This window comes from Dama dama, chromosome 15, assembly GCF_033118175.1.
Source record: "Dama dama isolate Ldn47 chromosome 15, ASM3311817v1, whole genome shotgun sequence".
Lineage (NCBI taxonomy): Eukaryota > Metazoa > Chordata > Mammalia > Artiodactyla > Cervidae > Dama > Dama dama.
The window spans coordinates 10,399,306-10,471,394 of NC_083695.1; positions in this window are offsets into that span (position 1 = coordinate 10,399,306).

Genomic DNA, 72,089 nt, shown 5'->3' on the forward strand with positions numbered 1-72,089 from the left:
ATGACAACCCACTCCAGTATTCTTGCCTGGAGAATCCCATGGACAGAGGAGCTTGGTGGGCTACAGTCCATAGGGTCACAAAGAATCAGACATGACTGACGTGACTTAGCATGCAGACATGCACGCCCTTGGGGCAAGGGAGGCTTAAGAAAAATGTGAAAATAACTGGGCAGAAAAATAAGAGGTGTCATAGAGGAGATTCTAAGTAAGAGCTTTAAGAGTTCCAAGGAGACAGAATGTGGGGCATTAGAAAGACTTCCTGGAGAAAGCAGTGTCCCTGATATGCCAGGGGGTAAAGACTTAAACCAAAGGGAGCTGGGAGCCTGACACACATCTAGGGCAAACAGGAAGCCAAGAGCTAATACATTAAACTGAGAATTTTCAGATTTTTCTGAGCAGTGAAGAATCTGGTTGAGCTGAGCAGAATGGAATGTTCTCGCAGGGCATTGTACTCATCTCTCCATTAAAGCAGTTTTCTGGAATAATATCATTTTTCTGCCTCCCCTCTAGATTATAAATTCCTTGAGGCCAGGGATAGTTCCTTCACATCCTTGTATAAATATTACATGTAGCATAGGGGAGGGATTCCAGTGAAAGTTTGTTGAATGGGTTTGGATGGACACCCTCTGATGGGAATGGAAATTCGCTGTCAGACGGTGGTGGGTCTTCAGGACCAGGCTGAGTGGTTTGTAGGAAATTCTCTGGACCTGACTCCTTCCGTTCATCTGTTCTCCTCTCTCTTTTAGGCTTAATTGAAATCATAGATTAAAAAAATGATTTGTGGACAAGGACATGATCTTCTGAGATGACACGTCCTCTTTACCCATCTTCATTTTCTTAATGGTGGGTCAGGGTTAGAAAGCCCAGACACTCCTCATGGAAATGATTTGGGGGGAAAAAAAAAAATCTCAGAAGCTTCTGGCTTCCTGGCTCATGTTAACCAGGGAAGCAGTTAGCAACGGTTCTGCAGAATCAGGCTGGTCTTTGAAATGGAAAGCAAAACAAGAGCTCCTGAAGTCGACAGGTTTGGCTCCTGCCCCCAATATTAGAAGTCCAGAGAGTCGCTCTTTTCCTGCTGTCCCACCACTTCTTCTCTGACCAAACTAAGTCAGGCCAGGGAGCCCCAGCTTCTGCCCCAGACACTCCTTTTCTCGCTTGTCCTCCACATCCTGCCTGTTTTCTTCTGCTTGGAGGCTGAGAGCATTGATTGTATGGTAAGGGAATAGGACAGAGTTTAGGAAACTGGTAGGGATGGTGGGTTCCCTGGTAGCTCAGCTGGTAAAGAATCTGTCTGCAATGCGGGAGACCTGGGTTCAATTCCCGGATTGGGAAGACTCCCTGGAGGTGGAAATGGCAATCCACTCCAATATTCTTGCCTGGAGAATCCCAGGGACAGAGGAGCCTGGCGGGCTACCATCCATGGGGTCGCAAAGAGTCAGACACGACTGAACAACTAGGCACAGCAGAGCATAAAAAGTGGTGTTGTAGCAGCAGCAGTGGTAACACAGAGCAGAGATGGACATAGCTGGATGTGAACGTGAGTTTCACTGGTCACACACTGGCTGTGGGTGACATTGCTCTCGGGATGCTAACTTTGCTTACACTATAACAGAGTTGTGCAAATGAGGGAAAACAGGGCAAAGGGGAGCACATAGTTTGGCACAGCATCTCACCATGTTTTACCCTTTTCCCCCTACACACAGCACTCTATGTATTCCAAACTTCTGGAGGAAATACATGTGTATCTCTTTATCAGTGATTATCTATTGATATCCTATGCAGTGCAAATTCTAGCAGAAATACATAGCACTCTGGAAGATGTAATTGAGGAGAAATCAGGTTTAGCTGGCTTTTCAAACACTTCTCCATTGTCTTTTCCAATTTTAGTATATGTGCTGCCGAAGCGAGCACTCCATTGTCTCTTAATCCTAAAAAATTAATATAAAAAATCAAAAAGAAAGATGAGTGTCTGGCTTCCATTTCTGAAGCCAGTTGTCCTGTTAGCTCATGAATCACAAACAAGCACGACATATACACAGATGACCCCCTGCCCAAAGCATATAGCATGCTTCTCAGGGAGGAGAGGTGCTTTGACAAGTGAAACCAGTCTGCACTGATGGGACCTCAGGGTGTCTGGTTACAATGATCTTGTAAACATCCTTTGACTGGTGAAAATCCAGGTTCTAAATACTGTTTACTTGGGAATAATTTGTAATTCCTTTCCCAATTCAAATAACCATAAACTCCTACAAAGTGCTTTATAAACACTCATTAGAGTATTACAAAAGTCTTTGGAGCGCCACGTGATGATCTCCATTTGGCAGTTGAGTAAACTGAGTCACAAAAGTTGAAAGATCTGCTCAAAGCTGTGCCAGGAGCAAAGGCAAGGTGGGGCCTGAGCTCAGACTTCCTGGCTCCTCTTCTGCTGAGCGGTTCCCCAGGCTGTGCTGGGAGGAGGCATGCCCAGGCTTCTGACCACCCAGGGTCCCTCGTGGGCAACATTTCACTGAAGCCCATTGCCTGGGACTGACCAAGGTCCCCTGGGCTCCCAAGACAACACCACCCTGGGCCAAGGCTCCACTTTGAAGAAGCAATCAAAACATCCCTAAATACCACCCACGCACATCCTTTCCTCCCCAGGAGCCTGGCCTCACCTATGCTCAAATCCTGCCCACAGATGCAGAGGCAGATAGAACAGCAAGATGCTAGCTTTCTGTTCTTCCACGTATTTATTGATCAGCTGAAAAGAGCCAGGCTTAGCTGGGGCTGGTTCACCGCATTGTAGGCAGATTCTTTATCGTTTGAGCCACCAGGGAAGTCCCGTGATATGGATGAGCTTAAATGTGAGGAGTTCATGTTTGAGGAAGATGGAGCACCTTGTTCTCTGACAGTCCTGATCCCACATCGGCACAGTTGGTTGGCACACTGCCATCATGTCCCATTGTGACTCCTCTTCCGGTCCTTATCGTGACCAGCATCATCACTGGCATTACTGTCCCAGGCACTGTAACCATCACGGTCAGGACCAAGATAGCATCCACCTGTGCTCACCTCTTGCTTCCCTCTCGGCTCTTCTCAGCAGGTGGTTCCCCGTCCGTGGTCCTCACCAGCCTGGATGCAGTCGTGAGGCAGCAGTGAGTGGAGAGTGATGATCGCCGCTGCCCCAGAGCCCCCAGTGCGTTGTCTCTCACGCTCTTTCAGGACGGTGGTGCTGTCCAGGGCATCTGGAAATCGCAGAAAACAGCGTTCTTACCTATGGCAGTGCCTGTGGGCAAAATACGATTATAGACTCTTAAAAGAAGCTAATATAACAAAAACTAATATTTGTTGAGTGCTTATTATGCACAACCTCATTTAACCTTCCTAATATCCCTACGAGGAAGGTGATATCATTATCCCTAATACAAACAGGAGGCAACTGAGGCACAGAGATGTTTAGTGACTCTCCCAGGGTCACCCAGCTTCAGGCAGTGAAGGTGGTCTGGTGGTCTTTGCCGCTGTTTAAAATACCTTGGCTAGGTGCCCGTGTGCACCTGCGTGGCTTTCAAAGCAAACTCTTGATCACAAAGATATGGAAAGATTATGAAAATACAGCTTTCCAGGGTCGACACCCAGAGAGTTTCATTAATCTTGTAAGACAGAGGGTGGGGGCCTGGAGACTGAATTGTGAGCGAGCATCCCGAGTGATTCTGAGGGAGCCTGTCCGTGGACAGGTAGTGGGAGCCGGCGGCTCTCCAAGCGCACAGGCAGCCGCCCCCCTTTCTGGGCACTTGGCAGAGAAGATCGCCTCGTCACCGTGCTCTTTGCTGATGTGGTCCCAGAACCCTCAGTGCAGGGAGTGACCATCAATCATGCGGAGGTGGCTTCCAGACTAAACCCATTTGTCATCCTCAGCCCAGAGTATCCAGGAAGGGAACTGAAGAAGTTGAGTTTTATCACAGACCACTAACCCAACAAAGAAGGAAAATAATGAGGTGTTTCTGTGCCTCAGGTTCCTTTCCACTGTGTCAGGGGTTGATAGTTAGAGAATTTTTCATTTTTAGCCTGGAGAGGGTGGATTCTTATCTCTAAATTGCTCTATTAGTTAAGGTAAAGCAAGTTATTTTAACATTTTATGACATTTTATAACGTATTGTAACTCTCACTGAAGCCATTTTGAGTTCAATTTTTTTTTAGCCATTCACCTGACCAGCTTCTGCCCCATGAACTGGAATAGCTTCCATGTGTTGGATTTATTCATTAGGATGACTCTCAACAGCAAATCAGTTGTGTTCGACCAGCAGCGGAACCAGGGGAAAGAGTTTCATTCCACTGAGGACTTCAGAATCCAGGCTGATGGAGCCTGAGACATTCTCAAGATGTGGCTTCCAAGATCAATCACCCAAGTATTCACATCCAGGAGACCGACAAAGATAAAAGACAGTGGAGAAACGCCCACTGGTCGGAAGTCACATTGGCCAGAATACATCTCACTGGCCAGAACCTGGTTAGGTGGCTTTTTCTTAACTGCAAGGGAGGCTGGGAAATGGAGCCCAGCTTGCCCAGGAGGAAAGGGAGCCAGGTTTGTTGAGCAGCTAGGCAGAGTCCCCCTGTGGGCCAGGAGGGGCTTTGGGTGCTCCAGGAGGGGGTGATTGAGCACCACAGCGTCTAGAGTGGGCGCTGCTTGGGCCAGTGGTATTTCATTTTCTAACTCTTGAGCTATCTCCCTATTGGACAATCAAAATACATTCAATAGGACAATTTTCAAATTTTAAATAGTAAAATAACAGGAACAATGAATACTCTTTTTTTGGGGGGGTGGGGCATGTGTGGCATGTGGAATCTTAGTTTGCCACCAGGGATTGAACCTGTGCCCCTTCAGTGGAAGTGAGGACTTTTAACCACTAGACTACCAGGGAAGTCCCAGCAATGACTTCTTTAGAATTTTCTCCAACATCTTAACAATCTCTTGGCATTTGGGAGGGGGGTTCTTTGTATCTGTGATTTTAGAAGTACTTGTCGGGCTCATCTCATGGTTTTGTTCATTTGTCTTTCAAATTGTTTCCTTGACCTCTAAGGGAAACCTGTCAGAATCTGTCTCTGGCCTTCTCCATATTCTGAGATGAAGACTAGCGGGATGGACTTCCCTGGTGCTCCAGTGGTTAAGACTCCGAGCTCCCAACACAGGGGACTCAGGTTCGAGCCTTGGTCAGGGAGCTGAGATCCCACATGCTGCAATTAAGACCCAGTGCAGCCAACGGAAAAAAAAAAAAAAAAAAACAATGGAGAGATAAATGAAAGTTTCTGGCTTCTGAGCAAAAATGGTGGCCTGGTCCTTGTTCTCAGAAGTAAGCATCCTGGTTGTTAATGTTCAGGCTCTGGGATCAGAACGCAGCACCACGCCCTCCAGCGGGGGTCCTTCCAAATGCATTCATCTTCTTATACCTCACTGTCCCAGTTTACACAGGAGGATAAGAATACCGACATCACAGGACTGCAGTTGAGAAGTAGCAGAGGTGGTGCCCGATGTACAGGAAGCATGAAGACTGGTCTGTGCTGTTATTATTATGGTTAACTCCAGAGGCAACCAGCCAGCCACTGGATCTCAGGTGTGCTGTGTGGATAGGATTTACACCAAGGGCTCAGAATCTGTACATTTCCCTCAGAACCAAGGTGTGGTCAGAAATGCTTTCCCACCAGCCCACTGAAGAACTGGTCTTTGAAGCAAACCCTGCAGGCTCTCCAGCCCTCACCCAGTTGTGACTCAGTTTCCCCACCCACTAAAGGGGGCAACAAAGACAGTTCTGAACTTGTTGGTAAGACACATTGAGAACCTTGAAATAAAGATGGTATTTAGTATGAGTTCAAAGCATCATGTAATGATTTTATTGCCCCTTTTATTCCTGAGATCTTTCTGTTTGCTTAGCTTCCAAACCCAAGCCAGAGCCATAAAATCACTTTTATGCGAGCGCCTTTCACATACATTTTGTACCAACTGCACCTTTCAGATAATGCGGAAGGTGCTCGGAAGGATAGGGGTGGAGCCATGAGGGACAAGGACACTGGCCAAAGGGAAGCCATTACGGCCCGCTGTCACTGCCATTGGTGGTCAAGCTTTCCTAGGTGTCTGCACAACAAGCTTCAGCCCTAGGGAGTGGATTAGCTGGCACGTGTTGGATCTGTTAGGATGGCCCAAACACCAGATCAATTCTTATCAAAGCTTTGTCCTTTCATGTGGGGTCAGAATCTATGCCTTATCACCGTTCTTTCTATAGTCCCCCGACCTGAAACCACAGGAAATAAAGGATCTCAAGTTGGAAGAGACACTCGAAGTTGGTTGGCAGGTGTAACTGATCACCCAGGGTGGGAGTCTGTTTCATGGCATGCCAGGTAAGTGGTAGCACAGTCTTTGCTGGCAAACACGAGACTCACCTTCCCTGTGTTGGGAGACATCCCATTCTATCTTGGATGGATCTGTTTGTATAATGTCCTGACAACACGTTGGCTGTGTTCGGGTGAGTCCCAGGATGCGCTGGGTTCCCATCTGGCCATGGAAGACGCAGGAAAGGCTGAGAAAGCTTTTAAGCTCCTGGGTAGGAAAAAAAGAAGCACAAGATCCAAGGAGCAATTCCAGTCAGGTTCCTCCTCTTGTCTGTTTACAATCCTTGGCAAGTGGTGGCCCACTGACATGAGTCAATGCCTAGGGTTAATTTATAGGGATTGAATTTTCAGAGGCTGTGTTTTTGCTGCTGTTCTGTGCCTTCCACGTTTAGTCCAGACAGGGAACGGCAGGCCCCCAGGTGAGGCAAGAACAAGGAAACCCCTTCAGTATCTGTCTACACCAGCAGGAGTTAAAAGCGAATGATTTAGTTCTCAAATCCACTGAGTAAATCCCTTCTTCAGTTGCCATTCAACAAAAGCCTGTTGTGTAAACAGCCCTACAGAATATAAGGGAATTCAGATCCTAATGCTTAAGATACTTACAAACTCTTTAGGGAGATGGTAATTTTATCTGGACTTTACAACCTCACCCCCAGGAACTCTCATCTTAGGCTATTGGGGTGGTTACTGGGATCTCTATCCTTCCTCCTGCCTTTAGTCTCTGTGTGTCTGAGGCATATACACATCACATACACAGACCAGAAAACAACTCCCTTTTGCCTGGAAGTTCCCTCACCCCCTCGCCATAGACATTAAGAGTGAGGGGACATGTGAGTGGGTTTTGGGGTGCAAGACAGGCAGCCTGACTCTGGGGAGGGGGTTGTCCAGCAAGGGAGAGCTGGTTCTGGGGTCAGACAGGGGCAAAAAACCTGGGGCTGGTGGTTGGGGGCCCATTATAAACACTCTGTCAATTGCTATGGGTTAAATAAATAAATGCCAATGAGTACACGTATCTAAGAATCTACCTCATGTCTATACATGGTCCCAAAGTCCAGTAGCAACTCGACTCCATTCTTTTCCTCCTGTTGCAGACTGCTTTTGTCTACATCATTCAGGAAAGGGGATTTTAAAACCACAATATTCTAGAAATAACTCTTGCCATCTTTCAACCCTGGGTATATCCTCAGACCCTTCTCCCAAAAGAGATTTTTATAGAGCAGAGGATTCAAGAACCAAAGTCTTGTGGGATTTTTTTCTCTTTTAATCTCTCAACAAAGATAGGCAGAGGAATTTATTATTATCCATTTAAGCTGACTGGTGTCCAAGAAAATCTAGCAGTGAGTGCGCTAATGTTTAGGAAGTTCCTTTTAACGTCAGCCCAAAGCACTTGGGGAAAATATTCTATTCATAGTGTCCAAGTGAGGCAGGCAGATGTCAAGAATTATTATTCCATTTAACAGATGGAAAATATGAGACCTTCATTCATGGAGCAAGTGGAGAACAGAGCTCAGGAGAGAAGCCATCTCTCTCTGCCTGCACAAGTAGGTAAGTTACCACGTGAGTGTCACGTGCTCTTGGGACCTGCCTCCCTGAAGTCAACTTTCCCTGGCCTGTGTCCCTCCAGGTACTGGATGAAAGGAGTGGCTCCACAGGTATCTATACTGTCCACCATGTCTTTCCAAGTTTCTGGGAGGGAAGCAGGTAGTCTCCGCAGTGTGTTCCCCACAGCATTGCTCCAGTGCTGCCCAGAACCTTTTGACCATCCACATTTATCACACACTCTTCATCTTGGCTGTCATCCTCTTGGGCCATCAAGGCATGCCTTACCTTACTCTGAGTCCTGCAACCCAGCTCTCTTCTCCACCCTGCCTCCTCCAGGTGACGACCATTCGACTGTAGCTACACAGGAGAATTAGGCTTTAAAAAAATACACATGCTGGGGCCTTCCCTGGTGGTCCAGTGGGAAAGAACTACAGGGGATGTGGGTTCAGTCCCTAGTCAGAGAACCAAGATCCCCCCTGCCAAGAAGCCCTCCGTGCCACAATTAGAGAAAGTCAAGGGGCATCAAAGACCCAGCCAAAATCAAATCAATCAATCGATAAAAGTAAGTGCAGGGCATCAAGTAGAAATCTCATCAATGATACAAAGTTGTTTTTGCTTTTTTTTAAATACACAGGCTTGTTTGCTGCACCCAGAAAGTTTGGTTGTGTATCTGGGAGCTGCCTGTGCAAAGCAAGAGTTTTGCTCCTGCCTCCTCCTGTGTCCGGGGCCAGGCCTGCTGTGAAAGCACTCATGGGCACCAGGGCCTCATGTCATAACCTCTTCTCTAGGGGAGGCTGCCTAGGGGCCCAGCAGGACGATTTGAGTCAGGGATGAAAGCACTAGCTAAGGGGGGCCCCCAGAAGAGGCTTCCTGGGGTGAGCCTTCTGGTCACCCTGGCTTTCTCCAAGGGAGGGTGGGGTGTCTGGGCTCCTCTCCTCCCCAGAGAGGCCCAAAGAAGAAGTCATGCAGAGGACATGCTCAGCTGTGGGAGGCTGGAGCAAAAGAGCCAATAAAATTGGCTTTATTTATAATGTTCCTGTGTTTGTTATTTTGTTATCCCTACTCTGTTTCCTCAGAGTAATGTAACAAGGAAAAGGATTAAAAAAAAAAAATCCCCCATTCTAAGTATGCATGAACTTTATGGCCTCACTCTGCTCCCTCTCCTCCTCTGTCCCAGGCTCACCTTGCCTGTGATTTCCTCTCCCAAACTGCGTATTTTCCATACTAACTTTTATGGCATCTCTCTTGATTAATGGTTAACAGTATTCCTTTTCTCCCCTCCGCCCCCATTATCAAAGAGTGCTTGGAATGACTATTAACTCTCTGGTTAACAGAAAGAAACGTGTTAATCATCTACAAGCCCTTGGACAGGAAAATTATTCTTTGTAACCTTCTCCCAACGGCAGGAGAGCCCCTTGTCCACCAGCAGCTGACCTTCAACCACACCTGGGTCTGGAAGCTTGCAAAACCCGGTCGGTAATCGGTAATCGTGTTACAAGGGCTTTTGACTAAAAGCCAAGGTCATAAACCACCCCCCTCCCCCCAGCGGGAATGACGCTGGTGCTCTGGTGTCCAGGGAGGGCGCTTTTCCATCCAGCTACCCTCCTTCCACGACCCTATAAAGAGACGACGCTGCACCTCTTTAAAAAAATTGTTTTGCAAGTGAGGGCTGATCATTCTTTGTTGTACATTCTTTGTTGCTGGGAGACTCGGGGTGGCTGTACAGGCTGTTCTTTCTCGCAGCCATAGTTCAAAAGTGCTCCTTTTGACCCAAACACACACGTGTTGTAATCCTGCCCTCCCTTGTGTGGGGCTGGGAGGCAACCAGGAAGCGTGGATTCCCAGCCAGACCCAGATGCTGGGAGGGTGACCTCTTTCTGAAGTTAGAGGGGCGGTGCCTTTGCAGGGAGGGGTAGGCAGGAGCAGGAGAGGGAACCGCGGGGGGGGATGCTCAGGGGCGACCCCCACCCCCCCCACCCGCACCCCAAAAGACGTGCTGAAACAGATGAGACCAATTCAACAATGGGAGCGTGGAGTATGCCATCTTGGAGAAAGTGTCCCCTCATTCATTCACAAAGCCGATCTTCTGCGGAGAAGGGAAGCCTGGGGAAAGGAAGGCTGGCCTCCACCTCTTTGCTGGGTTTGGCTTGCTTTTCTCCCCTGCGGCCCGCTCTTCTTAAATAAGACCTGGGAGCAGGCGAGAGGCTGTTCTGCCGAGAGAGAAAGGACGCAGGCATCGCCAGACTTATTAGGAAAGACGCTGTCGGGGTCTTGGCAGGCGCTGCGCTGCGGATCACGTGGTCCTCTGCGCGTCTGGTTACTGTCAGCGCTGAGCGCCGGCCCCCGCCGGCCGGGTCTCCTCCCCCATCGACCTGGAGGCTGCCCCCAGCGCCTGCCCCGCTCTGATCCAAACATTTCCACATTAGGCAGCCTCGGCGCTGGGCTCCCCGCCTCCAGCAGTGACCTCGGGTGACCTCCATGCCGGGCTCTGCGCCAAGCCCCTCATCACAGGTGCACTGGCAGTTTTCTGGGTCACCCTTGTGATCGGGTGTCCAAGCACTTGGCAAAATTTAGCCAATGTTCCTCGGTGCTCTGCATCATCTTGACACTGTTTGCACAGACACCCTTGGGGACGCCTGAGAGGAGCTGGTGCCTCTCATTCAATCTCTGGTTATAGCAGAGCCAGGCAGGCTGGCCCCTCCAAAGGCTTGGATGACCTGATCTCCCTCTGTGTCCCCAGTCCGCTCCCTCTAAGCTGATCTGACTTCTCTCTTGGACTTAAGAATCGGAGCCGAAGTTATGCATCCTTCTACACACACCCATAGCTAGATTTGCGCAGCCATATATGGTATCCACCGGGGTCTGTGGCTCCTGGAGCCTTGGAAATGGGGCTGCTCCAAACTGAGATGTGCTATGATGGCAAGTCTCACATGGGATTTTGCAGACTTAAGTGACAAGAGAACGTGAAGTATCACACATGTTGAAATGATCACGTTTTGGAAAAAGTGGGTTAAATAAAAAGTGTTATTAAAGTTAATTTTATGTTTCTTTTAATGTGGGTACTAAAAATAAATGCTGCATGTAAGACTCATGTTGTATTGGTCTTGGGCAGCACTGGTCTTGACCACCCCACTCTGGAGGTTCCTTCTGTGCTTCACTAATGGCCTGCATTTCCCTGACAGCCAGGGAGATGCAACTTCTGTACCTACTACGCCCTTCCTGTCTCCCTCCTTCCTGCCTTCCTCCCTGCAGAACTTGTAGCCACAACCCTGGATCCAGGCCTAGAGCCTTCTACCCAGGCAGCCGCTCGATGGGCAGACATTGGCTTCGAGGCTGTTCCTGCCCCTGCGTTCTCTGTCTGCCTGGCTGTGACTAGGCCCCGCGCTCCTCCAGGGCAGCTTGTGTACCCAGGGTCCCTGGCAGACAACACGAGAACACATGTGGGTGTTCAACGGTAGGTTGGTGAGGAGCCCTAAGCAATGGGCAGTTAATAGCTACAATTTTGGTTATGAATTTGCAGTTTTTCCTGTTTAGATCTGTTTATTATGAGTGCTTTAGATGTCTTGAGGACATTTATTTCATATTAGTTTATAAATACTACATCTTCCTGATAAATAAAACTTTTTCTCATAAAGAATCTGGCTATGTTTATTTTTCCATTGTGAGGGGCAAAAACTGATTAGCCTAACATATGATGCTTTGATTGCAGTTCTGAGCACTAGAAGGAAAGGACCAACCAAGGCTGCTTGGTACTCTTCAAAAGACATTTTTAGAAATTCTTATCTTACCAAGAAAGCGAACATTTTAAATCAAGTAAGAGTCAAGCACCACAGTTTCCTTTATTCTATGGAAAATGTTTCAGGGAAGTCAAAATGTTTTGAGGGGGGAACATCATCTTCAGAGACTACCTGTCTAATATGGTACCTGGGAACTTGATATGTGGCTGGTCTATATTCATGTGTTTTGTGTGTGTGTGCATGCTCAGTCGTGTCCAATTCTTTGCAACCCCATGGACTGTAGCCCACCAGACTCCTCTGTCCATGGAATTTTCCAGGCAAGAAATATTTCCAGGCAAGAGTGGGTGGTCATTTCCTACTCCAGGTGGTCTATATTCATATATGACATAAATACTACAGATCCCTGGGTTTTGAAGTCAGTGTGGGGGAAAAAAAAATCTCATTAATAATTTTTATATTTTATAGATGATATCTTTTATATTTAATGGTGAAATAATATTCTTGGTCCATTAAGTTGTCAAAGTGAATCTTACCTGTTTCTCTTTTTAAACGTGGTGATTGGAAATTAAAAATGACACCCGTGGCTCCCATTTTATTTCTCTGGGACAGTGCAGCTGGAAGGGGATGAGGTTTTGTTTACTTTGAGACATTTATCGGCATGTGTGAGCATCCCAGTCAGGTTTATCACGGCTTAGGAGCCTGGGAACTTTGACTTTGAATCTTCTAGTCATTTCCCCAAACAGGCGTCCAGTGTTGTGCTTGAATTTTGGTTCCTCCAGCCAGATATTGCCTGGAAGGACCCACCCTGACTTATTCTCTGCCTCAACGGCCCCCACCGGCCCTCTGGGAAACTCCCAGGTTCTGTAGAGTCTTGCCAGGAAATAATTACAGGTGCGCAAAGACCCTCCTGCTTTATGCACTTAGTCATAATTATTTACCTTTACCAGGCACCTGAGGTGTGATGGGAGATGAGTGGAACAGAGAGAAGCCTCGGCAAGCAGATCACCTTGAAGTTGACCTGTCAGCCAGATTTCACAGCACCTGCTGTACCAGCCCGAGGGGCAGCGATTCATTCCTTGGGAAAGAAAGCTGCAAATAATTCTGTCTCCAGGCCATGGTCCAAATCCTTGCCACTCTCTTCCAGCTTCTGAAAGACAGATTAGAAGCATCTACAGAGCAGGGGAATTTTTTTCCAGGGAGAGTTTTCCACCTGAGTTAGCTTTTCTGACACCTTCAGGCGGTCTCTAAGATTTTGGTCTTTTAATACCCTCCCTTCACACCCTACCTTCACACATATATATGTAAATATCTAAATCCACATTCGAATGTACTTGCTCTTCGAGTCCCCTGGAGTCACAGTCCATGAGTCATCTGCTCCCCTTCCCAGGCCCTCTGGAGCAGGGACTCTTGGATTGAAGGCAGTGGGAAAAATCCCGATAAATCAGGTGTTTCTGCCCATTTGCATAAACTGGGCACCTTGCCTGCCTAACCCACAGGCTGAATATTGCTTTGGAAGGAGAGAAGATGCATTTATTAAAGGGAAGGAAAAATTAGCGCTTTTTCATTAAGGTCAGAAGATTTTTTTGAGATTGGATCAGCTAGCCGGGTGCATGACCAATTTTCTTGGCTTCTTGGAAGCAGGAAAGTGTTTGAAAAATAATGGAGCCCTTAGTCCTATAAGTAAAGACCCATTTATCTTGGGAATTTTTTTCTAAAAAGTGCTGGCAATGGAAATTTTCCGATGAGATGCATTTCTTCTCGCCCGAGTGTCTTGAATGCCTGCTGGATTTGTCTCCACGCTAAGATACTTGGGCTTGCAAATCTGTGCTTTTCAAGGTGAGGAGATGAGAATAAAAAAAAGTCTGTGAGAAGTATTTTTGGGAGGGCCAAAAACAGGAAGCAAATTGGAACCACAGCATGTGGGGCAAGGATACTGGATTTGGGGAGGATGTTTGCTTATTTGGACTGAGAGCAAGTGTCCCGTCCCACCCACTGCCAGGAGCTCTGTGCTTGGTTAACATCCCATGGAAACCAAGGTTGTCTTTGGGACTTGGTGGGACTGGGTTATTTTTCTCAGCTTAAAATGTTTTTATATGGTTACCCTCAGTACTCCTTTCTGTTTTGGGATATTTTCACATTTTTTATTGAAAAAAAAAAAAAAAACACCAGAATGTCTTGATTTTGAAAAGGCACATTCAGCCAAATAAGGTGCCAAGAATATAAACAAGGTTGCCTCAATATTTCATGCATCAACAGCCAATGTTCCCAGTATGAGCAAAAAAGTTTGAGAACAAGAAAGGAAGGAAAAGGCTCAGTCCTTGCTCCCTGGGTGTTTTAAACACCTCCTGGTTCCATCTCTTGACCTCTCTTAATGACTTTCACTTCTGTGGCTTTGAAGGGAGAGAACTCAGGTTGGGAAGAGGATGGTATTATGTGTGCTGATTATGGAATGAGGCAATTCAGGGTGTGGGAGGACGTGGGATGAATGGGGGGCGGAGAGCTTGTCTGTGAGGGCTGCTCCAGCAGTCTTGGTGACTGGGGCCCGTATGCACCCTTTCATGGCCCCCAGCAGCTCATAGAACTCTGTTGGTGCCATCCCACAGGAGGGACCCCAGGGGACATTCTAGGAAGCTCTTCATCAGCTTCGGAAGGTGGCGACTCTGAAGTCACAGAACAGAATTTTACATATAGAGAATTCCAAAGAGGCTGCCCATGGTAAGCCAGTGGTGTGGGAAACTCTTGTGTGGGCTCAGCCGTGGGCGCCATCTTGGAGTCCTCATTATCTGTGTTTCCCACACCCATCCAGTCCACTGAATCTCATCACTGTCTCCTGAATTGTCTCTATCTTCTCTCCCTTTCCAGCCTCACCATTAAAACCCTTCAGTAGCTCCCCTTTGTACTTAGAGTAAGATCCAAACCTGGAGTAAAGCTCCTGTGATCCAGCCCGAGCCCCTCCTCTCCCGCCTCATCTTGCTCCTGCTTCCCTATGCTCACGCCTCTCCTGCCACGCTCTGTTCAGTTCCTTGAACCCTGGCCAGCAACTTCACTGCCTCAGTACCTTTGCACACACTCTTCCTGCTGCCAGGATACTCTTTTCTGCATCTTCTCATGGCTCCTTCACTTCTTTGAGGTCTCAGCATGAGTGGACCCTTCTCAGGAGGAACAGTTTCTATTCACCTCACTCTGAAGGGCTGGCAGCAGGCTTTGCAAAACACACAGAACCAGTTAAAACCGAGTGGTTTGGGATTTCTGGGTGAAAGGAACTCTGTGGGTTCAAAATGTTCCTGGTGAACTTGCCAAGGTGGGAAACCTTACCGCAATACTGCTTGGCAGTTCTTTTTTGGTGACCATGCAGTTTTGTGTTCATCTGGGCAGAGGGCTGGGAAACCAGCACCCAAGCTGCTGGTGAACGAGGGTGGCCGTGCCAGGGGATGGGTGTGTGGCAGCCTCGGTCCAGCCCAGCTGGCAGCGCACACACATTCACAGTGGCTCTAGTCTTGTCCTAAAGCTCTGACTGGCCTCTGGTTTGTTATTGGAAGTTGCCCTGATGATTCCCTTTAAATAGATCCTAAGCAAACCTCACAATTTGTTTTTCTTGAAATGGTCCTGAGAGGTGCTTTCCAAGAAACAAGGGGGAGAAAAGTGAATTCACAGTGGTGACTTTGAGTCTGGAGAAGGCAGTCCAAGTGGAGGGGAAATCAGTGGCTCACTCCCAATGGCAAAGCCTTTCCTCGTGGCCTAGTGTGTGCAATGTGGAAGAAATGGGCTGTGGCGTGGGAAAGAGGCATGGGATGACGGGGATAATTTGAGACTGCTCCTGCAGCATCCTTGGGCAGTCCTTCTGGCACCCCCTGGGGTATAGGTGGTGAAGGGGTTGTATTCATTTCCTAGGGCTGCTGTAACAAAATACCAGAAACTGGGTGGCTTAAAGCAACAGAAATGTACTCTCTCACATCTCTAGAGGCCAGAAGCCTGAAATGGATGTGTCACAGGACCGTGCTTCTTCCATAATCTCTAGGGCAGAAGACTTCCTTTCTTTTTCAGCTTCCAGGGGATCCTGCCCATCCTTGTCTTACTGGCATCACTCCAGTCTCTGCCTTCCCTGTCACAGGACCTTCTTTCCTCTGTCTCTGTGTCCAAATCTTTCCTCTGTCTCTGTGTCCAGATCTCTGCGTCCAAACCCCATAAGGGCTCTCCTTATGAGGACACAATTCACTCAGCTTGGGGCTCATCTAATCCAGTGGTAAAGAACCCGCCTGCCACTGCAGGAGACGCAAGTTCGATCCCTGGGTTGGGAAGATCTCTGGAAAAGGAAATCGTAGCCTGCTCCAGTATTCTTGCCTGGAGAATTCCATGGACAGAGGAGCAAGGCAGGCTATAGTCCATGGAGTCATAAAAGAGTCAGGCACAACTTAGCGACTAAAGAATAACAGCAAATCTAGGAAGACATTGTCTGAACACATCTGCAGAGACCCTATTTCCAAATAGGACCCCATTCACAGGTATGGGGTTAGGACGTTGACATATCTTTTGGCGGGAGACACAATTTAATCTACCAGAGAAGGGGTCCCTTTGCTCCTCTGCAGGTGATCATAGAGCATGGACATGTCACAAACATTCAGAGCTGAGGAGAAAACATCCTCTCCAGTTTGAGTAAGTAAGATGTGATTTCAAAGACATGTACTTTGTAAAAACACCTTGAGGTTTGGAGTAAGAAATTGCTAGTATTTAGGAAACCTAATTCATTCAAAGATTTCCAAATATATGTTACCTAGGTCATTGTGGCAGGTTGAATAATGGACCTTTAGTGATGTCCACGACTGAATCACTAGAACCTCTGAATGCTCCTTTACATGGTAAAAGGGAATTTTCAGATGCAATTAAATTAAAGATTTTGAAGTGAGGAGATTACCTTGGGTTATCTGAATGGGTTCAATGTCATCACAAGGGTCCTTATAAGGGAGAGGCAGGCAGGTCAGAGTCAGAGATGTGACCGGAGGAGCAGAGATTAGAAATGGAGGGTTTGAAGATGTTACACTGCTGGCTTGGGAGTTGGAGGAAGGGGCCAGGAGCCAGGGAGTGTAAGCTGCCTTTCGAAGCCAGAAAAGGCAAGGAAATAGGTTCTCCCCTCAGAGGAAGGAAACAGCCCTGCTGCTTGATCTTAGCCCTGAGACACTGATCTTTCACTTAAAAAAAAAAAAAAGATTTTGTTTTGATGTGGAACATTTTTAAAGTCCCTACTGAATTGGTTACAATATTGCTTCTGTCTTATGTTTTGTTTTTTTGGCCTCCAAGCATGTGGAATATTAATTCCCGGACCAGGGATCGAACCCACACCCCCTACGTTGGAAGGCAAAGTCTTAACCACCAGGCCACTTGTAAGTCCCTGATTTTTCACTTCTGACAAATGGATTTATCGTATTGTAAGCCACTGGATTTGTGGTCATTTGTTGCAGCAGCCACAGAAAACGAATACAGTCACATAGCCCAGTTCAGTGTCTTGTACTAATTTGACAAACTATCCCTCTGTCTGTTGTTTGTGTTGACTAACATCTAGAAGATTATCTTGCATGTGGAAGACACTTAGGAACTATTTGTTGGATGAATACATTGAGAGCTTATTTTATATATATATACACATATTATAGGATGCTAGATCCTGGATACATCACTGTCTTCATACCCGTGAGTATAGAGATGAAGTGGATATTAAACAAATACCTGTACAAATAAAGCATATGTAGATTATGTGAAAAGAGCTATGACAGAGAGCTCCAGGAAATGATGACAGAGAGGGCAAAGGGCCCTAACTTAGATCCCAGGGATCAGGCAAAGCCTCCTGGGTGCACAATTGAAAGGAGGACAAGACATACCTTCTCTCGATTCCAGTTTCAAAGACAGAAACTTTCTCTGCCTCAGGAAGTGATTTGACTGAAGCTCTCATGGTGTCCATTATTTTTCTTTAATGGTGTGATGCATGTGCTAAGTCGCTTCAGTCATATTCGACTCTTTGCATCCCCATGGACTGTATAACCCACCAGGCTCCTCTGTCCGTGGGATTCTCCAGGCAAGAATACTGGAGTGGATTTCCATGCCCTCCTTCAGGGGATCTTCTTGACCCAAGGATAGAACCCGTGTCTCTTATGTTTCCTGCTTTGGCAGGCGGGTTCTTCACCACTAGTGCCACCTGTGATTAATGGCGTGCGGTTATTATTTATTCACAGAAGGACTCTGGAGTAGGCTAAGCCTGGCTCTGAGCTTCAGGGGATGGTGCATTTTTATCCTCATTTTGCGGTTAACACAGTGATCACCCTTCAATTCAACTCCAGGCCGCCCCACATGCCATTTGCTCTCTGGCTGATAAGGGACGGTCTCATTGGTACTCTGCCGGTGTGGGAACCAAGTGAGGATGACAGGATGGGAAGAAGGACCACTTCCTCCTCTCCATCGCCTTCCTGAGTCTTGGGCATGCCTTATCTGGGCCGCTGACACTTTCTGAAGTGGAGCTAGAGCCCAGGGATAGATGGACCCTCATCAGCACCTCTGTATGAGGGAGGGGGACACAGCTGGGGAGGTGATACCAAGCAAGGCAGAATTCCTACACCCAAGCACTGGTGATGTGCTGGAGAGGTGAATGCAAACACTTAGAATACGAATCCTGGAGAGTTATCACCGAAGCATGAAGTGAGACTCAACAAAGTTTGCCCAAGGAATTTAGGGGGACAGAGAGGGGGTCTGGAAGGAGGCTGCTGCTGCTGCTGCTGCCGCTGCTAAGTCGCTTCAGTCATATCCGACTCTGTGTGACCCCATGGACAGCAGCCCACCAGGCTCCTCTGTCCACGGGATTCTCCAGGCAAGAAAACTGGAGTGGTCGCCATTTCCTTCTCCAGGAAGGAGGCTAGCAGACATAATTTCTTTTTTTTTTTTTTTTAATTTATTTTAGTTGGAGGCTACTTATTTTATAATATTGTGGTGGGTTTTTTTTTTTTTTTTTTTTTTGCCATATATTGACATTAATTCGCCACGGGTGTACATGTATGGATGTGAGAGTTAGATTATAAAGAAAGCTGAGTGCCGAAGAATTGATGCTTTTGAACTGTGGTGTTGGAGAAGACTTTTGAGGGTCCCTTGGACTGCAAGGAGATTCAACCAGTCCATTCGAAAGAAGATCAGTTCTGGGTGTTCATTGGAGGGCCTGATGTTGAAGCTGAAACTCCAATACTTTGGCCACCTGACGAGAAGAGCTGACTCATTTGAAAAGACCCTGATGTCAGGAAAGATTGAGGGCAGGAGGAGAAGGGGACGGCAGAGGATGAGATGGTTGGATGGCATCACCGACTCAATGGACATGGGTTTGGGTGGACTCTGGGAGTTGGTGATGGACAGGGAGGCCTGGCGTGCTGCGGTTCATGGGGTTGCAAAGAGTTGGACATGACTGAGCGACTGAACTGAACTGAACTGAACTGTACATGTATCTGCCCATCATGAACCCCTCTCTCCCTCCCTCCTCATCACCCCATCCCTCCGAGTTGTCCCAGAGCACTGAGCAACCACCATTTCTTGAGAGTTCTCTATGTGGCCGGCCCTGGTTAGAAGCTAGGCATATGGGGACTTCCCTGGCGGTCCAATAGTTAGGATTCCAAGCTTCCCCTGCAGGGAACATGGGTTCAATACCTGATAGAGGAACTAAGATCCTGCATGCTATGCTGTACTGTGCTTTGTCGCTTAGTCATGTCTGATGCTTTGCGCCCCCATGGACCCGCCAGGTCCCTCTGTCCATGGGATTCTCCAGGCAAGAATACTGGGGAGAGTTCCCATGTCCTCCTCCAGGGGATCTTCCCGACCCAGGGATCAAACCCATGTCTCCCACATTGCAGGTGGATTCTTTACCGTCTGAGCCACCAGGAAAGCCCTGCAAGCTATGCAGTGCAGCAAAAAAAAAAAAAAGAAAGAAAGAGAGAGAGAAGCTGGACGCACAGCATTTCCTCCATCCCGGAAACAGCACCGCCCCATCACTGTCCTTTCAGGTGTGTCTCAGAGGTGCAGTCACTGCTCATCCAGCTTCAATAGCTGCTAAGATCTGAGTACCATCTACTTACATCCACACCCAGGCTCTCACCACCCTGTGGAGGGTGGATCTGTGGGAAAGATAGTGATCAGGGTTCCTCCTCCCGCCCCCATCCCACTTATCCACACCTAACGTTTCTTAGAAGAGTGTTTCCTGGCTCAGAAGGGAGCCGAGCCCTGGCAAGTTCAGAACTGGCCCTGAGTGCAATCGGGTGCCTGGGGTCATAGGACCTAGACTGTCCATTTTAGGTGGCTCCCAGGAAAGCTTCTGAGGTTAAGCCAGCCCCTGCTGACTGCAGGGAGCTTGCGCCCTCCCCCTGCCCTTCAGGTGGGAACACTGCATGCCCCCTCGGATGTGAACCTGAAACCCCTCTCTGGGCGCAAAGCCCCTGGAGCACAGCAGCATGAGGGCCTGGAGTGCCAGAAGCTTCCGCAGACAGCCACTTGCCGCCTGCCAGCCAGCAACCCCGAGCTCCCCTTCCCCCACCCTCCCAGTCCTGCCTTATCAAGTGGGATCTTGTAGGAATGGCTGGCACCCTGGCAACCATGGGGGAAACACCTTAGTCACACAAAGGCTCTTGGAGCTTTGGCGCAGAGAGAATTAGCCCCTGGCTACGGCCTTCTGACAGCACTTGCTCAAGCTTTTACAGGGGAGCCAAACACCCTCCTCCTCAAGGCCCTCCCACGGCCTGCTGGTGAATCATTCCCCCCAAGCACCAGTTTGAGGGAAGAACTTGGCCCCAAGGTGAAATGGCAGCTGAGAAGTAAAGAGGTGGGGATCTGTTTTGGAGCTGGACCAAGGAATGTGTGGGGTGGGCACCACCCCCAGCCTGCACCTCATCATCCTGAACAACCTTCCTCTGCCACCGGGCAGGAAGTACCCGCACCCCCAGGAGGCGGAGGGGAAGGGAGTTGTGTTCCGGAAAGACCAGGAGGCACCAGTGTCTCCCCACTTGACTAGGGAGGCAGGACACAGACAGGAGCTTGCCTGGCCTTTGTTTAAACTCCCGTTGGATTCTGAGTTGGTCTGGAGGGGCTCATGCAGCCTCACTTCACTGCCTTCATTCCATCGTGAACCAGCTTGCCTCAAGGCCAAACCCAGGCCAGTATGGCACAGCTGAGGACCAGAGCTCACCACTTGGCCCTCTGAGGTATCCTCAGAGGTCTGTGTCTCCATGGCTGCTGCTGCAGGCTCAGCATAACTGGATACGCCAATGATGCTCACTTGGGGGTTTGTTGCTGATGGTCTGGAACCTTGGGTGTCATGTGTGTGAGTGAGGATGTGGAATGGGATGGGGCGGGAGGTGCTGGGCAGGCCACAGATTAGCCCCAGAATGTCCTAGAACTTACCACCCCATATGACATCGCTTGTCTACCTGCTCATCCTCTGTGAAGGACCATGAGCTCCATGAGGAGAGAGGCCAAAGTCTCATTTTTCTTTGGACCTCCAGCTTTTGCAATATCCCCACATATCCATAAATATTGCTGACTGCATGCTGGATGGTTTACAATGAAATTGTTGAACACAGTGTTGTTGGGACACCACTAGCTTGTATCCTTTGCATAGTAGGGAGAGTTTAGCCGTGATGATAACCAAGCTGGAGGTCAACCAGGTCAAAAAGCTGTGGAAATCTACTGGGTCAGAGTAGTGTGTTTCACGTGGCTCTGTTTACCTCTGGAATAATAGCAATATCAGCGAATTACCCCTCACCAGGTCCTACCCTGGAGAGGGAAATGGCAACCCACTCTAGCATTCTTGCCTCAAAAATCCCGTGGACGGAGGAGCCTAGTAGGCTACAGTCCATGGGGTCGGACACGACTGAGCGACTTCACTTTAGGTCCTACACTGACTTTTCATATTTGTTTTCTTTTTTAAAATTTTAATGAATTCGTTTCCTTTTTGAACAAGCTCTTTATTTCTCTTTAAATTTCAATTTATTTATTTTTGCATATATGCTTTCTTTTAAAAATTTCAATGAATTAACTTATTTTTGCACATGCTTTTCTTTTAAATTTTATTTATTTTTGATATGCACTTCCTTTTTAAAATTTTAATTATTTTCTGCACGTGCTCTTTCTTTTCTCATTTTTATTATTATTTATTTATTTTTGCACATGAAATTTCTTTTTGAAATTTAATTTTTTCAACATGTTCTTTCTTTTTTAGTTTGAACTTTTATTTATTTTTGCACATGCACTTTCCTTTTTAAATTTTAACTTCTTTATTTATTCCATGGGCTTCCCTGATAGCTCAGTTGGTAAAGAATCCGCTTGCAATGCAGGAGACCCCAGTTCGATTCCTGGGTTGGGAAGATCCACTGGAGATGGGATAGGCTACCCAACACAGGCTCTTTCTAATCCTTGTGAAGACATCACAGGGTAGGTGTTACTAAATTCAGAGGAGGTGGGGGTAGAAGGAGCTATTTCAGGAGGAGGAAGTAATCAGCTGGCTCAAATGATGCCAGGTCACCTAAGATGAGGACTGAGATTGAGCCCAGCTCCATGCAGCCCCAACATACTGTGCACTGTTTAGTCCCTCAGAAGTTGACCAATGACAGAAGCTGAAGAGTGAAATAAACAAACTAACAAAAATCACAAACCCCAATCCATAGTCTAGTTACTTAACACTAGGTTCTACTAAACCACTGCAGTGCTCCCCAGGCACAGCTGGGCTCCCATCAAGTTCTCACGACCTGACGTGCTTCCCACCCCACAGCAGGTGCCCTCCTGAAAACAGAATGGAAAAGCAATTATTCCAGAGATTATTATATCATAATTGCCCTAGAGGACCTTCAAGGAAGCCTTTTGCAAACCTCCCCCCACTTTTTAAAGAAAACTGTCACTCTCTAATTTCTCTGTTTTATAATACAAGGTGTGCAGATAATGAGTGGAGTTTACCTGCCCTGGGATTTGACCTATATTAGAACATCACTGAGCAGCCCAGCACATGGTACTGGAGGAGAAATTCTCAAAGCAGCTGGAAAGAGAGGTGTGTTCAGCAGAAGTGACCATTGGAAGTGACCCCCAGAAAGGAGGGAGTCTAGGTCAGCCTTGGTTCTGGACTGGCCACATGATCTTAGGTAAATCATAGTTCACATTTTGCTCGTCTGTTAAGTGGGAATAACTGTGATTCCCATTACATGTACCTCACAGAGAAAGGATCTGGTTAAGATGTTGTGAAGTGGAAAACACATGTGTAAATGCCATTGAGTGCTGAGCACCATGCCTGGCACAGCATAGGGTGCAAATCATTGGAAATTGTTCTCAACTCTTCTTGTGCATTTTGGATGAAAATATGAAATGCAAGAAAAAGCTGAAACATGCTGGGAAGGGGTGAGGGGTAGTGAGCACATCCTGCGAGTCTGGGCTTATCCATCACTGGGAGACTTGCTATTCGTCCAGGTCCTGTTCTACAGAGGATGGGCTTAGAATTTCTGTAGATGGTGCACACAAATGTGGATTTCTCCCTTGCCTACCAGCATAGCTCCAATTAAAGTTTCTAATTCACCGGTCTTCTCATCCAAGGATGCTAAGGGAATTCACTGCTCCACCAGTGAAACAAAGTGTTCATCCAGCATCACATTGCCATCACCACCAGCGTTGCTGTGGCCATTAGGATGGTTGGCAAGACAACAAGTTGGTGTCACTACTGGGCCTCACCATTCTTGATGCCTTTTCATGATGGATGGTTCTGGAACCAAAAAATACACTCTTGAGGAGCTTGCTTCATCAGACCTGCCGCAGGCTGCACCCTCTTTATCCCTTTCCCATTTGTAAACTGCCTGGGGTGATGCCTGCCTCTGAAGGAAATTCAGGTGACATTCCTAGGTAGTCTGAAACCTTGCATGAGCATCAGTGGTTCCCTTTGTTTCTCGCTATTGCCCTTTCTCCCTGCCCCTTAGGTCCTGTGCATTTTGTGGATTTTTCCTTTTCTGCCCAGCTTTGCATCACTCATTCACTAGCTCTTGTTCCAGGAGAGGTATGTGGTCTTGCTACTCACCTCCCTGCTTAATTAGATATGACTGCTTACCCCTCGCTCCAATAGCCACATTCACCTTCTTCCACTGGAACTGAAAGTGGGCTGGGCACATGGCTGTTCAGTTAAAGACCCCATTTCCTAGGAACTCTTGCATCATAAGAGGGTCATAGGACTCATTCCTGTAAATGGAGCTTGTGCTAAAGTGGTAGGTGCCATCTCTGGGCCTTTTGGGGGAGAGGTTTGTGTCTCTCATTCTTCTGCTCCCCACACTTCCTTCCCCCTTGTTGGAAGGTGGACCTAGTGATGAACCATCTTGGACTAAATGGATGAGGACAGCATTCTAGATGGAAGGCACCTGGGTCTCTACATCAGAGCCCTGGACTGCTTTATACACACATGGAAATGTGAGAGAGACAGGAAGTTCCAGCTTATTTGAAACCTACTAATTTGAGGTTCTGTTAGAACCGAAGAACCTTTCTTCTCTTTGACTGACATAGGGGACTGTAGGTTCTCTGGGGACAGAGAGCATACTTTGCTCACCATTGGGTCACTGGGGCTGGCAAATTCAGTTCAGTTCAGTTCAGTCACTCAGTCTTGTCCGACTCTTTGCAACCCCATGGACCGCAGCACGCCAGGCCTCCCTGTCCATCACCAACTTCCAGAGTCCACCCAAACTCATGTTCATTGGGTCAGTAATGCCATCTAACCATCTCATCCTCTGTCGTCCCCTTCTCCTCCTGCCTTCAATCTTTCCCAACATCAGGGTCTTTTCAAATGAGTCAGCTCTTTGCATCAGGTGGCCAAAATACTGGCGTTTCAGCTTCAACATCAGTCCTTCCAATGAACACCCAGGACTGATTTCCTTTAGGATGGACTGGTTGGATCTCCTTGCAGTCCAAGGGACTCTCAAGAGTCTTCTCCAACACCATAGTTCAAAAGCATCAATTCTTCGGCGCTCAGCTTTCTTTATAGTCCAACTCTCAAATCCATACATGACTACTGGAAAAACCATATCCTTGACAAAACGGACCTTTGTTGACAAAGTAATGTCTCTAATAAATTGTTGTTAAAAGTGTGAAGGATTTATTGTTCTACTCGGCATCCTGACTTCTGCTTTCCAAAGACTGAGAGGCTCTTCACCACTTTCTCACTTGGAAGAAGCCAGCCTCTGTCATGGGCCAAGTATGCAACATCCCCAGGAAATGAAAAGTCAGAGAAAGAGCCCCTATCCAGCTGAAGGGCTCTTTGGGGGTGTGAGCCTTAATCAAACTGAAAGATGTCACTTTCTTCTCTGCTAGGAATCCAGTTGACTCCTCACTCCCTGGGGTCCACGTGACTTCTCAACTCCCTAGAGATGATGCCTCATCCATGCAGGAGGCCCTTTTGACAGAGAGTGCCAGCAGAGGTAGGGTGCTGGCATGTTTGCGGATGGTGATGAGGGTGAGGATCTTGCTACTCTGTTTCCTCTCTTAGTGGCCAGGTCTGTGTTCTGGTCACTTGCCTCGCTGTCTGGCTCCTGGAATTTTCTCACTAAATATTTGTTGAACAAAGGAGGAGACATATAAGTGTCCTTCTTGCTTAGTATAACCTTAATGCTATTATTTTTTATGTGGCCAGTCCATGGTCTTGAGCCCCCAGTGAGGTTTCCAGCCCTTATTAGTGGTGAAAAATATTGTTAGACTCTTGATAATCTCCTTGTTTGCTGATCCATCACCTAATCCAGTCCCCTGATCTCTCTGCTGATCCCTGGCACCATATTGCTGCTCCTTGCCCTATGGGTTTTTCAAAGCTCTGAGCCTCCCAGGGCACAGAAATCCAGAGTGCTGGCCTCTCTCAGCCTTCAGTTTCCTTTTGTAAAAATATTTAATTTATTTCTTTTAATTAATTAATTTCTGGCTGGGCTGGGTCTTCGTTGCTGCGTGTGGACTTTCTTTAGTTACGATGAGCGGGGGCTACTCTCTACTTGTGTATGGGCGTGGTGGTGATTTCTTGTGGTGACTTCTCTTGTTGCAGAGCAAGGGCTCAACTTTTGGGCTGGGAGGCGGAAACAATTGAATAGTTCATTTGCATCTACTTAAAACTGCTCTTTCAACTCCATGATTTCAAGGAGCTGTGGACAGAACAGACCCAAGGATCAAACCAGCATCTCTTGTGTCTCTTGCATTGACAGGCGGATTCTTTACCACTGTGCCATCTGGGAATCCCATATATATTAATGTATTGCATTTATTAAGGTATCTTTCTAACAAATTAGCTAAACTCTTGAGAATGAAGAGTCATGCCTCAGAGTTCATGGACCCCGAACATCTGATTCATTGGGCTCTTCTATATTTTTATTTTTAACATAAAGTAATACTGTCATCATGCTTTCATCAGCAAAATTACAGATCCTGGTGCATTACACATGGGTCATGCTTTGGGTTGTCTTTCTACAGGGTTGATGGATTTGCATGGATCTGGCCCTTCCATCGCATTGTCTTGCTAGAGACCAGTGGCTCATCTTTGAGGCAGATGGTCGGGGTTAAGGGTGGAATCTGAGGCCATGAGGCAGAGCGAAATTAACTGCTTCCTTCACATGGGGATTGAACCCCTGACCTTCACCTCATTAGCACGGCACTCCAACACAGCAATTCCCAACCTCAATTTTATATCACCCTGGGGTGTTTCCACTTATCTCAAGAGGGAGTTGTGGAATTCCCTAAACAAGATTAATTTTAATTCACTTTCATTTAGACATTAAATATGAACTACACAGACTACTTTGCAAGACTGCAGGAGAATGGCCTATATTAAAAAATTAAGCCACCAAGATGCACTGGTACCCCCACACCCTGAAACACCCTCTCTAACCCATGAGCCAGTCTGGGGAGGCATGTTAGCAACAGGCATAGAAGGTTTTTAGATTATGGGGGAAAATTCATCCCAATCCTATTGAACAACTGCATTTCATAGGGACAGTTTCATGGGGTCATCTAGGAGCTCTCTGACTGTGCCTAATGGCCACAGCTCAGCTCCTATCCATCTGGGCCCTCTTTTTCTCTTCCTAGAGACTCTGATGCTTTGCACACTCTTAGGAAGAATTTCCTTGCTACAGGAACAATTTGTGATTTACTAAGATAATAAACTGGGCTTTTTTGTAGGGGCTTTTTCCTGGGTCAATACACAAGATTTATGACCTCCATGCCCTCCTGGGCCCAAAGTATTCCAGTACCTTCTGGCCACTGGCTTGTTTTGGAGGTGAATGGGGTCTCAGCAGGCCCTTTGCAGGGTAGGACGGCAGCCTAAGTATAATGCAGTGGAAGAAACTTTGGGCATCAGTTATTTAATAAGCATCTTTAAAACTCTTCCTGGTAGTCTATTGATAACTGCCATAGGCATTTATTAAAGTGTAAAAATTATAGGTCCTTATAAGGTCTTTGTACTTTGTAACTTATAAAGGGCGTTCACATACATTATCTTATTTGTTTATTCTGTACACACCTGAGAAGAATTGCTATCTTCATTTTATTGATGCCCAAACAGATACAGAAAATTTAAGTGACTTGCCCAAGGTCACACAGCGAATAAATCTTGGATGCAAGACCGGGTCCCATAGCTTCTCCTATTCTGTATCCTTTTCACTATATTGCTCTTATCTCAGTTTATAATCGACATCCATTTGCTTTTGGCAAGAAAGGGTCTAGTATCTCCATTTTGCAGAAGAACAAATTGACACCAAGATGTAATTACCCTTTAGGGCTCCTGCCTCTCCTTCTTCTGATGGTATTATGTTTCCTCCTTGTAGAAGGACAAATAATTCTTTTGCAGACTAATTTCTGCTCTCAGAATCCAAAATCTCCATGGTCACTGTCACTACCACGATGGTCATGTGGCTCCCAGTGTGGCCTGAGAATCCAGTGGAGGCTTATACTGGCTACTTTTGGGTTGGAAGGAAGAAGCAATTGAATAGTTATTTCACACCTGCTTAAAACTGCTCTTTCAACTCCATGATCTCAAGAAGCTGTGGGCAGAACCCTCTCCTTCTCAGTCCTTAAAAGGATGGGCTTTTTGTTCTAGATCTTTCTTGAAGTCACTTTCTGTGAAATTCTGATAATACAGTGAGGTTGGAGAACACTTTTCCGGTTGGACCCTTAGACACCCGGTTTCCCCTGAATGACTAATTTCTCCAAGGCCTTTTCTAGATAAATGCATGGCTACCCATGCCCCCCACCTGGAAGAGAGTTTGAGCTCTTCTGAACATCTCTCCATTCATTATCCAGACTTTGATAGGATCTTAACGATATAGTGTAAAACTATCATTTTAAAACTTCCCAATATCTACATTCTTTTACTAGGTTGAAGGAGTTCACTGTGGGGCACATAACAGCCTGGGCAAAAGCATAGGACCAAGCTTGGCCCAACCTGAGTGAGTGAGAGATGACCCCACTAGGATGTCAGTTCCACAAAGGCAGAGAGTTTTGCCTTTTGGGTTCATGTCTGAAACCCCAGTTCTAGAACAGCGTCAGCCTCCTACAAGATTATTTATTCCATGAATAAATGAATGATGCAAACAAAGATGATGAGATTAGAACTGGCCAAAGTGGTAGAGGCAGTCCAGCCATCACAGCTATGTTCCTTAAAGGCATAAGATTGTTTCTACTTCCTGGATCCCTTGGTTTAAGGACTAAACCTGTTCCTCTAACCTACCCAATAATTCAATTTTCCCCTTAAGTTATCCGGAGTTGGTTTCTAAGGCATGTAACCAAGAAACCTGATGATGTAAATGGGAGGTTGATTAACCATGTATATACATTTTATCTAACTTAGCTTGTAAATTTATGGAAGGCACCATATCTCACTGGAGAAGGAAATGGGAACTCACTCCCATATTCTTGCCCGAAAACCCCATGGACAAAGGAGCCCGGCAGGCAACAGTCCTTAGGGTCGAAAAGAGTCAGACACGACTGAGCAACTTCACATCACGGTATCTGATTGTCCTACAGAATGGTGCTTTGCAAATAATGACAAGGCATGTTTGCGGATGGTGATGAGGATGGGAATATCATTTTCAAGGCCAGGCGTCCAAAAGGCTGGGTGTCTGAGGACTGTCTTCTCTATGAGCACATGTGTGCACAGTTCCACATTCACACATGCATGCATTTCTCGTTTCTGAGACACCATTTGCAAGAGGCCATTTGGGTAATGCCATGGGCTCACTGAAACCGGAAGAGATTCAAGGCCATGGGCCAGCTACACCACGGAAACCCCACACTCAGCCAAACATTATCATTGGCAAATCAAACCTGAAAGCTGTCACCAAATTCTGCTCCCTGGCAGTCCCAATGCAACCATGAGCCGAGAGACAAAAGAAGTAGAAACCCAAGAGAGATCCCCAATGTGTTTTTTCGAGCAGTCAGCAGACTGCACAGAGGGTCAGCACAGACACCGGCAGAGAAGAACATTCTCCTGGCAGGACTCCATCTCCAAATTAGACGCCACTTCAGAGAATCTCAGCCTCGTACCTTATGGGATTTATTTTTTTTTAAAGATCTAACATTTGTTCTTAGTTATTCTTAATAAAACTCTTTCGGAGTGAATCACCATTTCTCTACTCACTCACTAACTTGTTCATATTTTGCTTCATTCAATGAAACCCTTGTCATCTGTCTGCTGGGCCCTTTCTCTGGCCCATTTGATGATAAGAGCCCTGGAAAGCAGGTAAAGTCTTCTCAACTGTGCGTGTGGAAGGTGAAGAAACCCAATTAGTTAGAGCCATCTCCCACAGCTCAGTGATACCAAAACGGAGACTAAGACTCAGATGTTCTAACTCTTTTTAAAAACTGAAGTGTAGCTGATTACAGTGTTGTTTCTATTTCTGGTGCACAGCAAAGTGATTTGATTATATGTATACATGTGTTAGTGCATGCTAAGTTGCTTCAGTCGAGTTCAGCTCTTTGTGACCCTACGGACTGTAGCCCGCCAGGCTCCTCTGATCATGGGGATTCTCCAGGCAAGAATACTGGAGTGGGTTGCCATACACTCCTCCAGGGGAATCTTCCCAACCCAGGGATAGAACCAGAGTCTCTTATGTTTCCTGCATTGGCAGGCAGGTTCTTTACCACTAGCAGCACCTGGTATATATTATTTTTCATATTCTTTTCCATTATGATTTATTGTAGGATATTGGATATATTTTCCTGTGCTATATCTAGACTGCATATTAAAAAGCAAAGATATTACTTTGTCAACAAAGGTCCATCTAGTCAAGGCTATGGTTTTTCCAGTAGTCATGTATGGATGTGAAAGTTGGAATACAAAGAAAGCTGAGCGCCGAAGAATTGATGCTTTTGAACTGTGGTGTTGGAGAAGACTCTTGAGAGTCCCTTGGACTGCAAGGAGATCCAACCAGTCCATCCTAAAGATCAGTCCTGGGTGTTCATTGGAAGGACTGATGCTGAAGCTGAAACTCCAATACTTAGGCCATCTCATGCGAAGAGTTGACTCATTGGAAAAGACCCTGATCCTGGGAAAGATTGGGGGCAGGAGGAGAAGGGGACAACAGAGGATGAGATGGCTGGATGGCATCACTGACTCAATGGACATGGGTTTGGGTAAACTCCGGGAGTTGGTGATGGACAGGGAAGCCTGGCGTGCTGCGGTTCATGGGGTTGCAAAGAGTCGGACACGACTGAGCGACTGAACTGAATTGATACAGTAGAACCTTGTCATTTTTGTGTTTTTTATATAGTAGTATTTCTGTTTATCCCAAACTCTTAATTTATCTAATTTGCTCCTCCTCCTCCTTCCCTTTTGATAACCATAAGTTTGTTTCCTAAGTCTGTGAGTCTGCTTCTGATTTTTAATTAAGTTCATTTGTATCATTTTTTGTTTGTTTTTAGATTCCACATATAAGTGATATCACAGGACATCTGTCTTTCTCAGTCTGACATTTCACTGAGTGTGATAATCTCTAGGTCCATCCATTTTTGTTGCAAATGGTATTATTTCCTTCTATTTTATGGCTATTGTGTATGTATGTACCACTTCAGCTAGTCAATTACTAACTCTCAATTATGAGCAGTAGCTCCTGGTCAAATGATTATTGAAAAATACTGACAGGGAAAAGTACTCTTACCAGGCAAATAATGTTATTTTAGTTTGTAACGCTCAAGATGCTATTTCAGACATGTGCAGTGATTTTACAGGATGGCTTTGAGTTACCTCATGGTGTTACCAATAATTCCAAAATTCTCAAAAAAAATTTTTTTTTTCGTTTGAATTCTGTAACATGTCATGTAACTGAATTTCCTCCAGCTAGGACGTGAAACTGCAGTAGAGGACGTTGTCTCGGCATCGTGGGCATGCAGGTAAGGCTCACGGCTACAAAGTTCCTGACTTGGGCCTGCACGAGAGGAGAGGTTTGATAACTTGGGGTGGACAGAACTCAGAACTATCATTAGGAGAGCTTATTCCACAGAAGAAGAGAAACTTGGGTGATGGGGGGGGGGGGGTGGTTATCCTAAGTGGGAAGTTGCCAGAAAAAGTTCCAGGTTGAAAGACTGATTTCCCAATTCGAATGACCATCAGAATCCCTTGGGACTCTCTTTACAACTATAGATTCCCAGGTCCTCTTCCTTAATGATTTTATTCAGTGAGTCCAGGTTGAGGCCAGGGAATCTGCATTTTTAGCAGAACTCCCCAGTAATCTTCTTCTACTCAAGGAAGATTTAGGTAGACCCTGGATTTGAAGGTGTTGCCTCTCAAACTGAAAAAGCAACTTGACGAAGCTGGGTCTCAGAGAGAGGTGTCTGCCCCAAAAGGCAGGAACCAAGACAATGTGAACCTGTTAGAAAACAGGAATTGGCAAAAAGCAGTTGTAGTCCACATTTCATGATCTCCCATGAGTTTCAGAAATAGCTGAGTCTGCAGTTCCCTTTTCTCAAGCAGGATGAGTGGTCTGCCTGCTCCAGGCCATCACAGAACCCACATTATTATCAAGGTACTCCACTGAACCATTCCCTTTGAGCTCCCCATCACCAAAGTCCCAGGCTGGGTTTTCCTTGGACTCTCCCTTCTCAGGGACCGACAGTCTGCAAGGGCTGCTGCCTACCCTCCCTCTCTCTTTCATTCAAGTCCCAGCTCTACAGACTTCCTCTGGATCAAATGACTACATTTCCCTGTCTAGGGTTCTCCTGGAGACCTGGCTCTGGGCCTCCTGTGGGGAAGCCAGAGGCTTGAGCTTGTCTGGGATGACAGAAGCTTAATCTCCATCTTCATCCTGGCCACACCCCCAAGCAGCTAATCCCTCTGTAGGTGTGAAGACCACCAGCCTGGAAAATTCCCAGGTTTAGTGCTGACTAGTGTGCCCAGGAAGGGAACTGGCTGCTTTGGGAAGCAGCTAAACCCAGATAATCCCAGAAGTAAACAATGGAATGGCTGAAATCCTTTAGAGAGATAACAAAGCAGCTACTGTTTATTCAGCTCATCCTCTGCTGTCCCTTTCACATACATTATTTCATTTGTATCTCAGAGTAATCCTTTGAGATGGTTGTTATATACCCATTTTCTAAATGGGGACAGAAACACAACACAACTAAGTGACTTGCTACTGTCACACAGCTAGTAAATAAATTTTTTAAGATTGACGTCTAATGGACATAAAAAACACTATAGTGTGCTACTTAATAGATTATCATAAATGTGAATTCATCTGTACTACCATCACCCAAAACGAGCTAGAATATTACTGGCATCAGAAAAATCCCTCCACACCCTCCCTCTCTAATAGTCACCTCTTCCCCAATGATAACCATTTTTGTCACCAAACATTAGATTGCTGGCCTATTGATTTTGTAAAACTGTAACTGTGCATCATGCATTCTTTTTATCTGGCTTCCCCCCCCCCCCCCCCCACTCAGAATTTTGTCTGCAAATTTGATATAATGTTGTTAAGGCTACAAATGGTTTCCTCATTTTTAATGCTTTATGAGTTTCCTTAGTATTAATCTACTACAATTTATTTATACATTCATCTGCTGCTGGTCTTTGGATAGATTTTAATTTGGGCCTATTACAAATAATGCTCCTTGGAACATTCTTGTATATGTTTTTTTGGTGTACACATTTCTGTGGGATATGTACCAAGGAATGGAATTGCTGGGTCATAGGGTATGCTTATGTTCAGCTTTAGTAGAGGCTAATAAATAGTTTTGTGCCCGTACCAGTTCATATGTGCCTGTACCAGTTCATATCCTAACAAATTCTGGTGAGAGTCTGGGGGTGAGTGGAGAGGTAACCGTATTCTCACCAACAATTGATAATGCTGGGCTTTTTAATTTTTGTGATTCTGGTGAATGTATTTTAGCTTGTATTTCCCTGATGACTAATAAAATTGAATATTTTTTCAAATATTTTTTGTCATTTGAATACCTATTGCCTTGTTTGAGTCTTTTGCTCATTTTTCTATTGGGTTGTGTGTCTTTCTTGATGATATGTAGGAATTTTTGGTATTTTCTGGGTATGAGTCCTTTGTCAGTCAAATGAATTGCAAATATCTTCTTCTCTGTGGGTTTCCTTCTCACTCTTTTTTTTTTGATGACAAGAAAGTCCAAATTTTAATGTAGTCTAAATTTCTTAACGTTTCCTTTTTGGATTCTACTTTCTGTTTCTGTTGTATAAAAAAATACAGATGACATGATTACATATGTAGAAAATACAAAATAATCTGTGAAAAAAAGGCCAGAATTAACAAATAAATCAAGCAAAGTTGATGTTTTTAATCCAACAACATTGCTTGATTTATTTATTAATTCTGACAGTTTTTCTGCAAACTATTTTGTGTTTTCTACATACATAATCTTATGGTCTATAAATGATGTCAGTTTAATTAATATTTTTTCTAATTCTTAAAATTTTATTTCTTTGTCCTGCTTTATTGCAAAGGCTAGGACCCCCAGTATAATAATGAGTAGAAATAAAGACAGGGATTATCCTTCTTTTATTCTCAATATTGGGGAAAAGTATTAATATTTGAATTTTAAGCATGATACTTACTAGAGATATTTTTGTAGCTACGCCATCATATTAAGCTATTGCCCTTCTAGTCCTAGTTTCTTAAGACAGTTCTTTTTTCCCTTTTATTATCAGTAGGGGTTTCATTTTATCAAATGATTTTTTTCCTGAATCTATTAAGTTGATAAATTATTTTCTTTTTCATTTTGTTAATTACAAATTAACATTAATTGATTTTCTAACATTGAGATGATCTTTCATTCTGAAATAAAGCCTATCTTTGTTGTGATGTATTATTTTTTTCATATACTGTTGCATCCAGTTTGATAATATTTTGTTTAGTATTAGCACCCATGTTCTAGTGGGTGATAAGATGGCCCATAATTTTCCTTCCCTGTCAGATTTTGACATTAAGGTAATATTGTTCTCAAAAATGAGTTGAGAAGCCACTTATTTTCTATTCTTTGCAACAGTTTGTGTAAGATTGATGTTATTTCCTCCTTAAGTATTTGGAAGACTTCACTGATGAAGCCATCTGGTCCTGGAGTTTTCCTTGTAGAAAGATTTTTCATTGTGGATTTCATTTATTTAATAGATATAAGAAAGTGAACTGGTTCAGAACAGCCTCTTATTTAATAGGTGTAGGCTATATTGTGATGTCTTCTTTTTCATTTCTGATATTGATTATTTGTGCCTCATTCTTTTTTTTTTTTTTTAAAGAAATCAGTCCTATCAGGAGCTTATCAACTTTATTAGTCTTTTTAAAAGAAAAATTTTAACTTTGTGGGTTTTGTTTTATTATTGTTTTCTACTTCATTAATTCCTGCTGTCGACTATTTCCACCCTTGTATTATTTTAGGATTTAATTTGTTGTTCTTTTACTAAAATCTTAATATAGAAACTTGGTTCATTGTTTCTTCATCCATTCTTCTCTAATGATGCATTTAAGACTACAGATTTCTCTTAAGTGCACTTTGGGTACATCCCATAAGTTTTGATATGTTTTAGTTTTATTATCTTTTCATTAAAATAGTTTCTCATTTCCATTTATAATTTCTTTGTTGACTCATGGGTTATTCAGAAATGTATTGCTTTGCTTTACAACACACTGATTCAATCAAGGACTGAGCTTTTGAAAGATGATTCGAACTTTCTGCAGGCTGGTTTCTTTCTGGATTGTGCTTTATCAAGGAGTCTTAGCTGCAAGTCTGAGGTGTTCAACCTGGCCCTCCCCTCTTGCAGGACCCTGCATTCCTTTGTTTGTTTTTGTTTTTTTTTTTTGTCACCCAGCCCCATAGATTCCTAGAAACTGCTCAGCTTTTCAGATGCTGCTTAGGAATTGACAAATCCCAAGGAAAAAAGTGGCTGAGACTCCTCTCTCAGCTCATGCATTCTTTTTGGGATCTTGGCCCCTTAGTTTGTAATGCCCTGGTGATATTCTGGTGGCTTGAAGCAGATTGAAAAAAAAAAAAAAAGTGTCTTGTCCATGTTTTCCAGTATTTTCTGCAAGAGGGTAGTCTGTGATGAGCCAGTCTGCCCTTATCACCAGGGAAGACGTCCTGAGGCAGGATTTGGGTGTTGGTCCCCACGTGCCCAGACCCAGAGCTGAGGCTGCCTCCTGGCAGCTGGAGGAGCTGGCGGAGAGGGCAAATGTGGAGTTCAAAGGCAATGTTAAGCCATTCTTGCTGCCCAGCTCTCTCCTTTTTCTTCCTCATTACTATTGATCTAGCCCTTTGGATTAAGCATTGCCATTTATTGAACATCAGTTTTTTTAAATTAATTTATTTTTTTATTGAAGGATAATTGCTTTACAGAATTTTGTTGTTTTCTGTCAAACCATAACACAAATCAGCCATAGGTATACATATATCCCCTTCCTCTTGAGACTCCCTCCTATCTCCCTCCCCACCCCACCCGTCTAGGTTGATACAGCGCCCCTGATTGAGTTTCCTGAGCTGCACGGCACATTCCTGTTGGCTACCTGTTTTACATATGGTAATGTAATTTTCCATGTTATTCTTTCCATACATTTTACCCTCCTCCCCTCTCCCCATGTCTATTCTCTGTCTGTTTCTTCATTGCTGTCCTGTAAGTAAATTCTCAGTACTGTTTTTCTAGATTCTGTATATATGCATTAGAACACGATATTTATCTTTCTCTTTCTGATTTACTTCATTCTGTATAATAGGTTCTAGGTTCATCCACCTCATTAGAACTGACTCAAAGGCATTCCTTTTAATGGCTGAGTAATAGTCCATTGTGTATATGTACCACAGCTTCTTTATCCATTCATCTGTTGATGGACCTCTAGGTTGCTTCCATGTTCCAGCTATTGTAAATAGTGCTGCAATGAACAATGGGTTACATGTCTCTTTTTCAGTTTTGGTTTCCTCAGGGTATATGCCCAGGAGTGGGATGAACATCAGTTTTAAAACGTGCTAAATACAAATTTTCTAATGTCTTAACAGAATTCATCTCTTCTGGTTACTTCCTTTCTGATGTGTGTTCACAGGGTCTCTGTTATGTCTTTCCAACACTCATCCTTTCCTGGCCTAAAACCAATATGGAAAGGAAACCAAAGCAGAATCAAATTGTCCTGGAACTTTTTGTCTCCCTTGGTGGACTCGGCTGGCCCTTGAGTGGAATCTTCTGTACGGGTTCACAAGTTGACGTTCTTAAGGCTTTCCCACAGGGTTTCTTTTCTGCCAGTGTGAATGCCATGAGTGGTCACATCTCCCTTTTTCCTTTGGCTGCCAGGAAGCCCAGAATGTACAGTGAAATTTATGGTTCAAGGCTAGCAGCTACATCAGTGCACTGAGACTGAACATGACTTTTCCTCTCTGGCTGCACTTTCACCTCTTATTTCTTTTTTCCCTTGCTCTGAATTTTCTTTATTTCTCTATATTTATCATGTGATTGTTTCTCTCGATGTGTCCTCATATGAAACTTGAGTTACTTCAATTCTGTCAATCTCTTCTGTCAAACTGCGAGTATTTGTGTTAAAAATTTTTCCCGTATGGAGACATTTGGAAGAGAGTGGAATGGATTTTAGAGAAATAAAGATGTGGGCAGTACTGCAATTTCTAGAATTTATGGTGAAATTGAATTTTTATGACTTTTTTGCTATGTATATTTTAAGAGCTTTCAATATATCTATTGCTTTATAGGAAAGGTACTTTTTAAAAAATATTTACTTATTTGGTTGTGTGAGTCTTAGGGCTTCCCAGTGGCTCAGCAGTAAAGAATCTACCTACAGTGTGGGAGCTGCAGGAGAAGTGGGTTTGATCCCTGAGTTGGGAAGACCCTCTGGTGGAGGGCAGGGCAACCCACTCCAGTCTTCTTGCCTGGAGAATGCCCATGGACAGAGGAGCCTGGCTGGCCACAGTCCATAGGGTCGCAAAGAGTTGGACACCACTGAAGCGACTTAGCAGGGCACGACATGGCCGGGTCTTAGCTGTAGCACTTGGGATTTCCCATCGTCCTTGTGATACGAGGGGGCTTTTGGGCTTCCCCAGTGGTAAAGAATCCATCTGCAAGGCAAGAGATACGGGAGACACTGTTTCAGTACCTGGGCTGGGAAGTTCCCCCAGAGGAGGAAATGGCAACCCCCTTCAGTACTCTTAACTAGAAAATTCTATGGACATAGGAGCCTGGTGGATTATAGTCCATGGGGTTGCATAGAGTCAGACACGACTGACGCGACTGAGCATGCACGTGAGGGCTCTTTAATTGCAGCACAGGAGATCTAGTTCCCCTACCGGGGATTGAACCCAGACCCCCTGCACTGGGAGCTCAGAGTCTTAGCCACTGGACCAGGGAAGTCCCTGGAAAGATAATTTCCAAAATTAAAATTAATAAATGATTTTCTTTCATTAACCAGGAGTAAAAGTAGATGGACAAATCTGGCTATCCTGTTCACTGAGCATGAAAATTTCAAAATCAATTTTTCAAGTACATGGTCAAATGAAGAATTTACCCATCAATAACAGAAACTATAATGTTATTCCTCATTTTTGCAATAGAACAATCTGGAAATAAGTTTTTCCTTTTCCCCAAATAACACATTCATGTAACTAAGATGTAACACATGTAATTATAGGGACTAATCCATTGCATTTGCTCGGTACTGGAATATTTGTTGTATTTTCTATTTTTTGGATAGGCATGACCATCTGCAGAAAAGGTCAGAAAAATACTATCCGCTTTTCTTTTCTGACCATTACTGTTGTTGCACTTATGATTATTAATGACAGTGACGTGGTCATATAGGAGCAGGGGTGAGGCAATGTCCTCTCTGGCTGTCAGTCCACAGGCATGCCACCAGGCATCCGTAAGGGCTGAAGAAATCGCTGGTAATCTGAGTTCTGGTGTCTTAATGCCTGTCCTGCAATGTGGTCAGCATTCTGCTTCCTCTAGGAGAAGGCGGTTCTCTGCACACGTTTCCTCAGGCTGACGCTTTTAAATTTCATCTGCACTGGCCTTTGTTATTGTGTTCAATGTCCTCGCGAGTCCCCCCAGGGCCTGGCCAGGGCAGGCTCTGTGCAAGATGCTTTCTGTGTGTCATCTCCCAGCCAAGGAGCTCCGCTCAGGCGCCTGGGCCCCAGGCTCAGCCCAGCCCCTTCTTACTGTGTGGTCTTAAAGCAGGTCACCTCTCCGTACCTCTCTCGGTCAAACCCAGATAATAATACTTCCCAAACAAATAAAGGGTTTTCTTTAAGCCCTTTGAGCTCCTTGGATGGACCGCACCATGGAAATGCCCAGCGCGGCCTGGGGAGGGGTTGCTGCCACCATGTGATTAGGTAATTTGAGATGATGCTCATTACCCTTTGTCTGGACTGAATGCAAGGCTGTCACAAAGCGCTGAGAAATCTCCGTTACACCGAAACCCCGCCGTAAACTGGGATTGTCTTACACTCTCATAAAGCACACCAGAAAAGAGCAGCCGTGTCAACTAACCCAGTCCTCAATTCACACTCTCATTTGATTTCTTCTGCTGAGTACAAGAGCAATAAGTAAGACGTGACCCAGTTACAGGTGGCGGTGGCGAGAGCAAAACCGATGCTCCCAGCCCCTGAGCTGGGGGAGGGGCAGCTTGGGAGGAGGAGGCCAGCCAGACCCGGCGGGGCTGGGCCTTTCCGTTTGCTGTTTCAATAGCAATCCTATAGGCAACTCCTACAAGGTGCCGAGAACTATGTTAGGTATGTCTTTCTATTCTAAAGCCTCCAGACAACTGTATTAAAACCTATTAATATTCTAAAGACAAAAACAAACAAAAACCCATCCCCTCAACTTTATGTATTTTTCATCGTAATAAAAGCCTACCCATTTGGGTCCAGAAGCCTAAGCCTGAAATTTTGGCCTGGGGCCTCCTCGTTGATCCCAGAGGCTTTAAGACCACACAGCTTGGGTCTGCAAACTGCGAAGGGGAGGCTTACTTTTCTCTTTCTGAGCCAGCCCTCCAGAAGTGTCCCTGCAGCCAGATGCAGCCTCCTTCCTCACACAGCCTTGGCTGGGTCTCTCTGAGCCTGACAAACTTTTACCCAGAACCCTCTGATCTTGGTTTGACTAATGAGATTCAGATCCCACTGGGATCACTCATCTGGCTGCTGGATTGCAGGCCATCAAAGGTACCGTCTTACTTGTGTTTTCTTTTGAGCTGGTTATGAACCGGGTAGGAGCAGGGTTGGGGGAAGGGGTTTTAAGGGACCCTGGAATCAGAGAAGATGAAGCAAGTATCTTTCTGGCTTGGGATTCTCCAGGCACATTTAGGCAAGTACTCAGGCAAGTGCCTTTGCTCAGTCGTGTCTGACTCTTTGCGACCCTGTGGATTGAAGGGGATTTCTGATCCCCTGCCAGGCTTCTCTGTCCATGGAATTTTCCAAGCAAGAATACTAGAGTGGGCTGCCATTTCCTTCTCTAGGTGATCTTTCCAACCCAGGGCTGGAACTTGGGTCTCTTGCATCTCCTGCATTGAAAGTGGATTCTTTACCGACAAGCCTCCGGGGAAGCCCTAGGCAAGTATGGTGTGCTTGAAAGGAGGGGAACAGATTGCTGAGGCATTGCCCTTGAAGAGAGAAGAGGGAGGTCCCCTAGGATGGGCTACTGGTGTCGGACCCCCTGTGGCCCCCCAGAAGCAGCAGCCCCAGAGATGCCAGCTGAGAAGACATCTCTCCTGAGTGGTGAGGAATCTATTGTGTCAAGTGCTGGGAACCATGCTTAGTTGAACTGACACTGTATTGCAGTGTGTGTGTGTGTGTGTGTGTGTGTGTGTGATCCGTTGTTATGGAAACCATGCAAAGAGGAGAAGCAAAACGCTTTGGATGGGCGTGACACTCCCCTGGAGTCTGCTTGCTGTGTGCTGATTGGCTGGGCCCTCCAGACGAGGTTGCACGTTATTCGGGAAACTGTTGTTGCCCCGAGAGCCCTGGGCTGACTTGCTCCCTTGGGAGCTGATGTTTAGGGAATGGTGAAAGCAGCTGGTTTATGGCAGCATCAAACAACGTGAGCTACAGAACCCGCCAAATCCCAAACGTTCCTTGCCAAGAGGCCTTTCTTCTAGGTTTCCAACTCATCTGTGTTTCAAAAGCAATTTCACTTAAATGGCTCATTCCTCTGACTCCTAATCCTTGGGAAGCTGTAACTTGCAGGCAATAAAGAGGGCTCCTCCAGATTCATTCAGTAAGTGCGCTGTGAGCTAGACACGGGGCTGGCATGGCTTGCCATCAGGGTGTGGTAGACCCAAGTCAGACATCTGATCCCTGCAAAGAAACCAACGTGCAGGTATGGGCCTCTGCAATCCACTGGTCGAGGTCTCAAGGCAGATAATTTTGCAACTTTCTATTTCTAACTGAGCCAACATTGCTTGTTACCCAGGATACATCACTGACGTGTGGGGCCTGGGACTGTGTGGCATTTTATCTTAGCATCTTCGAGGAAGCTGCAGAGGCTCCCTCTGTAAACGTTCCTTGAACGAATGCTTGAATGAATGAACGGGCTCATTGTGCTGGTCATTAGCGAATGCAGTAGTTTCCTGTCCGCCCTGCAGTTTCCACAGGGAGCCTCTGCAGATTCCTTACAAAGAACGTGGTGCTGAAATAGGCTTATCATGTCTACTTCTATCATCCTGTGTCTTGTCCAGACTCTGGGAGTTCTGTGAGAGAGCAGCGGGGAGAAAAGGGTGGGAAAAAAAAAAAACCACTGTAGGAAGATTCTGCTGCCTCCAGACCTTAGGAAAACCGCTGGTCTAATTCATTCGCTATGGTGACTGCTTCATCTGCAGGCCTGGCGCTGCCTGCTGTAGCTCAGTCCGTGAGGCCTCCCTTTCAAGTAAGCCCGCTACTTGGCGCTCCTGACTGACAATATGGGGGGCAGGTGTGGCACCCTCTTGGAGCATACTTGTTGGTGGGCCACAAAATCCAAAGGCAAATCCTCTCAAAATCTAACCAAAGTTTTTTTTTTTTTCTTTCAGATTTTCATATCTGAGTGCCCATCTGGTTCCTTCCTTAGGATTCTAAGACATCTGGGGGCCAGTGCTGGAAGAGACTTGATGATGCTGTTATACCTTTGCCTGTTATACCCTTGAGTTGTGCTAAGTCCTTTCCCGTATGCTCTCTCATAGAATCCCTCACAAAACCCTGCCAGGGTGGAATTATTATTATTCCTCTTACAAAAATGAGAAAACAGAAGCTCACAGAGGCTGAGTTACTTGGCCACAGTCACAGAGATGGGAAGTGGCAGTTCCTGAATTTGTATCAGGACAGTGACACCACCAAGGGGTGCTTTGGGAGGGTTTCTGTCCAGCTATCATCTTCATTTTGATTCCCAAAAACCCTCCCCGGCACAAATAAACACATGATCTAAGTAAGATAAGCATGCAGGGGACAAAAATCAAACTTTGATATGTCTTGCCTTGCTGGCCACCTCCCTTTTAATGAGACTGCTCCCCAAGCCCTATCTATAGAGTCCACGCTGAATCAAGATCTGTCTGGCTCCAAACCCATCTTCTTCCCAACATAACCAAGATGCCTGATCTTTTAGATTCCTGCCAAGAAGGCTTTTGTTTTCTTGAAAACTTTACCCAGAAGAGCCAATCAATCAGTGGAAGATTCTCCTAATGGAGCCTGGTTTCTACATTTCACCAGCTTGCCCATTAAATGCTTCCCAGGGTACCTGACACATTGCTTCCTGGTGGGTTAGCATCACTAGTGTGAGGAAGCACCCAGCTAATGGTGTGGATTAGAGTTTCAATTTTCTTTGAAACATCCACTGGCCAAAATTAGTTGCAACTAATTTTATGTCAGTCTCTAATTGTAGATGCCAAGGATATTTCATGTGGCTGTCCAACTCATGTGTGAAATGGACCCAGGATTGAGGTCAGCCATGATCTTGTATTCCAGAAGGAAATTAGTTTTCAGAGACGAAATGTTAACAAGTGAACATCATGTTCCAGACCTGCTGGAAAATACAGAAACAAGCTAAGATTCCAGGATTTCAGAATCGTAAACAGGTAGAAATGTTTCTACCATCTCTGCTCCTTCCTCCAGGGAGGTTCTACCTAAGACTGCTGATAAATGACACTCAGCTCTCCTTATAAACTGCACAGCGTTTGTACACATGGAACTCTACTTTGACCCACAAGTGTTATTGTTCCATTTTATAGATGAGAAATTTGAGGCACCAGGAGAGTAAAGGCCAGTAAGTCATAGACGTGACAGGCTCAGATCTGCAGATGTCGTGTCCAGCTCTCTTTCCATCAAACACGAAGTCATTTATTTCACCACCCAGGTTCTCCCTAAAAGGACAAAGGGTAGATGTGATTTTTGCAGAGCTTTGTTAGTTTCGTGGTCCTGGAAGTTTGTCTTTGTCTGACCAGACCTGGTGCTTCAGAATTTAGCTTGGCGATCAGACACCACCCCTCTCTCTAGGTGTGGGCATAGTTTCTAGAGAAGAGGTGGGAATTTCTTGGGACTCTCGGGCCAAGTCATCTGAAGGTACCTGGTCAACTGCTGCTCGATGGGGCTGAGGGAGGAGGAGAAGAGAGAGCTGGTGCCTGGACTGAACGATTATCTCCGTCAGCTTCTGAATTACCAGCATCCTCAGTCACCCATTGGTCCAACAGAAGCCTGAGAAGGTGGCAGTCTGTGAGGTGCCACGGAGGAAGTGGGGAGCCTCCCAGAGCAGCTGGCTCTCTGCAGAGGCTGTGAGCTACTTGGAGCATCATCGCAGGAGGCATCAGCGCGGCCAGGGAGCTTCCTGAGTCTCCCAGTGGGCTGCTCTCAATGTGGACCCACTCCTGGTAGGGGCCTCTCCAGGGCTGTTGGCTGCAGCTGCTAGGCCAGGAGCTGAATTAGGCTGCATGCTGGGGAGGGCAGGGCTCGTCTCCTCCCTGCATGCCAGTCTTGACCAGCTGAGAGGCAGGGTACAGCCTGCCATCTCAGAGGCTGGCCGCAGGGAGCTACCTGAGGTAAGCAGTACCTTCAAGCAGTAGCCCCAGGTGCCACTGCATGGCACCCCAAGGTTGTGGGAGGCCCCTGCTTCCTGCACTTTTGACTGCTCAGGCAGAGGACCCTGGAGACTCTCCCTTTTGCTTACAGCTCTGCTCCTCAGACTAGCGCCCCTTCCTCCTCCCAGCCCATGGTGTGCCCTTCTGATTTCAAAACACCTTCACTTCCAGGGCTCCATGTACAACGAGTGCTCAAATATTCCATGAATCAATGAACCAGTAACTCAGATCACACACACACACCTCTGTGGCTTGGGTACGATTTCTTCATTTTTCTGAGGTGGATGGCGGTCTCCTGGTCTTACAGGCTGCAAGTTGCAGACAGGAATCAAACTGAGATTTCTGCTTTCTAATTAAACTGCTTCTCCCCCACCCCACCCTCAACCACCATCTACCAGGTATCAGCTCAAAGTCTCATTGACTCTGCAAGGACAAGGTGCATTCTTGGCCATCCTGCCCCTGATGTGCCTCAAGTCAAGATACACAGTAGATTCTAAGAGGCTGGTGAAACAGCCCTGGGAAATGGCAGGGATTCCCGGGAACGCTCCTGGTGGGTCCTGTGAGAGTGAAGCCTGGCTTGGCTCATCGGAGCTGGGATAGAAGGTCACCAGCTGAAGGTGTGGGGACTGCTGCAGATTGGCTGCAGGCTGCCAGAGGCACACGTAGGGACCTGAGAATTGTCCCTGGGTGTTACCTAGAACCGTCCCAGGGGCTCCAGGCTGGCTCTTAGGAAGTGCCGTGCTCTTTAGGGGGGGATTCAACATCTGGATCAGATCCCTCCATTGCTCCTTGCCAGCCCTCTTCTGTTTGCAGTTGGAAACCCTGCCACAGCTCACTGCAAGCAGCATTCTGTGCCCAGTGGGGCTGGGGGACAGGGTTTGGGGTGGCTTGCTTTCCCAACACTTGTGTGATTCATTTGGGTGGAGCAAGAGGGTCTTGGCAGGTCCTCTCCAAGGTGGAGAGAAAGTTTTTGCTGGGAGGGGAGCCAGTTTAGAAACCTGACCCATCTTGTTCACCGGTCCTTCCCCTCTGCCAAAGGGAGGCTGTTGACATCTTTAGATTCCTCTTTCTTTGCTTTGCAAGATGTCCTGTTTTTATTCAGCTTGGTGTCCAGATCCGGTGCATGGTCCTGGGAGTCAGCAGTGTTCCCACCACGGGTCAGTCTGTGTTCAAAGCCCAGCATCATCACATATGGACTTTGTCTAACCTGCCTCAGTTTCCTCATTGTGAAACAGGGGTGAGGACAGCATGGAGCTTGCTAGGTTGTCACAAGGATTAAATGAGTTAGCTCACATGAAGCTCTTAAAACACTGCCTGAGGGGTATCCTGGTGCTCCTGTGGTTTAGACTTCACCTTCCAAAGCAGGGGCCGCAGGTTCAGTTCCTGGTGGGGGAACTAAGATCCTACATGCCTCATGGCCAAGAAAACCAAAACACAAGGCAGGAACAACATTGTAATAAGTTGAATAAAGACTTAAAAATAGTCTACATCAAAAAATAAAAAATAAAACACTTCCATACCACTTGTTCTGACCAGCTTGGCTTCTCTTTTGGTTGGTGTCCATTTGCATGATTATTTGACATTTGAAATTGTCAGATTTCCCGATAGCCAGGCAGGACGATTTACCTGCAGGGTATGTGTTCTGTGCCTTTTCTTCTTTCTGGAACTGAGTGATGTTCCCCAAGTTTGCCCTCCCCAGGTGAACATAGCATCTTAACTGCCCACTAGAGAGAGGCGTTTAGCAAACTGATTCTTGAGACCCTCATAGACACCTATGGTTTGCCTTGCTTGCAGGAGTAGATGTAGTCACTTGCTAGTTGTCTCAGGCTATCTCGTGGCTCCCTGCAGCCATCTGTGTGCTGCCTAGGTGGAAGGTCAGGGTGCCCAGTGCCTTGCACGGGAAGTGTCCCGGGGGAGACCCAGAGCTCCCTGGCTTCCCCACTCTTTTGGCATCACGTGCAGCCACCGCTGGCGAGTCAGTCCCTGGAGCCTGTGCTCAGTTGTCCCCAGCCACTCATCCAGACCAAGGTAGGCTGTCCTTTATTTTACTTATTTATTTTTGACAGTGCTGTGCAGCGTCTGGGATCTTAGTTCCCTGACCAGGGATCAAACCCGTGCCCCCCGCAGTGGAAGCATGGAGTCTTAACTGCTGGACCGCCAGGGAAGTCCTTGGGCCTTTCTTTAAAGAACAACCAGAACTGCCTATGTGCCAGGCTGGTGCTGGGGAGACCCAGGTGGCTTGAACGACGATCAGGCAGTCAGGCAATTGAAAGACGTCAAAGGTGGTTCTGTGAGCACAGCTGGTTGGTGCTCAGCTATACAACGTGGAGCCAGCTCATGTGCTGTCAGCTTTCATTCAAACAAAGAGGATGGAAAGGCACTGCCCTGGCACACAACCCCCAGATGCCCACGTGACAGTGGCGGCCTCTCTCACGGGTCACCAGCGCTGACCTCTCCATGACACAGGTGCCTCACCTCTGGGTGCTCCATCTGTGAGTGTGGATCCTTCTGTCCTGCTTGCTGCTGGTCCCGGGGTGTGAAAGGCCCCTGGGAGGGACAGGGTCCAGGGGACATGGATATTGCTGCTGAGCTATCTTTCGGGGCCATGGGCCAAGTGATACCCAATGATGAACTGAGGCCATGTTGTATCTGCTGCTGGGCTGTGCAGAGCTCACTCGTCCAAGTCCACGCAGGTGGTCCCTCAGCCCTAGGCCTTGAGGGAATTGTACAAGGAGCATGAGGGGTCACAAAGGGTCATACTCTATAGATGACCTCTTAAGAAGGCCAACTTGATGACCATATGGATGCCAGTAGTAATGACGTGTAAGATGACAGTAATAGTAATGACCACGATGGAGGTCCCTTAGACCACCAGCTGTCATGTGCTTCACAGCATGATCATCACTTCTCAGCATCCCTGTGATGTCCGGTCCCGACCAATCACCTTCCCTTTGCAGTCAAGGAAACCGAGGGTCAGCTAAGCTGAGTGAGTGAGCAGCTGAGCTACATTTCAAACCCTGGCCTGCCTGAGGCCACAGCTCACGCCGTGCTCCTCTACGACAGGGGGCCTCCTTTCACCCCCAGTGCTCAAGGTTCTGATGACAACCAGATTTCCAGGGGAATTGCATGAAGATGGCTCTTCTAGTTATTTGAGGGGAGAATCGGCTCCGTCACCCGGCATCTCAGGGCTCGGGTATGGGGCCTAAGGGTTCTCTTCCTTTGACACTAGACTGTTTCCCCCACTCCTGCTGGCCTCTGTCCTTGGAGAAGAACCATCTTTCATCCCCCATAGTAGCTATTTTTCAAACATCACTTTTAATTTGGGGCACTCTCTCTCTGGGAGATTGCAAAAATTAAATCGTTTTTAAGCAACCAAACAACACTTGTGGGGTTTGTAACAAACTTGTGAAATTTGCGGAACTTGGCAGTGGAGGTTCTCTTGGCTGATTTCCCTGGGGCCCTGAGGACCTTCATGTTAGCTCTTATTTCTGTCTGGTTGGGGTCTTTCTTGCCAACTAGGGCCCGGCCGTTGCATCTTAGACTGATTTCTGAACACATCAAGGGGCTGGGGGCAACTCCCAGTGTGGATGTCCAGTTCTGCCTTCCGTTTGTCATTGTGGGAAGTTGAGAAGACATTGGTGGGTTGTGGGACCATCTGCGGGGGCAGGGGGTCACAGGGCCAGGATGAGGAGGAGGACGCAGTCTCCCTGCGTGAGTGTGCATGCTTTCCCCTCCAATACAGGGGACTCCAGGGTCCCCTGAAGGGTGGGACCATGTTCCAATTTATGCCAGTTCCCGCTCCTCTGCAGAAGGTCCTCTCCACTCAGGGAAAAGAGCAGCAAGACGATTTCCAAGGCTCAGCTGTCACCAGCTTGTATTGTCATGGTCTAAGCCAAGTATGCAAGGTTGCATGTGTTTCTGGTTCCTCCAAATTCTTAGCTGAAACAGCTTCAGGTGGTCAGGACATGGATGGTGTGAGGCCAGCAGGATGAACAGAACTTTATAACTCACCTTCTTTGCTGGGCTGGTCCTCTGATATAACAGGGAGCCCTCCCTCTCTGCAGGAGGACTTAAAGGGAACAAGGGGCTGGGAGGACTTGCCCTGGGGGTTTGGAAGGTCAAGTCCCAGCTGGCTCTAGTGCTGAAGAACCCACCTGCCAATGCAGGAGATGCAAGAGACGTGGATTCGATCCATGGGTGGGGAAGATCCCCTGGAGTAGGAAGTGGCAACCCACTCCAGTATTCTTGCCTGGAATATCTCATGGACAGAGGAGCCCAGTGGGCTATAGTCCATGGGGTTGCAAAGAGTTAGACATGACTGAGCAACTGAGCACACACACAAGCCCTATATTTATCTAGAGAACTTGGAGTCTGGGCCAGAGGCTGGGTGTTAACCATCTCCACCCTTCACTGGCCATGGACATTCTCTGTATGGTTTCCTCATCTGTACAAAGGAGTGAGTAATAACATCACAGAACTGTCATGAAGATTAAGTACAGCAAGATATACTTAGAACCATGCCAGGCAGATAGTACATGTGCATTATGTCAATTACCTTATTATGAATGAGAAACCATGTTATGCTCAGTGAGAATGACAAAGGATACTATGGACCCTCCTAGAACCATGGCCACCAGACACATCCCCAGCCTCATTCCCAGAACCTAGGAAGATGTCAGGCTACTTGGCCAAGGGGAGTGGAGGTCGCAGAGGGAATCAAGTCTACTAATTGACTGACTTTGAGACACGGAGCTCACCCTGGATTCTCCAGGTGTAATCAGAAGGGTCCTGGAAAGTGGGGGGAGCAGGCAGAATAGGGGGGTGAAGGATCAGGGGAAAGGCGCCAAAAGACCCCTCTGGAGGGGATGGGCAGAAGCTCTCCTAGAGCTTCTGGAAGAACCGCAGCCCTGTTGTCCCTTGATTTTAGCTCAGTGAGACCTATGTCAGACTTCTATCCTGCAGAACGGCAAGGTAATAGACATGTGCTGTCTAGGCTGCCAAGTTCATGGTCATTTGTCATAGCAGTGTTAGTTGCTCAGTCGTGTCCGACTCTTTGTGACCGCATGGACTGTAACCCTCCAGGCTCCTCTGTCTGTGGAGTTCTCCAGGCAAGAATACTGGAGCGGGTTGCCATGCCCTCCTCCAGGGGATCTGACCAACCCAGGGGCTGAACCTGGGCCTCCTGCACTGAAGGTGGATCCTTTACCGTCTGATAGGAGGCTAATCCTCATGGCTGTCCCTTTGTGTCCCATGGATTCCCCCTGTGACTGATCCCAGATGCTTGCCCTGTCTATGCTATGCCTGGACACCGCCCTCCCTGCCGCCCCACTGACCCCAGTCCATATTGCCCTTCTGAGGAATTCGTATGTCGCAGTAAAACCCTCAAAGAATCCATGATGCTCTGAGCAATCTCACCTCTTAAGGAGCTGCTTGTGACAACTCCAGGATTTTCTTCCACCCAGAAAGTCCCTAGGTACCATTAGGATGGAGAAGCAGCTGGCATTTGAGACAATAGAAATAGTCCTTCATAGTTGGGGTGCTTTTGTGGTTTACACGGTTCCCAAGCAGTTCAAGGGTCATACCATGTTCTTGTACGAAAAATGCTGAAGGCTGGGACTGCTTTTCCCAAACGACTCCACCTCTTGAAGAAAACTGTCAACAACAGCAAAAACATCAGAGCAAAATGGATTCTTGCATGAATCTACCACTTTCCCGTACTACCTGCTGGTGACATCAGAGGCTGATGTTCTGGGAAGTCTTCCCTCCCTTCCATAGAGGAAGCCACGGTCTCCTACCACCACCCTGCCCCCATCCTCAGAAGCTCCGCACACCCCTCTTTGGGTCTCCTGTCCCAAGGAAGGTTAGAATTTATAACTTCTTTCAAAGTAACATCTGGCTCATTTCCACCAAGTCCTTTTTTTAAAAAATCTTTCCTCTAAAGTCATTTCAGGGCTTCCCAGGTGCGCTAGCGGTAATGAATCCGCCTTCCAAGCAGGAGACCAAGGAGATGCCGGTTCAGTCCCTGGACTGGGAAGATCCCCTTGAGGAGGAAGGGAAAACCCACTCTGGTATTCTTGCTTAGAAAATTACATGGACTGAGGAGCCTGGCGGGCTATGGTCCATGGGGTTGCAAAGAATCAGACACGACTGAGCACACACATGAGTGAGAGGAAGTCATTTCAGTCCAGTTCTGTCTTTATTTTCCCCCCCCCCTCCTCTTCCTTTGGCCTTTGGAGCTAGTGGAGGAGGGGACTTGGGTATGCTCCCCACAGCTAACGACTTGGGTTAGAAGTTAGCTGGCAGGGACTGAACTCTATTTCTTGTTGGGCCAAAGAGCCGCAGGGCTGGGTCCCTAGCGAGCTGCCCCAGGACATCTCATGGCTCCATCTGCCTGCCCCCACCAACCACTGGCCTCCGTTGCTATTGTTGTTGCTGATTTTTTTTTTAAAGTTTTTGTTGATTTTGTAAATTCGCTAGCTCTGTGCTTTTCAACTTGGCCTGCTAGCCGAAAAAGCAAAACCAGGGCAAAGAGAACAAAGAAAGGCTGGCAGGAGCCTGGGCCACATTTAGCAGGGCCACTGAGCTTCTCTCAGGAGGGGTGCGGGCCAAGATGCAGCTGAAAACTTCTCCTGGCTTCAGGGTTTAAAATACCTACACTTCCTGCTCCTTGGAGAGGGTATGCACAGAATGTGTGTGACTCACTGCGGTGGTTTTCAAATGTGTCTGTCATAAGGAGGGAACATCAAAAGCCCGTCCTGTTTCAGATGTTATTTTTTCCACTCTCAGCTATGCAGCGCTAGAAAAGCTGAATGCCTGAAACTAGTGTTTGTTTTGAGTGCAGAAAGTGAAGGGCGAAGTCATTGCACCGCAGCAAGTAAAAACCCAACTCTTAAGGAAAAAAAAAAGAACACAACAAAAAACAACCGGCGTGTCAACAGGGAGGGGATTGTGTTTCAAAGCCCTGGTTTTCAAAAAGTTTAATTATATTTCAACTCCAGCCAAACTGTTACAACATGGGAGGGGGATCTGCCGGCTTTGAAAATGCATTAGCCCATCTTATGTAAAAGCCCATAATTGATATCCTAGATGAAACCAGAGCTGGGGTGGGGGTGCGGAGGCGGGGACGGCAGCTCAGAACAGCTCTGAAGGACTTCCCTATTGACCACGTGCAATTTTACAGATCTCAGTTCCTGAAGTGGGAAACTGGAGCGGAGAACAAAGCACAACGTCCTCTGCGAACTGAGAGGGTTTAAAATATCAGGCCTGGTTTACGCAACGTGTGGGCCCTGTGCATTGTAAACTGTCATTTACATAAGGGGAAACTTGGTAGACCGCCTCTCAAGCTCCATGACGGTTTATAAATAACAGCAGGCTGCACATTCTGCTGCCTGAGAACCTTTTTCATCTGCCCTCAGGTCTAAGGGTTGTCTGGGGTGGGGTGGGGGGGGAACCTCTCTTGTCTCCAGGCAGAGTACTCCCATCTGCCTTGTGTGGAGGGGGAGCAACCCTCTCCTTCCAGACTCCCCTTGGCCATCTCCTCCAGAAGACGAAGGACCCTGGGGGATTGAGACTTTGCCTTCCTCGTCCTGCCTGTCCTTCTGGAATCTTCTAGAACTTTCCAGTTTCCGGTGCAGAGATTCTGAATCTTCTCCTTTGTCTGAGCATGGTCCGTGTTTGTAAACCTGTTCTCAAATAAAATTAAACTTGAACTAAATGAAGATTAAGGCTGTAAGCCATCTAAGGCATAATGAGGTGGAGCCAGAGTAGCATCAAAGCAGACCATGGCAGGAATGGAGGGACCAAAAGGGCTAGGAATTCCTGACCTAAGGCCTGCATCCCCGCAGATTGGCCTGTGTCCTTCCTTCTCCTTCTTTGGTCAAGCCACTGGCCTCCGGACAGACCAGACTCATCCACAGGCCCTGTGGCCTGGAACCATCTCGCCATTTTCCCCTTGCATGCTGATTTATCTGAACAAGCCAAAGTACCTATGATGTGGATGCCTTTAGATTTGAGAAGTCTCTCTTTTTTATCCTGGTGACACAAGACAGCCATCTCTCTCTTCCCCTTGGCTTTGCTGACCTCTCCCAAAAGGGATACATTCCACACAACCCACTCTTGGGGAGAGCAAGTCAGGTTTGTGGTCTGGGACTCTCTGTGGACCTCAGAAAAGAGTTTGCCAGATAAAATACAAGACATCAGGTTACATGTGAATTTCAGATCACCAAAGAATCATTTTTGTAATGCAAGTATGTCCTACATGGTATATTCTTAAAAGCAGACATGCAACACTTAGGACATACTTACACTGAAAGTTACGCGGTGTGTCTGAAGCTCACGTGAAACTGGCTGCCCTGTGTTCTTGTCTGCCAACTCTGACAGCCCTTCTGAAGGCCCTCTGTTCTAAATGGACATGGGCTTCATGTGAGGAAGTGAGTTCTAACCGGGGTCAGAGCCTGGTGCCGCTATATTCTCCCCACAGGGGTTCGGTGGTACAAGAGGAGCCCAGGGGATGGTGAGGAGAGAATTAACAGCAGAACCGTAGGCCACGTCTGGACAGTGCAGTCCTCCCTGTGACCACCTCTAATGACTGCAGAGGCAACGGAAGCCACCAGGCAGCTCACATAATGATAGCTTTCTCCTTTCTCATTCCAGACAGTTTGGATTCTTTAAAAAAAAAAGAAAGAAAGAAATTGCTTTTGGGAAGCAGCAGAGGGTGCGGGGAAACTCAGAAACTGGCCGCCAATGGAAAACAGGAAAGCAGTGCCTCTAATTAAAAGCAGCCAGCTCCCCCCTCCATCTGCAATGCTGGGAGCCCAGCTGACAAGGGAGGCTGTTCCCTTGCTGGCTGGCGCTGTGGGCAGGAGTCCGGGACAGACCCTACCGGGCAGCACTCGGGGCCCTGCGTAGAGGAGGGTCAGGGTATTATTAAGCCCTCTCCACAGGATGCTTGCATTCTTGGACCCCTACCAGATTCCTCCCTCCCCCACCTAAAGGTGATACTGGGATCCAGGCTGGGTGCTCAGATACACAGAGTTTGTGTGAGCTTAGATTTGCTCAGAACCATCTTCCGTTTCTTCCATCATAGATGGAAAAGTCCCCTTTCAATTTCTCCAAGAAACACTCTCAGCACCAGGCGTCTACTTGAGCACCATTCCTGGAGTCTGCATTTCCAAAATCTTTCTGCAATTATATATACATTAGAATACAGCCACATTGCATACAGGTCAGCAGTATCATATTTATTCTATAGATCCAAGAGAAGGCCCAGAGATGGTGAATAGTTGGCCTAGGGTCACACAGAAATTCTCTTAATACCATAACACAGGAGTGTTAAACACCATGGAGGCATGAGAGAAGCCAAGATGAAAATGATATCCCTAGTAAAACTGTAAGGAAGGCAAATCGTGGTGGTCAAAGGGCCAGCTGGCAGGGGGCATGTGGTATAGACAGAGAAGTACAGGATTAGCTGTCAGGAGAGCTGAGCCTCGTGTAGTCCCTGACATTAGCAAAATTTGGGCCGCCTATCTTACCTCTTAGGGCCCTCTCTGGGTTACACGCCTGAAATTGTCAGGGGTGTGTGTGTGTGTGTGTGTGTGTGCTGCATTTGATGATTTCTAAGATCTCTTATGGGCTTCCCAGGTGGTACAGTGGTAAAGAATCCATCTGCCAATGTAGAAAATGTGGGTTCGATCCCTGGGTCGGGAAGATCCCCTGGAGAAAGAAATGGCTACCCACTCCAGTGTTCTTGCCTGGAGAATTCCATGGACAGAGGAGCCTGGTGGGCTATGGTCCATGGGCTTGCAAAGAGTTGGACATGACTGAGCGCACACACACACACACACACACACACACACACAAGATCTCTTATAGCTCTAACATTCCAGCTCTAACATTCACTGTGAAGCTCTTGACCCTGCCCATCATATTGGCTCAACAGCTTAGGGCTTAGTATGATTGATGAAGTTGATCATTCAGTGACTCAGCTGAAATTTACTGAGCACCTACTATGTGCTGGGCTGCAGTGGTGTTGAAGCACCCCTGACAGAGCCATCAAGCTGTAGAAAGCCCTCTTCTTCGGGCTCAGGTCTTGCTGGTCTCTGCACGTCCGCTCACCATCAAGCCTGCTCACCTGGCAAGCACAAAGGGATCACTGGGGAGTTGCAGACTTGAAGCCTCAGCTGACTGTCGCTTTGATCTTAGCAAAATTGCATTCTGCAGCTCTGGTGCTCTCTGCTCCTCGAGGCGTGGGAATAGACCTTTATAAGAGACCAGTGTCAGCGGGACCCTGCTGAGGAGATGTTTCCAAACCGTGTGGTCAGGGACCTCGGGCAACACCAGCAGGGCCAGTCTCCCCCACCAGACAGCCGGCTCACTGCGAGTGGGCATTCATATAGCACCCAGAAGGGGTCATTTCAAGGGGCCATGCTGTCTAAAATCTGTGGGGGTCAGGAAAGTATGGTTGAAATCGGCATTCCTCTGCTGATATTTGAGGCAGAAGACTCAAAGAAGAATTTAGACCTTTAGGGAAAGGGATTAATTAGACCTGGGCACAGGGAAGGAGCAGAGGGTGGCAGGGACGCTAGCAGCAGTGATGAAGCTGTACCCTCTGGTGGGGGCAGGGCTGAGAATTTCACTTCCTTGTTTGGTGCATTAAAATGCTAGATCATCACTCAACTCTTGGTTAGAAAAGACAGCAAGGAGACTGTGCATCCTGTTAACCCCGACAGTCCAATCCCCACTATTATCCCAGAGTAACTGTGAAGTTTGTGTGCGTGCACACTCAGTCATGTCTGACTCTGCAGTCCCAGAGACTGTAGACCACCAGGCTCCTCTGTCCATAGGATTCTCCAGGCAAGAATACTGGGGTGGGCTGCCATTTTCTTCTTAAGGGGATCTTCCCAACCCAGGGATCAAACCTGCATCTCCTGCATTGGCAGGCGGGTTGTTTACCAGCTGAGCTGCCAGGGAAGCCCCTTATTCTCAAAAGTGCACTTGTTTGAACAATAAATTATAGGGTCACTCTTGAAGAGATGAACCCAGTGATCATTAGAAAACTCAAGCGACTTCCCTGGTGGTACAGCGGATAGGAATTTGTCTGCCAATATAGGAGACACGGGTTCGATCCCTGGTCTGGGAAGATCCCACATGCTAAGGAGCTACTGAGCCTGTGTGACCTAGAGCCCGTGCAAGAGAAGCCACTGCAGTGAGAAGCCTATCCTCCGCAATGAAGAGTAACCCCAACTCACCGCAACTAGAGAAAGCCCTCACACAGTAACCAAGACCCAGTACAACCAGAAATAAATAAATCTTTTTTTAAAAGAAGAAACCTCAAGCAACTTGCATAGGGGAGACGAGGCTCTGAAAGAATAATGCCCAGTTCTGGCCTCATTCAAGTTCTTTTCAAGAAGCTCAAAGTGCTTCTTGGTTAGGACGATTTGTCATCAGGTCTTTTCACTTTCCGATGCCAGGTTCACACTGAAGTTCTGGACCTTAGGACAAAGAGTTTTCAAATCCAAAACAGTCTCAGAATGGCTTCACTTGGAAGCCATTTGTGATTTTGCTTCTCCAGTCTCTGCCCCCTCCACTCCTTCCTTAAGCATCTCTCACTCTACTCCTTATCTGGTGATCTTAGTGCTCTGAAGACTACAGTTCATGAGGGAAGTGCTGCACAGAGCTAGCCCCAAATACTTATATTCAAAAGGAGGTCAGAGGGCCTCAGTCAGTTCAGTTGCTTAGTTGTGTCTGACTCTTTGCGACCCCATGGACTGCAGCATGCCAGGCTTCCTTGCCCATCACCTGGATACTGTTGCCTGGAGACTGCTCGAACTCATATCCATCAAGTCAGTGATGCCATCCAACCATCTCATCCTCTGTCGTCCCCTTCTCCTCCTGCCTTCAATCTTTCCCAGCATTAGGGTCTTCTCCAGTGAGCCAGAAGGCCTGAGGAGGTGGCCTAATCTGGTAAAGAGAACATGGACCCTAGAGCTCCAGTCCTGCTACAGTGGCTGGGTGACTGAAAGCCACCAATATGTTGGTTAGGGTCTGGAGCTGTTTGTGGGCCTGAAACCTTCCTAAAGCACTGAAAGTCATCTCTGTGTGCACTCTGGATTCTGTAAGTTAACAGTCACAATGGAATATTACTTGACCATAAAAAGAACAAAATAATGCCATGTGTAGCAACATGGATGGACTTAGAGATTATCATCCTGAGTGAAGTAAGTCAGACAGAGAAAGACAAATATATGACATGGCTTATATGTGTAATCTTTAAAAGGGCACAAATGAACTTATCTACGAAAGAGAAATAGAGTTATAGATGCAGAAGACAGATTTATGGTTGTCAGAGGGTGGGGGGAGTGGGATACACTGGGAGATTGGGACTGAGATATACACACTGCTATATATAAAATAGGGAACTAATGAGGACCTATTGTATAGCACAAGGAACTCTATTCAATACTCTACAATGGCCTATATGGTAAAAGAATCTTTAAAAATGTATATAACTTATTCACGTTGTACAGCAGAAACTAAACACAACATTCTAAATCAACTATATTCCAATAAGTTAAAAAAAAAAAAAAAGGGCACCGGGTCAGGGTCTGGGCACCCCAGAACCCTAAATCTGCCCAGGTGTCAAGGAAGTAGATTTTGGCACTTTCTCCTTTCCTGGGTCCGCAGAACTGAACTGCCTAGAGACAGAGATGTGCTGAGGCTGATGGGGAGGAGGGACACTATCTTGTCCTAGGGGCATGACAGCCACCAAAGCCTCTCCCTGTCTTCATGGAGCTTACCCTCTGGAAGGAAAGATGGAGAACCAGGTACCATGCCACGTGTATGAAGAGGAGTGAAGTCGAATTAGCAGGCTGGGAGATGGGGCTGTTATCCCACATAGGATCATTGGGGGGAGCCACTTAGAGGGGCTGGCATTGGAATAAGCTGTGTTAAGAGTTATGGGAAGCATCTCCCAAGGTCAAGGCCACGAGGCACCAGCTAACCAATGTCTGAGGAAGAGTCAAGCCTGGATGGGTGGGTAGGGCAACAGTGGTGGGATGGGAGGCCAGGCGATGGGCTTTCTCCTGTGCCAAGGTAATGATTTTGGGGGGGGGAGGGTTGTGGGTATTTTCTAATTATGATAAGAAGCCTTTGGAAGTTTTGATTAAAGGAGTGAGGCAATCCAACTGACGTTTAAAATGAATCCCTCTAGCAGCTGGATGAAAGTAGCGAGGTAGAAGGACAAGAATGAGGACATCTTGGTGCTTTCCTTGTGGTCCAGTGGCTAAGACTCCACACTTCCAATGCAGGCACCAGGGGTTAGATCCTTGGTTGGGGAACGAGAACCCACATGCTGCAACTAAGCAGTTGTAAGCCACAACTGCAGATCCTGCATGCCACAGCAATGATCAAAGATCCTACCTGACTCGACTAGGACCTGGTGTGGCCAAATAAATAAATAAAAATACCTTAAAAGTTGAGTGGGGATGTTGTGGGATGCTACTGTAACATTTGGGGTGAGAGGCAGTGATGGGATGGACACTGGTAGCAGCAAGGTAGCAAGAAGGGATTTGGTTTGGGCCCTGTTGTGAGAGTAGAGCTTATAAGGATTAGTTGATGAGTTAGCTATGGAGAATGAAAGAGAGGGGAGTCACTGATAATGCCAAATGTTTCAGCCTTGGCCACCTTGGTGATTCCATTTATGGAGGTGGGGAGGATTGGGGGAAAATCAAGACTTTGGTTTGAGATATTTTGCCTTTGAGATGCTGATTAGACAGCATGTGGAGATGTTGAGCCGCACTTGTATTTATTTTATGACAGGTGTGCTATTTACAATATTTAACAGTTGCTTAAAAATTAAATATAGAATGACCATATGATCCTGAAATTCAACTTCTGGGAACTCAAACAGATATTTGCACACCTATGTTCATAGCAGCATTGTTCACAATAGCCAGGGAGTGGAAGCAATCCAAGTGTTCACTGCTACTCTGGAGTTACTGGTCACAACATCTGGGGAGAAAGTGTGGGCTAAGAGGTAAAGGAGATGCTCTAACCTCCCCATGATCAAAGCTCATGAACACGAAGCTCTAAAATGAAGCAGCTGGACTCCATTCTCCTCCAAGTGCACACACCCACCACCAAGGGCATCAATTTATTCTTTGTGTGTTGCTCCTCCAGCTAAACACACAAATATTCTTCCTTCCATCCTCTTTGCTATCTGAATACACTTAGCTGCCAAATCAGCTGTCTCTCCCCTTGATCCCCTCCATGCCATTTCCAAGGTTACCACTCCATGGAGACCCTTTGCTTCTTCCTGGAATGAAGCCACCACATCCTCTTGCCTCCTGGTCTGGGAAGACTGATAACAAGAGTGTTGGCGGAGGTGAGGTTGATTAGGACCATGTTGCTGAGAGCTGGTATTTGGAGAGGATCATGACAGCCTGTGGAGCACAGTTCCCAAGATCTTAACCCTACAAGGTAAAGCTGAATCATGGACAGATCCAAGGGTTTACTGGGTCAGAGCAAGAAGAAGCTACAGCACTCCCCAGGACTGATGCCTAGTGAGTCAAGTCCCTAGTGAGTCAAGGAGTATGTTTCTGTCCAATGTCTGTTGCAAAGAATTCTAAAACACAAGACATGGCAGCTGATGCCTCTGAGTTGGTCTCCCTGCCTCTCATCCACCCCATCCCAAATTGACTTTTCCAGAGTTTGACTCTGAGAGGGGCTGTCCCCAGCCTTGAGTCTTGGGCAGATCTTCAATGCTTCTTGCTGCACACTCGACATCAAGATGTCTTACCCCAACAGTTGTAACACTTTGTGATTTGCCCTTGGCCTGCCTTTGAGATATTCATTCTCTCCACCCTCTGGCCCACAACTGTTCCCCCAAATGAACTTCTGCTCACAACATAGTCCTGAGAATTCCACATCTCTGCTACAACTTTGCTTTCTGCTAGAATACCTGATTTTCTTTATTCCTTTTATCAACTGTTGCCAAATTCTATTCTCAAAGGCGGGTACCAGGAGGTTAATAAAGTTTAACCTCAGGCCCCCTCCATTGCACCATCCATTCCATAGACCTTGAGGCACCATAATGATCAGTTCACATAGGCATGTGCTTTTTAAAGTTTGCAGAAGCAAGATAAGCAGGTTAAGACTTCTGTCTTTCTCCAACCCTACTGTACTTTGACACACCTTACTAGCTTCTCATGGTGTTGAAGTGGCTTTGGGTATTTTAGGGATATGGTGAAGGGAAAAATAACTTGGGAAGATATTGAGTTTGGACTGAGGGCTATTTATCCAGTTTGCAGTCTCTTCCATATATATCAAATAATTCCTAGCTGTTCTGATGTGGAAATGGCTTCCAGGGTTACTCCTCCCAGTTCCCATCCTGGCTCAAAGGGCATGATCATCTAGAGGTGCAGGGCCTGGGGTCACATCATCATATAAATAGATCCTGTGGCCTCTGTGTCCAGAACCTGATCCACAGGAAAGCAGGAGCAGAATTTGCAGTGTGTGGAGCAGAATCTTATCAGTGCAGAGTTCTTTCAGTTATCAGATATGTAAAATCATAAGGAGAAAATTCTGTTTTCATTGACAACAGAATAGAAGTCCTCTCCTCTTAGGAAAATGCCCAGTAATGCAGCAAATACCATTATGAATGCACAGAACTGAGTTACAGAGACCAGGAGGACCTCAGGGAGCCTGCAGCTGACAGAGACTTGGGTGGCTATGAAGTCCTTAGAGGATTGTGGTTATGTGGTGGGTGTGAGTGTGTGGGTCTCTGAGTTGGAACACACCATCCACATTTTGTATATATATGTATGTGTGCATGCTATATATATACACATACATACATATGTTCACCATATGTATAAATGAGGATCTGTATACCTAATGGATATATAATGAATTATGTTCTACAAAATCAAAAGAACATGTTGTGGAAACAAGGGAACCAAAGGAAGCCTGATGGTTTGGCGCAGAAGCTGTAGAATTTGAGATTCTTGGTTCAGTCGGTCCACAGGTAGGGTTTTCCATACCCCAGGGCAGACTTGAGGAGCCATTCTACCTTCCTTTGGAGTCCAGAAGGGGCTTACAAAGGAGGGTGAAGGAGTCCCTCTTGTTGATTGCCCCACACGACAGCCCTCCACCAGCCCCAGGTGACCAGGGAGGGTGGCAGAGGGGAATGGGCTTTGCTCAGAGCTCTGTGACCAAGTCATGGAGCAGGGCACATGGAAAGGAGCGAAGAGTAGGCAGCATTCCAGTACATTCGAAGGCAGATCTGCCCACACATTCAAAAGCATCTCATCTACCTGAAGGCTAAAGTGGGTCAGGAAGCCACAGGAAGTGGGAGAACCCACAGGGGCAGGGACGCAGTCCCGCCTGAGCTGCAGAAGCCCAAGCCTCTCCGAGGAGGTAGGCAAAGGCTGGAATGATTTTAGCTCCTGAAAACTGTCAATCTGCCCAAGTGTTGGTTTGGCTGACAGGCTGGAAAATTCTTAGGGTTAAAATTCAAATGAGAATAATAGCATTGGAATCATGAATATAGTCTTTATTGAAATTATGTTCCCAGACTTCTGTGAAGTCAATCCAAAACATAATTAATACTGGTTTGGTTTTTTTTTTTTTTTTTTTTATTTACTACAGAGGATAAGTTTTTCTTGTAAGGACACACACACACACACACACACGAGTGCACTCATGATACAGTATATACACATGTATTTGTCATGAAGAAGTAATTAGAAAGATGAAAGATATCCCCAAGTTGAAAGTAAATGTCGAGTAAAGAAAACCGGTGACTGTGTTCCAGGTGTGGGCCCCTCTGAGCCGCCCGCATGGAGTGCCCTGGCCTGGGGAACATACAGGAACCCCAGGCCCACATTGCCTCAGCCTTAGCCTTATAAGCCCAGCAACCTAGTCCCTACTCTGTCTTCTGAGTTAGAAAGGAGTCCAGCTCCAGCCCTGTACTGCCATTCACTCTCTCTCTCTCTCTCTCTACCTCTTACCCATCTTCCTAGACCTGCATCCTGCCTTCCTCCTGGTTTTGAAAAATAGGTACCCAGCATTTACACCTGCTTGTCATTTGGAAGGAAGGAAGGGATGTGGGAGAGAAGCATCTTAAGATCTGGGATGCTCATGGAATAGGAGCAAAGCTTCAAAAGAGTGACACAGATGAGGCGACTGGAAGACAGAGAGCATTTGGGTGTGCTGAGCGGCTGGAACATCTTAATTGTTGGGTGTCCCGGGGAGCTGCCTGTCCTGGGGAGTGAGAGAGAGCTTGCTTTTGGGTGTGATTGCCTTTCACGGACAGTGGCCTCTCTCTCTACGTTGCTCCATACAGCCCTTGGCAGAGCAGGCAAGCTTGTGTTTCTGGTCACACTAATGCACACAACTCTGGAGGGGACTCGGGGTGAAACTGAGAAAGCGGGATGCTGGAGCCCAGGGACCCTGGAATACCTTCTGGGGCCTTTGTGTCCTGGAGCAGCCAGCTTTTCCCTGGGTCCAGGGTGCCTCATCTGACAACCTTCTTCTCTCAGCTCTAGCTCTGTCCTTGGATAGCTTCAGCCTCCGTAAGTTTGCACCCAAAGTGGGTCCCCCTACTTGCCTACCCGGCCCAAATCCTCAGCTACCCAAGCAAGAGCTGAAAGGCAGTAATGGGGAACATTCCCACAGGAGAACATGAAATTATGGCTAGACGTGCTCTTTAGAATATGGTCTGTGAAACTCCCACATCCCTGCTATTGGAGTGCCCCCAAACTGGAAGGGTGTGCAACTCAGTCTCTCATCGGAAAGAACCATCTTCCTAGTCCAAGTGAAGTGAAAGTCACTCAGTCAAGTCCAACTTGTGGTCTATGGGGTCTTTGTGACCCCATAGCCCACCAGGCTCCTCTGTCCATGGGATTCTCCAGGCAAGAACACTGGAGTGGACAGTCATTCCCTTCTCCAGGGGATCTTCCTGACCCAGGGATTGAACCTGGGTCTCCCACATTGCAGGCAGGTTCTTTACCATCTGAGCCACCAGGGAGACCCCAAACCCAAACAAAACCACCACCATCCATGTTTCAGAGCTCTTCTCCTCAAATCACCTTCCAGCCAGAGCACTTCCCAGCTGGGCACCCAGAAATTCCTCACCTGGTCCACTTCCTAGGCATCACCTGTTTCTGCTCCTTTTGGTTGTCGTGGCAAGTCCCCCTCTTCTGGGTCATCCCAGTCCCCAGAGACTGCCCAACACCAGGGCAGTTACCTTTGTGAGATGGAATTTCCTGCCACCAGTAATGAGGCTAAGAAGTTTCATTAGGGGCTGAGGGCCAGCCCATCTCCCAAGGATGCATCTGGGATGAGTGAGTTGTGCCGTCCAATAGGAGGACAACTTCCAGGGATGCCAACTCCTCCTGGCATGGCTGAATTACTTCATCATTCTTCCCAGCAGTGCCTGAGGAAGATAGAGCTGTGGGAGGTTACCTTCCAACTCAAAAGCTAAAATGATTTTAGAAGATAGTTAAAATATTCTATCTGTTTACAGCATGTGTTTTCCTTTAGCCACCACATGGCGTTTAACACCCAGATTGTGAGATTTGAAAAGGAAGGTGGTCACAGTTAATCCCCCATCCATGACTCATACACTGGGGAAGTGACTGGGGGGTCCCTGGTTGGGGGAAATTGCCATTATGGTCTAAGGCCAAGATAAGGAAGGAAAAATATAAAGGGAGGAGAGAAGGAAAGAAAACGAATGGGATGAGGTCACCAACATTTTCTGACCACCGGTTATGTGCTAGTGTTAGTCACTCATTTTGGTACCGTGTTTAATCCACACAGCCGCTCTCAGGACCCAACAACTCTGCTCATTTTACAAACCGGATGAGGAAATAGATGCAGAAGGGGGCATGTCTCTAGGTCACCCAGCAGAGCCTGGTCCCTCAGGATTAGCAGAGGGGAGGAAGGTAGGAGGCAGACAGGGAAGATGGAAGGAACAGAACAGGCTAGGAGCATTTGCTGGAAGCCTTTCAGAGAGCAATCGCGCTCCAGCCTGAGCGGCGTCATCAGATCCACAGCCTGTCCAGGGAGAGGATGCTGCCCTTGGTCGGGGCCACGTGTGAGGGGTGATCCTGCTGAGTGTTTTGGGGTTCTGGACAATCAGCCACAGCACTAACCTTCTGTTTGCTGTGTGTTTCCTGTTGTTATGTCTTCCAGGTTCCCTCTGCCGTGGAAGATGCTTTTCTGCTACTCCTATCTAGGACTGAATGCAGGAGAGGCTTAGAACCTTCCAGAAAACAATTTTGTGTGTGTACAATGGAAAGAGTAGGAAGAGAAGTTTTGCCATCAAACAGGCTCAGGTCTTGGCCCTGCTGCTGACTGTGTCACTTTGGGCAACTTACTTAACTTCTTTTTTTTTTTTTTTAATATATTGTAGTGGTTTTTGCCATACATTGACATGAATCAGCCATGGATTTACATGTGTTCCCCTTCCAGATCCCCCCTTACTTAACTTCTTCAAGCATCAGTTTTCTCAATTCCAAAACAGGGAGAATAATAGTATCCCCCTCCCAGGACTCTTTTAAAGACAAAATGAGGTCCTGTATATAAAACACGTGGCACTAAATATGGCACGTATTAAACGCTCAATGTCTACTGCCTTTTATTAATTTTAGTGTGTCCTGATGAAATGGCCTTGATCTAAGGAGCATCCAATCAATAAAAGTTTCCACAAAAGCAGTATATATGGCTGAGCCCCTTTGCTGTTCATCTGAAACTGTCACAACATTGTTAATTAGCTATGCTACTGCGACTGTCCTTTCAGTTGTGTCTGACTCTGTGCCTGCCAGGCTCCTCTGTCCATGGGATTCTCCAGGCAAGAATACTAGAGAGGGTTGCCATGCCCTCCTCCAAGGGATCTTCCCAACCCAGCAATTAAACCTGTGTCTCTTATGTCTCCTGAATTGGCAGGCAGGCTCTTTACTCCCAGTGCCACCTAGGAAGCCCACTTAATTGGCAATACCCCAATACAAAATAAAAAGTTCAAAAGGAAAAAAAACCTAAGAAACAAACTCACAAGTTTCTACAAAAGATGCCCCCATTTGGGATTATTTGGTCAAATGTGCCAAGATCTGCAGAGGTAGGTGTGAGGCCCTATCCTTGGTTAGTCTGCGTCGAAAGTGTCTGGGGAATTGGTGGGGGGTGGGGGCGGTAAGAACAGGTTTGGGGGCCCCAAGAGGAAGCTGTATTTAGGTGGCACCATCTGATGACAGTAAGGATGCAGGTGGATTGTAGGCAGCCACACCTGGAGCTCTGTTCTTCCTACACATGGGTGCTTTGCCTCCCTGCTCAAGATGACACTTCAAATCCTATTGAGATACATGTGGTTGGGATCTCCAAGGCTTTGGGGGCTTCAAAAAGATCTGGAAAGATCTTCAAAAAAATCTAGGCCACTGTCACTTCCATCAGAGAGCTGACAGGTAGCTTGCTGCCCCCTCTCCCCCCAACCTCCACAGCAGCTGGGGGGTAGGAAAGTGTTGAAAAGAGTCTGCCAATGGACCTATTTAGCTAACAGGGGGCACAAGTCCTGCCATTTGGTAACTTTTCCCAGAGTAATCCCTGGCCAAGCATGACCCTCCCCACCTCTGTAGCCCTCAGTGTGCTCTTCCTTTGGGTTATAGTTACAATCGAAAGAAATTATTTTCTGTGTGGTGGCTCTCAGGTGGAGAGAGAAAGTGTGTGTGGTGTGACGGATGTGAAAATAGATGGCCTGAAGTTGTGGGTTGTATTTTGTGGTTAATTCCCCTCACATCTCTAAACAGTGAGCCAATGTTTATAAACAGGAACTCTGGGTCTTGGTGATGAAAGCTCTGCCCCTCGCCCACTCTGGTTGCTGCACACACATACACACGCACACACACACACCCTCACCCTGTTTTTCTCTCTCGTACATACAGCTGCATGGTGCAGCTGGAAGAGATGTTAGCAATCAGGGATCAAACTCCCCTTCCCATCCCCCCAGACTTTCTCTCACTAAGACCCATCTACCTGGATAGCACACTTGAGGACTCAGGTGATGGGGCAGCCAGTAGATGAGGCAGAAAAATCCCATGGGAAGCATGGGGACAGGAGAGATTCTAGAATAGAGGGCTGGAGAGACTGGGAGGTTGAACTGGGGCAGCATCTCCTGGGTGGGTTCAGTGGTAAAGAATCCTCCTGCCAATGCAGGAGATGCAGGAGACACAAGAGACACAGATTTGGTCTCTGGGTTGGAAAGATCCCCTGGAATAGGAAATGGCAACCAACTCCACTATTCTTGCCTGGAGAATTCCGTGGACAGAGGAGCCTGGTGGACCCCCGTTCATGGGGACACAAAGAGTCGGACACGACAGCACACACACACAGCACAGACATGGGTTCACTGTTGGATCTGAGGACTTTTTATTTCTCCTCTACAGAGAAAGAAATCTCAGCTAAGTACCTTGCTTGGCTTCTCTAGGTGCCCTTAGCTTTCCTTACTTAATTTTGTCTTTCACTCCTCTCTTTGCAGGAAGACAAACTTTCCAGGCCAAAATACATGGCCTGATGTTCCTGCCCCAATAGGCTCCTTCCCAGAACAAGGATTCCTAACCTAGAATCAGCAACTTTTTGTTTTTTCTTTAAATATTTATTCTTATTTTATTTATTTGTTTGGCTGTGCCAAGTTTTAGTTGTGTGTGGATTTTGTTGCAGCATGCTGGATCTTTAGCTGTGGCATGGGGATCTTGCTCCCTGACCAGGGATTGAACCCATGCCCCCTGCATTGGGAGCTTCGAGTCTTAGCCACTGGACCACCAGGGTAGTGTTTCTGAGTAGGCTGCATGCATTTTATAGGGTCCACTGCCTTCATTTTGTTGATAGTGAAAAAGACTTATTTCACATGGCAGCACTATTTTTGTAAAATATGATACCTTCCAATTATTTTTGAAGCATAATTGACTTACAATATTATATTACGTCATACTGGTGGACAACATTCCCATTTGATATTTTATATATATTATGAAATGATTGCCGCTGTAAGTCTAGTTACCATCTGTCACCATACAAGTTTATTATAGGACTATTGACTATATTCCTGATGCTATACATTACGTCCCTGGGATTTATTTATAAATGGAATCTGTACCGCTTAATCCCCTTCACCTATTTTGCCCCTCACCTCACTCCCTTACCCTGTTCATTCATTCATTCATTTGTGGATGGACACTTAGGTTGCTTTTGTATCTTGGCTATTGTAGATAACACTGCTATGAACACTGGTATGCATAAATCTTTTTCCATTAGTGTTTTCATTTTCTTTGGATAAATGCCTACAAGTAGAATGCTGGATTGTATGATAGATCTATTTTTAGTTTTTTGAGGACCCTCCATACTGGTTTCCATAGTGGCTGCACTAATTTGCATTCCCATCAACAGTGTACAAGGGGCACACCAGTGCACACCAGTGCACACTTTTCCACACATCCTCACCAATACTTTTTTCTTGTCTTTTTGAGATAACCATTCTGTCAGATGTGAGGCAATATCTCATCATGGTTTCGATTTTGCATTTTCCTGATGATTGGCGATGTTGAGCATCTTTCCATGCTCTTGTTAGCCATCTGCATGTCTCCTTGAGACAAATGTCTGCTCAGGTCCTTGGCCCACTTTTTTAATCAGATGTTTTATATTTAGTTGAAGCAATTCTTTATCTATTTTGAATATTGCAAACAGAAATATCATTTGCAAATATCTTCTCCCATTCTTCCTCAATTTATTGTTGGTTTCTTTCACTGTGCAAAAGCCTTTTATTTTGAGGTAGTTCCATCTATTTGGTTTTGCTTTTGTTGCCCTTGCCTGAAGAGACAGATCCAATAAAAACATTGCTAAGACTGATGTTGAAGAGTGTACTGTTCATGTTTTGTCCTAGGAGTTTTATGGTTTCAGGTTTTACAAGTCTTTTATCCACATAGGGTTTATTTTGTTTATGGTGTAAGAAAGTGGTTTAGCTTTATTCTTTCACATTTAGTGTCTAGTTTTCCTTACCATTTATTGAAGAGACTGTCTTTTCCCCTCTGTGTATTTTTGCCTCCTTTGTTGTAGGTTAATTGATCATATAAGTGTGAGTTTATTTCTGGGCTTTCTATTTTGTCCCTTTGACCTATGTGTCTGCTTTTTTGGGCCAGTAACATACTGTTTTGATACCTATAGCTTTGTGCTATACTTTGAAATCTGGGAGTGTGATTCCTCTAGCTTTGTTCTTCTCTCTCAAGATTGTTTTGGCTATCAGTATATTCTGTGGTTCCATACAAATTTTAGGATTATTTGTTCTCATTCTGTGAAAAATGCCAGTGCTTACTTTAGTAGGGATTACACTGAATCTGTAGAGTATGGTCATTTTAACAATATTCATTCTTCCAGTTGAGCTATTTCAAATCCTGAAAGATGACGTTGTGAAAGTGCTGCACTCAATATGCCAGCAAATTTGGAAAACTCAGCAGTGGCCACAGGACTGGAAAAGGTGTCAGTTTTCATTCCAATCCCAAAGAAAGGCAAGGCCAAAGAATGCTCAAACTACCACACAATTGCACTCATCTCACACGCTAGTTAAGTAATGCTCAAAATTCTACAAGCCAGGCTTCAACAGGACATGAACCGAGAACTTCCAGTTATTCAGGCTGCATTTAGCTAAAGCAGAGGAACCAGAGATCAAATTCCAACATCTGTTGAACCATAGAAAAAGCAAGAGAGTTCCAGAAAAAACATCTACTTCTGCTTTATTGACTATGCCAAAGCCTTTGACTGTGTGTATCACAACAAACTGTGGAAAATTCTTCAAGAGATGGAAATACCAGACCACCTTACCTGCCTCCTGAGAAATCTGTATGCAGGTCAAGAAGCAACAGTTAGAACCGGACATGGAACAACAGACTGGTTCCAAATAGGGAAAGGAGTACATCAAAGCTGTATATTGTCACCCTGCTTATTTAACTTATATGCAGAGTACGTCATGCGAAATGCCAGGCTGGATGAAGCACAAGCTGGAATCAAGATTGCCAGGAGAAATATCAACAACCTCAGATATGCAGATGACACCACCCTTATGGCAGAAAGTGATGAAGAACTAAAGAGCTTCTTGAGGAAAGTGAAAGAGGAGAGTGAAAAAGCTGGCTTAAAACTCAACATTCAAAAAGCTAAGATCATGGCATCAGGCCCCATCACGTCATGACAAATAGATGGGGAAACAATGGTAACACTGACAGACTTTATTTTCTTGGGCTCCAAAATCACTGCAGATGGTGACTGCAGCCATGAAATTAAAAGACGCTTACTCCTTGGAAGAAAAACTATCACCAACCTAGACAGCATATTAAAAAGCAGAGACATTACTTTGCCAACAAAGCTCCATCTAGTCAAAGCTATGGCTTTTCCAGTAGTCAAATATGGATGTGAGAATTGGACCATAATGAAAGCTGAGCACTGAAGAATTGATGCCTTTGAACTGTGGTGTTGGAGAAGACTCTTGAGAGTCCCTTGGACTGCAAGGAGATCCAACCAGTCCATCCTAAAGGAGATCAGTCCTGAATATTCATTGGAAGGACTGATGCTGAAGCTGAAGCGCCAATACTTTGGCCACCTGATGCGAAGAACTGACTCATTGGAAAAGACCCTGATGCTGGGAAAGATTGAAGGCAGGAGGAGAAGGGAATGACAGAGGATGAGATGGTTGGATGGCATCACCAACTCAATGGACATGAATTTGAGCAAGCTCCGGGAGTTGATGATGGACAGGGAGGCCTGGTGTGCTGCAGTCCATGGGGTCACAAAGAGTGGGACATGACTGAGTGACTGAACTGAACTGAATCTGTTAATATGGGATATCTTCTCCCTTATTTGTGTTGTCTTTGATTTCTTTCATCAACGTCAGAGTTCAGGTCTTTCATCTCCTTGGTTAAATATGTTCTTAGATATTTATTTATTTTTGATGCAATTGTAAATGAGATTGTTTACTTAGTTTCTCTTTCTGATACTTCAAAGTCTCCTCTGAGGTCTGTAGCTAGTTGTCTGTGGCTCGTGGATTTTGGGTGAGAATTGGGAGGTTAACTCAGAAGGCATGGGAAATGGGAAGGTGGTGTGAGTATTTAATAAACAGAGTAAGCCCTATAGTTCATTTAGGAGAGGCGCTCTGGAGATGGGTTCCCAGCTTTACCCTCCAACATCTGCTAAGATGATTCAACAAGCTGTGTCTGAATGCCAGAGAAGAGCCCCATGGAAGGTCTAGAAAGCAGGTAGCCGTCCCTTCATACTATCATCCAGGTCAATGAGCAGCCTTTAGTTAGGGGGTTACTCGGGGTCAGAATCGTCCCAGACTGCGTCTAGACTGCGTTCAGGTAAATAACCAGAAGAGTAGCCCTCTCGATCTCCTTGCTCTCTCTGAGTCCTCTTGCCTTCCTCCTACGTGGCACTTTTATTCCTGGCTTAGACCAGAAATAGATATTGTGTTTGTCAGTCAATTTGTGAAAATAACAGAACCATTATCCCCCACAGAGTAACTTCTTACAACATGAGTCAATTTTTTTCTGTATAAATTGTCTGTTGACAATTTTTTCCTGTGTCTGTAAAGTGCTTTGAGCTCCTCAGAAGAAAGGTGTTACCCAGACGCAAAGTAGTAGTATTTTTGTCATTATCATTCTTTCATAACACGGGACTCTTTTACAACAGAAATAAGTATGGAAAGCAATTATTTTGTTTGCTTTGGTTACATCTAGGTCTTTTGATAGCAAGATGTGACATCCAGAGAATCAAGTCACAGGAGGAAAAGAAAAACATTATGTATTTTTATGCTTGCTGTCATCTGCGGGTTTTACAGCCTTCACAGCCTTGAATTCATTAATTCCCTGGGGTATTAAAGAATTGAACAGTATTGTTCCAAGTTTTAAAGACAAGGAGGCCTTGGCAGACCCAGAGTTAGCAGAAGAAAGAAACTGAACCTGCAGAACTCATTTGAAACCCCTTTTGGGATATGCTGAAAATTCTCTTTCCGGTCGCATCACAGGATCATTGAAAACCAGCATACTTTGTTGACCAGCACCTGTGGGAGGAGTCGGCACGATGGTGTCCCTTTCGGCCCCTTCTGTGAGAACGTCCTTCCACACTCTTCCCTCCAGACACACTGGCACAACCCTGGGTGCTGCTGGACACGGGGCAGGTACCGCACATCTGGGTCAATGACAACACATGGGAATGTGCCAGAACCAAACAAGGTAACAGCTTCCTGGCTAATCAGAAGAGTACCACCTTCTAGGCTGCGAGAAAGTGCATGTCTGTCAAGGTTGTGTCAGGAGTTCTTGGGCAGTCTTGAATCTTTCGCTGGACACAATCCTGCTCGTCCAGTCTCTCCAGGATTTGTGACGAGTGGGCCACCGCATTCACCCATTTGTCCACAGTGTTATGTCAAGGAAATGTGAAGTTCTGGGAAGACTGAGTTTGGGAGTCATGTAGACCTTGGTTTAAACCCTAAAGTCACCTCTGACTAGCTATGTATGTGATCTGGGGCAAAGTGTTTTCCAAGCCTGTCTCCTCACTGACAGCATGGGAACAACATCTTTCCTGTAAGGTTGTTGTGAAAATTAAATCTAATCCTGTGCTTGGATAGCTCCAGCCATAGTAGGGGAGGTGGGTGGGCAGCTCTTATTGGACTGATCACGTGTTCAGTGATATCATGTCGGAAGCTTGAAACTGACCACTATAGTATTTCCTTCATGGAAATCAACAGATGCTGCAACGAAGGGCTTTTCCCCTCATTAAAGACTATTTATCAATACATCCCTACTTAGTAGGCACTCAATAAATGTAGCTATTTTTAGTAAACTCAGGTAAAACTCACGTTGATTCAAGATGTAGAAATAGAATTATTGGGAACATAAAATCACTACTTGTTTTACAAGAAAAGTGATATTGCATCTGCCCTGAATTGATCCCACAGAAAGATGAATGTGTGGTTCTTTGGATACATGGAGCTTGTCATTTAGATCTATTGCTTTTGCTTATTGAACTTGGGAGCATATTTTGTGTTGCTTCTAGTAACTCAAGTCCTTGTTTGGCTTATAAGAATGCACTGGCTGAAACCCAAAGTGACAGAAAAAAAAAGAATTTGGGAAATAGTTTTCACTGTTTCAAAGCTGGAGAAACAGCTTGTCAGTCAACAAACATCTGACACTGTGATTGATACTGCAACTGCAACATGATTCTTGACATCGTGAAGCCCACAGTCTGCATGGGGTGTTGAGAAAGATGGTGCCTGCATTTGAAGTAATATTAAAAATGAAAACCTTTTGAAAACACATTGTATGCATAGGGGAAATTCAGGCACAGGGAAATAAAGTCCAGTTTTTCAGGTTACAGAGCTAGTAGGAAACAAAGCTGGAGTTTGAACTCAGATGTAGAGCCAAGCATCTTTCTAGAAACAGGTTGGGAACAAGTGATAGCATTCTATGCCGAAATAAAAACGGGCCACTTTTGTATGTAGATAATTCGAGAATTTGTTGTTCAGTTGCTAAGTCGTGTCTGACTCTTTGCAACCCCATGGACACCAGGCTTCCTTGTCCTTCACTATCTCCCAGAGTTTGCTCAAACTCATGTCTGTGGGTCAGTGATGCTATCTAACCATCTCAGCCTCTGCCGCCCCTTTCCTTCTGCCTTCAATATTTCCCAGCATCAGGGTCTTTTCCAATGAGTCAGCTCTTAATAAGAAGCTACTTATGTGGTCATGAACAACAAGCGCAAGAAGATCTGAGCAATTTAAAGGCAGCAGGAATCACCTGGGCAAATCACTGATGGGAAAAGTCTATGGAAAAATGCAGTTTGCACAGGTTGACATAGTCACACACTTTTGTGATATTTTGCTAAACAATGAACACAACCAAACCTACATATGTTTGCCCTAAAGGCAATAAACCATCTGATGAGACCACCATGACTAAGATGGAAGGGGTGAACCCCACAAGAAAGGGTGCAGAATGGTGATGAAGACCTTTCCTCTCCTTAAAAGAATCCTAAAATATTAGGGAGAAGTCAGTCCAACTGATACTTTGATATTACGGACCAGACCAAGTCTATTTTTCTTATTGTACAAACCTTTCTTCCTTTTCTCCTTCTTCCTCCCCTTCCTTCTTGGTCTTTAGACAACAACAGCAAACATTGATGGACTTTTCTGACCAGCCCAAACATAACTCCAAATAATAAATATTGAAGCAATGGTGGCAAAGCCATTGCTTGGCTGGAAGAGAGCCATACTTCATCTCATACATCATTTACTAGTGTGCCAGGCAGCAATGCCACAAAGCCAGGAAAGATTTAGAAAGAGAAGAAGAGAGGGGAAAAACTCCAACACCATCACTCCTCCGTTATCTTGCAAAGTTTATTGATGCACAACAAAGAGGCCATTACTAATGCGCCCGTGACTGTTCTGATTTACACAAGTGAGCCAAATGGTGCTCAACAGTGTTTCAGTGGTGCTTTTTTTTTTTTTCTGCACAGGGTGAAAAGGTTTTTTGTCTTATGTGTGACATAGGCAAAATTATTTCAGTCCATAAATTTTTAAGAATTTCACATGTTTTGATTCTTTCCATGGTCAATCACCTTAGTTCCTCCAAAGTCCTAGTCTTCAAGACGAGATGGCTCTTTCAAAGAGACGTGTTGCTCAGTCTACAGCTGTCACGTCAGTCAGTCCAGAATTCTTTTAGTAGGACTTCTTTGATCTCCAGTGGAATATGGACACACTTTAAAATTTCTGCCCATAATCTCTGGGATCTGATTTCCTCAAGCAATTTACTTTAGGACCATGATTTGGGTCAGGAGATGGATCAGCCTAGTTTTGAATTTGACACCCTCCAAAAAGGTATTAAGTTCATATCAT